At 43.3% G+C, this 71,912-nt stretch overlaps 1 protein-coding gene across 1 annotated transcript; it reads right to left on the bottom strand.

Moving 5' to 3' along the window:
* Positions 1-45,655: 45,655 nt before the first annotated feature.
* On the bottom strand, positions 45,656-71,352 carry Slamf6 (SLAM family member 6). Its single transcript, XM_052736637.1, has 8 exons — positions 70,614-71,352; positions 55,791-56,141; positions 51,990-52,253; positions 51,327-51,437; positions 50,957-50,986; positions 49,676-49,749; positions 48,165-48,236; positions 45,656-46,994 (listed from the first exon to the last, which is right to left on the bottom strand). Exons 1-8 carry the CDS (start codon positions 70,696-70,698, stop codon positions 46,953-46,955), a joined length of 1,029 nt encoding a protein of 342 aa, XP_052592597.1. The 5' UTR covers positions 70,699-71,352; the 3' UTR covers positions 45,656-46,952.
* Positions 71,353-71,912: the final 560 nt, after the last annotated feature.

The following is a 71,912-nucleotide window of genomic DNA, read 5'->3' as shown; positions in this document are numbered from 1 at the left end:
AATCCATAATGTACCTTACCAAGACTGAACCCTAATATCAATTATGGGCTTTGATAATGTGCATCATTGTAGGTTTACCAGTTGTGACCAATGTCCCACTCCGGTGCAGGATGCTGAACCGGGGAGGCTGTGTATGTGAGGGGACGGGGTGAGGAAAAATCTCGCATTAGATTCAATTTTCCTGAGAAACCAAAACTTTTAGAAAAAAAAGTGTGTGTGTGTGTGTGTGTGTGTGTGTGTGTGTGTGTGTGTTAAAAATATAAAACATAAACAAAAAAAAACCTAAGCAAGACTCTAAGTACAGCCATATGTGGTTCTAGACTAGATTGAACAAGAAGAGCACTCGTGAAGTACATAAGATTTCAGATAAAAAGGTGGAAATGCAACACAACATCCGAAGAGGAAAGGGAGGGCCTCGTGATCTACCACAGATGCCAGAATTTGCATGAGCCTCACTGTGCCGGCAGATAAGGTGGACAAGGGGTAGGTTTTGCCCTTTACAAGTTCCTGTTAATGTTAGTTCCCACTGCACCTTAACATGTAATTTTAGGGTGGAATAGACTGGGAGAGTCTTACGGTCTAGATGAATTCCAGGCGGATGGTTATCTGCTGCTTCTGTACTTATCTCTTAACACAGTGCCTTGCCCCACAAAGACAGGGTTGCGCTGGAAAGAAAGCAGGTATAGCTAACCGTGTAGATTTTGTTTGCAAGGGCAGCTAGGGAATCCAATGCCTCTTGATTTGGAGCATATTAAAGAGCTGGAAACCAGGGATCTTTCTTTCTTGGATTGAAATGTTTGGGTGGTTTTTTTATTCTACTTGAAACAGCTCTGCCAAATAGAGCTTCTCAAACTGTCAATGTGCCTATGACACATGTGCAGATCACCCCAGCACCTTCTAGACATGCGGCTTCTGATCCCACAGGTCTGGGATAGGCCCTGGGTTTCTCTGTGTAGCCTTAGCTGTCCTGGAACTAATTCACTCTGTAGACCAGGTTGACCTCAAACTCAGAGATCTGGCTGCCTCTGTTTCTTGAATTAAAGGTGTGGGCCACCACCACCAGGCTGGAATAAGTATCCTGAGGGTCTGGTGTCTTAGTCAGCTTGGGTTACCATGACAAATACTACAGATTGGGTGACTTAACAGAACTTCATTTCTTATTGTTCTGGGAGTGAAAACTCCAAGGTTTACAAGGTTGGAATCTGCAGAAGACTGTTGGGTTGTAGACAGCTTCCCTCTTATTGTGATTGTGACATCACATTGGGGTTGGAGAGAGGGAGGGGAGAAAGAGAGAGGGGGGAGGAGGGAGGGAGGAAGAGAGAGAGGGAGGGAGAGACAGAGAGAAGGGAGAGAGAGGAGAGGGAGAGAAGAGAGGAGAGAGAGAGAGAGAGAGAGAGAGAGAGAGAGAGAGAGAGAGAGAGAGAGTAGGTTTCTGATTTCTAGCCAGGTCACTAATACCATGATGAAGCCTCTCTTTCATGCCCTCATCTTACCCTAATTTCTCCTCAAAGAACATCTAATTAGGTGAGGCTTCCTCGTCTTCTGATCACATAATTCAGTCTGTAGTGCCAGGAGACACGGCTGAGGCTGTTAGGCATTCCTTACCTGGTGTATCAAGGCCTTAAGAGAAAGCTTATGTCCTCGAGAAGTTTAAGGGGGCCAAACTTGCCTTAATAAGAAATAATGCTTGATGCAAGAGATCAAAATTGTTTGCTGAGTGTGGTGGTGCAAACCTGTAATCTCAGCCCTTGAGAGGCTGAGGCAAGAAGATCACTGTATAATGTCTTCCAGGCTAGCCTGGTCTACATAATGAGACCGTATCTCAAAAAAATAAAAATTATTAGAAGTAAGCTTCATGACTATAATAAATATCCTGGTAAAGTCATTGTTGCTCATGTTGTATGATGGCATATATGTATCAAATTGTGATTTCTGTGAGACTTTTAAATAATACATTGTGAGATGGCCTTATGTGTGGAGTTTATGCAAGAGCAGTGGACTTCCTGGTACAGTGGTTCAGTAAGAGCCATGATGCTGACATCTTTACCACTAAAATCTTCTGCCTACAAAGGACTTGAGTTAGCTTACCAGCATCCACATGTGGCAGCTCACAACCACCTGTAACTAAAATCCAGGGGATCTGACACCTTCCTCTGACTTCCATAGGCACTGTACTCACTTTGTTCTTTCTGTTCTGTGATGACACTGTCCAAGTAGTTGCTAAGAAGTGAGTGTTGAAGTCCCTGGACCTGACAAAGTTGCTCAAAGATTTCTCGGCATTAGAACTAAGAGTGGGATGTTATTAAGACCAGTGATGGTGTAATCATGGTGCTGTGCTAAGTAAGACCCTGGAAGGGGAGAGAGATGCTAAGGAGAGATGCTTGCGACTGCCCCTTTGGCTCTCAGGCCTACACTTTGTTCACTTATAAAATGAGTGTTTTCAACAGGAATGCAGGAGTCTGGAGCTTGAAGCTAACCTCCCGAGATACAAAAGGTTTCCCTTCTGCACAGGGCTAAGACTTCCTTCAAGACAAACTTCATTCATGCACCAAGGGGAGGGCTTTCCCTGGGAACCTCAGTAAGCTCGCCACAGAAGAATTCAACATCATAAGCACCAGTGGGGAGAAATGCATCACAGACAGAAGGGCTGGACAGGTTGGTGTTTTATTTAATAATTATGGGTTAGAACCTTAACTACTACTGTGGCCCTCATCCACTGCAGGGTAATTATTAGACCCAAATAATAGTGCAGACAACCCTGGGATCCTTGAAGTGGACCAGGCAAAGTGTTATTAACATTTTCCAGGTTTCCCATCACTGACAACTTGTTACCCTAAGTTCATCAGTTAGATCCTCTCAAGTGATGTGGGGTGACATCCCTCAAATTTATCTTCACCATCGCCATCCAAGAATGAATTTAGGATTTAATAGATACATAAGAATGTGCTTGCCTAGACTATGGGTTTGATCCCCAGAACCGTATAAACCAGCCTTGGTGGCATATACCTATAATCTGGCACCCAAGAGGTGGAGGTAGGAGGCTCAGAAAATCAAGGTTGTCCTTGGTTAAGGTAAAGATTCCAGGTCAGTGTAGGATACGAGAAACCCTGTCTCAAAAAAGTGCTTCGTGTGGTACTGAGGCTGGGTCTGTGACTGGGCTATAATTGCCAGTAAACAGTAGATAAACCACTGCAGTTATGACCCAGCCACAGACCCAGCCTCAGGACCCTATGAGGCACTTTTTTTCAATCAATAGTAGATAAGCCACTAAGAAGGTCTTCCTGCTGGACCACACTTTCTAGGGCTCACCAGAATCATGACATAAAGCCATTGATCATTCATGATAAGTCAAGCCACTGTACACACAGAGTCACGTGTTCCTACAAATGTCTTAAAGAGGATCGTCTGCATAAATGAAAACAGAAATAGTGAGAACAGCATGCATGCTCATCCTTAGTATTTGTTTATTTACTTTGTTTTGTGCCAAGATCTTACTATGTAACTTTGACTGGTCTGGTACTTGCTATGTAGACCACGCTGGCCTGGAACTCACAGAGATGTGCCTGCCTCTGCCTGTCAAGTGCTGGGATTAAAGGCATGTGCCACCACTTTTGGCCTTTAGTACTTATTTTGATTTTGTTCTGAGTTTATTAATTTTGAGTTTCAAGAAAGAATCATATTTGATCATAATTTATGGTGGAAGCTGCCAGAGGTAATTTTCATATCAACAAAAGGTTAACCCAACAAAACAATGTCTCAGAAATTAGACTTACATATCTGTGGCATCATAGTTTAGGCCCTAAGTACTTGTCAACCTTCCTAATGCTTCGACCCATTAATACAATTCTTCAAAAAAAAATTATTTTTGTTGCTACTTCATAACTGTAATTTTGCTACTGTTATGAATTGTGATATAAATATCTGATATGCAGGACGGTCTTAGGCAATCGCTGTGAAAAGACCATTTGACACCCCCCAAGGGGGTCATGACCCACAAGTTGAGAACCACTGGTTTAGGGGATTATTATGATTTTAAACATTGGCTGATCTGGAACTCGCAGAGATCTGTTTACCTGGCACTACCTCCCCAAGTGCTGGAATCAAAGGTGTGAACCACTGTACCCAGCAACATGCCTCTTTTATTATTATTTTTTTTTCAGTCAGTATACAAAGCAATGGGTATAATGCAAAATTTTCAAATATACTTTATATTTTGTTCCTGTTGTTTTAAGACTAAGCTTGTTGAGACTAGGGATTGTAATTTTCTTCTTCCTTAGGATACAGTCTGAGCTTCCCACCTTTTATGCCTGTTGCTAATGTAGTGGGGTGGAGTAGTTTTGGGGTGGGGTGGGGACTGTTGTTACAGTCCATCCTGTTTTCACAGCAGGTACCTCCTACTTCCTGTGTGTTATAGAAATAGTTTGAAAACTTGGTTTGTTTTTTTTTTTAAGTTGTTTCAGAGTAAAAGAACCAAGCCATTTGCTAGCTCGGGGGGAGACAGAAAGACCCCCTAGAAGAAAGCAGTCTGCAGCTGTCAGGAAAGGGACCTTGCAGACTCCCGGCTGCTGCTCCTGGTACCCTGGGAGTCTTGTCTGATCACACCTCACCTTTATCTGTGAATACACGGTTCTCGCTGGCTCACTTGACAGTTCTGTTGTTAATGTTTACCCTCGTTGCTAGCTAGGTAGCTTGGTTCATAGAGCAGAGGACTATGGTTGGCATGGTAAAATATCTTTCAAAGAAATCTCTTCCTAAGCCAAAGTCATGAAGGTGTTCTAAGGTTCTTTTAAGATCATAGAGTGTCTTTTCGGACCATTGTTTTGTCACATTCCTGGAATTCGGTGGTAGGTACAGCGACAAGCAGCATCGAGGGAGGTCCGCGTCTCTTAATGTAACTTATTAGACAAAACAAAAATTGCAGTCCTCTCCCCTCCACTGCCGCCTCTGCTGTTCATCAGTTTCCTGTTGACTCTTCCAGTCTGAGTCATCAGGGTTCCCTGTGCAGAGTGAGAGTAATGGAATTACTAACCTGTGTGTCCGATCTTTCTTCTTCCTCACTTACTGTTTCCATGTGGTCACTGTGCAGTTTTGGTGTAGAGAAGACACGTGAACAACACTCAGTACTGAGTGCTTCTTAACTCCCCGGAGGCAGCTTGAGGCAAGTCACCATGGTCGTGAGGACTCACATGTTCCCTTTCACACCATTTGCCAGCCTGTCACCAAGTTGAACAAGTGAGAGTCACCTGCTTGTGATATTTTAAGGAGTGTAAGGGATGATTTAAGTCACCAGGCTGAGAACTGTGATGGCAAACCAATGAGTAGTGCCTGTAGAAGTTGAGGACTGGTGACAGACAGATGCATGAAAATCTGGGTCTTCCCCCCCCCCCAGCTGTTTAGTGTGTGTGTGTGTGTGTGTGAGAGACTCGGTTTTTTTTAAGTGGTGGACTACATGAACTTCAATGTCTCTCTGACTCCTAGGAAAAAAAGGACTCTGCTCCCATCTTTCTGTGTGGATATAGGAATCTAAGCATTCTTTGGTTTCCTTTCCCATCACTCCAGATGTTCTCATGGCCCCTGTTTAGACTGAGTGCTCAATACACATTTGATTTCTTTCTGCTTCAGGGAGAATAGTACAGATGCACCTAGGGAGAAACAGGAAAGGAAGCCTCCTACTTGGGGTAAATGTAGAGTTGAGAAGCAAGGATGAAGGTCCATGCAGTCTGCTTTAGGAGTCGTTGGGAGGCCCCAGGGCAAGACAAGGACCTCTGCAAACATGTTTCTTTCATTTACAAATAAGGAAAGCATAATAGGGATTTGGTTTATTGTATGAGCTTGTGGGGAAGTGCAAATGGGGTAATAGATATGCAAATGGTAAATTTTGGGCTGGAGATGTAGCTCAGTGGTAAAGTGCTTGCCTAGCAGCAGTATGTGGCCCTGGGTTACACCACCACCACCCAAAAAAGAGTATTTAAAAAAATAGAAGCAATTTCATAGATGCTCAATGGGTACCTATTCTGGTCATGCTACACCATATAACATATGACATCAGCCTCAAACAGCTCATGGTTGGTCCTTAACTTCCCTAGAGATAGCCTTGGGTGGCCAATGAAACACTGGAGTAGAAGCAAGAAGCTTGTTTCCTTAGTGTCTTCAAACACGAGCTTTTGTGTTTGTAAAATGAAGCATGGTGAACTGGTTAGTTTTTGTCAACTTGGCACAATCTAGAGTTACCTGGGGAGGGGGAACCCTCAACTGAGGAATTGCCTGCCGTAGATTGGTCTGTGGGGAATTAATTTTCTTGGTTAATGATTGATGTGGGAGAACCCAGCCTACTGTGGGCAGTACCACTCCTAGGCAGGTGGTCTTGGGTTGTATTAAAAAGCAAGCTGAGCAAGCCATGGAGAGCAAGGCAGTAAGTAGCATTCCTCTGTGTTCTCTGCTTCAGTTCTTGCCTTGAGTTTCTGCCTTGGCTTTCCTTGACGTAATCTATAACCTGTAAGTCCAATAAACCCTTCCCTTCCCCGAGCTGCTTTTAGTTGATGTTTTTATCAAAGCAACAGAGAAACAAACTTGGACACATGGGAAAGGTAAACCAGATGGTTGGTAATTTCCTTCTAAAATTTTCTGAGTCTGTGTCCTTGGACAAAACACCAGTGTTCCTAATTTCTTTATCTTTTTAGGTAGGTAAATTGTATGGACCAAATGAGAAGCGTGTGATAGAGCGCTCAAACCCGACGACGACGACGACGAGGTTGTGCAAATGAGATATGTCTGGCCATTGCTACTGTCCTGTCTCCTATTCCTTGTCTCCTGATGTGTGAATGGGCCTCCTAGCCGGCTACCGAACTGCCAAGATGAAAACAGAGTCCTTTGTTAAAACATTATTAAGAGCTTCAGACATGGGTCAGTAGGTAAATAAAAGGCTGAGGCGAGGGGATTGTGTGAGCCCAGGAGTTTAGGGCCAGCCTGGAACATGGAACTAAGACCCTGCCTAAATGAATAAAATAAGTAATGCATAAATGAGTGACAACGGACCCTGTGTGATAATAATTCACAAACCCATGATTTCAGATCTAACCACTTTGTTTCCAGACGACAATTTCCAGGCACCCAGTGTGTCTGCTCTCCTCGAAGCCTTGGGTAGCTTACGGAATTAATGAACTTTCCTAGTCTTTTCACCCATCTAAGGCAGCACACAAGAGCCAGCCATGCAAGACATTAGCCATTTGGTGGAAAGTGTGACATTCATCAGATGGGATTATGTAAGCAATCCTTGCTTTAGATTCCTCTTTAATTACACAGTAGTGGCTCTGGTTCACTCCCCTGGTAGGCTATCTTGGCTCAGTGGACACAAAAAGTTCTGCCTCCCTCGAGCAGTTGCCTGAACCTTTCCATCAGCATCATCTAACGTCTTACTCTGGTGTCCTTTGTTTTCTACCCAGACTGCTTCTGGCTGTACTCCAGCCCCCCCAAAACCCCTTGAGGGCAATGCTTCATCCCTTTTGCCTCTCTGCTGCTTTAATGTTTGCAGCTTTCTTTTCTTTTACTTGCTTCAAATTTCCATTTTCCTTGCTTGTTAATGTAATCTCCAATCCTAGAAACTGTCCGTGTCGTGTGTCCCCCCCACCCCCCACCCCCCCCCACCCCCCCCCGCACAACAGAGCTACTTTTGAGTTTTACAAAATTTTGAGACTGCTGGAATTGGGACTTTTTGAAGTTTGGGCATATGGAGGACCCATGAAAGCTTCAGTGCTTCAAAGTGAGGAGTAATTGTGTGATGTACAGACTTGGGCAAAGATGAAATGAGTTGTTAAATAAGATAGTCCCTTATCACTGAATGTGGTATAGCTAGGCTTGGTAGCAACTCATCAGATACTGTGTAGAAGTATGAGTCTGGCTGCCTACGAGCTTCTGGGGCTAGAAATTGGGCCATTCTATGATAGCAAGCTTGTTGTTGGACCTGCTTGCCTCCCCCCGCCCTTTTTTTGAAAGTCTATTAAACTGAAAATGGGCATGAAGATTTTAGGGGATGATGAAGTGATCAAAAATTAAATTAAGATGATGATAATACAACTCTAAATTTTCTAAAATTCACCCAACTCTACATGGTGAATTATATGGTATGTAAAGTATAAAAAATCAATGGATTTTTTTGTTTTTGTTTTTCTTTTCTTTCTTTCTTTTTTTTTTTTTTTAACCTTCAAGACAGGATCTTACTATGTAGCTCTGACTGTACTGGAACTCACTCTGTAAACCAGGCTGGACTTGGACTTGAACTCATAGAGGTCTGCCAGCCTCTGCCTTCCTAGTGTTGGGATTAAAGGTGTGTGCACAACTATGCCTGCCTTTCAACAAGTGTCTTTAATAATGATTTTAAAGATTTTTTTTTTTTTTTTTTGGTTTTTCGAGACAGGGTTTCCCTGTGTAGCTTTGCGCCTTTCCTGGGACTCACTTGGTAGCCCAGGCTGGCCTCGAACTCACAGAGATCCGCCTGGCTCTGCCTCCCGAGTGCTGGGATTAAAGGCGTGCGCCACCACCGCCCGGCCCAAGATATTTATTTTTATCTTATGTGGGCAAATGTTTGCCTGTGTGCATCTGTGCACCTCATGTGTGCATAGTGCCTGCAGAGACCAGAAGAGGGCATTGAATCCCCTGGAACTGGATTTACAGATGGTAGTGAGCTGTCATGTGGGTGCTGGGAATCAAACCTGAGTCCTCTGGAAGAGCAGTCAGGGCTAACAAATGCTGCGCCATCTCTCCACCCCAGAATGCTTCTTAAAATATAACGATCATAGTTTTAAAAAAGTGTATTTACTTTACAGCATACATTTTATGTAAAAATACATTTACAATTAATTAAACATTAAACATTTTATGTTTAAAGTAATTGAGATTCTCTTAAGAGACTAAATGTTCAAAGTGAAAGTTAAATTTAATACCTGGAAAGTTATCTAGGGCATATTAAAATGATGCAAACTTACAAAGGATGGGTATGAATCACCACGGACACTGCTGCTCTAGTTGTTTAAAAATACTGTTAGTTTCGTATTTCAACGCATTAAAATCCATGCTTATGCTATGTAGTTTTATAGGTTTTCACAAAGGAATACAGTCCTAAAAACACTCTTACAATCAAGATACAGAACAACTCTACCACACTCAAACATCCCCTGTGATAGATTCACAACATGCCCCCACGGTTGGGCATGGTTGTGCATGTCTGGCGGACCTAGACACTTCCGACTAGCCATTTCCAGGTCAAAATAGCCATTTCCTGGCCAAAACGTCTCACGTGACCAGGACCCGGTGGCTTTGCCTGGTTGTGTAAAGTGCACAGCGCAACTATGTGATCTATGCGCATGCGTGGAGTAGCCACATGAGCCTGTGTACGCATGCGCGATCCAGCCTTTATAAGCCAGCGCCTTATTCCGGGCTTTCCTCTTTATGCACGTGTCTTTCTAACAGGCCTGAGCACACCTGTCTCTCTCTCTCTTATCTTAATAAAACTCTTGTTAGTGGATTCTGTCGTGTTTCGTGACATTTCCTCGCAGGGTAAGAGCGCCGCAAAAAAAACTAACACCCTGGGCCTGGCGTGGTGGTAAACACCTGGAATCCCAGCACTCAGGAGGTGGAGGTGGGGTGAGAGTGAGTTTGAGGTCAGCTCAGGTTACACAGTGAGTGAGATGTTGTCTTAAAAAAATGTCTCAGTGCCACCAATTTGTAGTTGACCCCCTTTCTCACCCCTAAACCCTAGTTAATTCTCTGAACTATAATTTTATGTGTTCTAGGACAATGTATTACATGTACATTTTGAAAATATGGTCCTTTTTCTTTGATTTATTATCATTGTGTGTGTGTGAGAGATGTAGTGTATATGTGTGTGTGTGTGTGTGTGTGTGTGTGTGTGTGTGTGTGTGTGTATGTAGACAGAGAGAGAGACAGAGAGAGTCAGAGACAGAGAAAACACATGTATGCCATGTGCATGCATGTGTGGAGGTCAAAGAGGTCAGAAGACATCGTTGTGGAGTTGGTTCCCCTTTTCCGCTGTGTGTTCCAGGCATCAAACTCAGGTTGTCAGGCTTGCGTGGTAAGTGTCTTTACCCACTGAGTCACTTTGCTGGCTACTGCATCCTGTGTGGCTTGGGCTCCTGACTAGGGGTGATAGGAGAATGAATGAAGGACAGACACATACACAGAAAAGCTGGGATTACATGGGGCATGCACACGCTGATGGAGTGGCGCCAACTCCCACCCAACAGCCTGCGGCCTCATCCCTTTTATTAGGTACAGCACAGAGGGAGGAGGTAGCCAGTCTGGAAAGGAGGCTCCTTTGGCTGCAGTTTCGGGCTGTAACCATCTGGGATGAGAACCTGCAGTTGCTACTTTTTATACACACTGGTCAATCATTTGTAAATGCTCATACTTGCACACATTGTCATCATTCACACTTGGGCCAATGTCAACATCCACACTTGGACCAATGTCAACATCCACACTTGGACCAGAGGCAGTCTCTTCCATCCCTCTGAAACTCATACATGGGGTAAGGTTGTGCCATTTCCATGAGTCTGAGGCATTGGGTCCCCAGTACTACTGTGCTCATGTCAGACAATATGCATTCACTTAGAACTCCGTCTGCTTTTCATACATTCACTCAAGGCTTCTTTGGCTCCCCCGACAGCCAGCCTTGAAGAAATCTTTATTTCCTTCCTTCCTTCCTTCCTTCCTTCCTTCCTTCCTTCCTTCCTTCCTTCCTTCCTTCCTTCCTTCCTTTCTTTCTTTCTTTCTGAGATAGGATCTCTCTGTGTAGTCCTGGCTATCCTCGAACTCGCTCTGTAGACCACGTTGGCCTTCCAGTCACAGAAATCCTCCTGCCTCTGTCTCCCAAGTGCTGGGATTAAAGGTGTGAGCCACCATGCCTGGCCTTGAAAAGATTTTCAAATGCAAGATACGAATTTTAATTTTTGAATTACACAAGTAATGGTTATTTTGGGATTGTGGGGATTTCCTGCTGTCACCTAGTCATACTGAGAAGAGGTCTGTGTTAGTCTAACTTCAGTCCTGTTCATAGAATCACAGGCTCTCAGAGTCAGCCATCATCCCAGCTATACATCTGAAGAAACTGAGATTCAGAAGAGTGAGCCCCAGATTTACATAACTAGCTACGAAGAGGAATCCCCCAGCACCCTTTCCTGAGGATCAACTTCAGTATACTGTTGACTACTACTGCTGAGATTTTTGCTATCATCTTTTCCCCTGACTGAGTTCTAGCAAACATTCTGTCCCATTCTGCTTCCCTCACTATATCCCTGATTCCTAATGATTTTAACAATACTCGGCATATACCATGAGTACTGAAAAAAGACAGTTTGGGATCACCACCTCACTATTATTGTTAATATTTGTATCATAAAACCATAATTCATCACCCTAGCTACTTTTCTACCGCTGTGACAAAACAAAAACAAAAACAAAAACAAAAACAAAAAACATGACCAGAAGCAACTTACAGAAGGAAGAGGTCTTTTAGGCTTATGGCTGGAGATAGGAATCCATCATGGAGGCGAGGCATGGCAGCTGCAGCAGGAAGCCGAGAATTCACACCTTGAACAGCGAGCACAGAGCAGAGGCAGCAACTGGAAATGTTAAACTCTCAAAGTCCATCTCTAGTGACATACTTCCTCCAAGAAGGCTGCATCTCCTAAACCTCCCCAAACAGCGCCACCAACTGGGGACCAAGTGTTTAAATCCATGAGCCCATGAGGGGGGCATTCACGCAAACCACTGCACTCACTTATTACTATTATTTAATGTGTACTGTCTAAGAGAAAATGTGTTCTAAAATAGTCTTGTTTAAAAGTGAGGCCAGCCTTAGAGTTTGCTGGAGGTGGCGCTGCAGACCCCTTAGGCATCCCAAGAGTCCCCACCTGGGCGCTTCGGAGAAGGTAAGGAGAAAGCTGAGAGGTGTCCATGTCCCCTCCTGATTAAAGCGACTGTCACCATTTTCATTCTTTCTGAAAAGTCAGCTGTCACTGGTCTTTCTTCTTTGTACTTCCTAGGCTTTTTTCCTCTGAGCACCTTTTTTTTTTATTAAGGAATTTTTTTTTTATTAATTTTACATACCAACCACAGATCTTCCTCCCATAGCACCGGTTTTAAGAAAATGAAAAAAGGGGTTGAAGAGATGGTTCAGAGGCTACTCTTCCAGAGGTCCTGAGTTCAACTCCCAGCAACTACATGGTGGCTCACAACCATCCGTAATGAGATCTGGTGCCCTTGTCTGGCCTGCAGACATACATGTAAGCAGAACACTGTATACATAATAAATAAATAAATCTTAAAAAAAGTATAATGAAAAAAATACTTTATTTTAATTATGTGTACATGTGTGTTGGGGTGTGGGGGTGGGGATGTATATTCATATGTGAGTGTAGGTGCCCGTGGAGTCCAGAAGAGGGCATTGGATCCCCTGGAGCTGGAGTTATAGGCAGTTCTGAGCTGCCTAATGTGGGTGCTGGGAAATGAACTAGAGTCCTCTGGGAGAGCAGTATGTGCTCCTAGCCACTGAACCACCTCTCTAGCCCCACACATTTGTTAATTCTTTATTGGATGTCTGATACCGTGATAATATAAAATTTTAGATTTTAACTTTTTGTACTCCTTTAAATAATTTTGAGTGTTGTGTATTCAACTAATTTACTTGGAAACTGGTTACTATTTTGAGATTTGTCTTTTAAGCAATGCTGGGTGAGGTTAGACTCAGGGCTCTTAATTTTTTTGTATATATCTGAACTTGTATCTGGAATCCTTTAAATTTGGCCTCAGGAACTTCCTTTAATACTGCATGTAATGTATGTCTTCTAGCTATGAGTGCTTTTGATTTTTATGCCAAAATTTTACCTGCTTTCCTGATGTATTTTCTTTGGATAGGATTTTAGACTTAGTGTTTTTATTTTTTACCTTCCTTCCAAGACTTTCAAGATGTTGTTTGTCTTCTGGATTGACATTGTGCTTTACTAGAATTATGCACCCTTTATCCCCCCCAACTCCTCCCACCCCTGCATGCGGTCCCTGCTCCCTTGTTTTCCATTTCCATAGATTACTTTCAAGACTTTCTTTTTAGAGCCATTCTTTTTTCCAATTTGGTCTTATTAGTTGGTGCAGTTTGCATTATGTTTTCTCCTGTTTGAGGTTCAGTGACTACCTTAGATGTCTGTGTTTGGAGCTTTATCCAATTTGGAATATTTTAAGCTACTACCAATTCTTCTTTAGTTCCTCCCTCTTTGGGGAGGGGTCTCTGATTCCATTTATACTGTATTGCTTAACAGTGCCTCCCTTCATGGATGTTTTCCTTCTTTATTCATAGTTTAGATGCTTTGCATTGAACATCATCACGTTTACTGTTCGTCTTCTGCACCAGTTAGGTCTACCTAGGGAATCTTATTTCAGATACAGTATTTTTCAGCTGTACAGCTCCCTTTGTTTCCACACGAACACAATGAGGAGAGATGTAGAACACAATACACATCCAAATGTGACTTCTGCTGCTAAAGTCTTTTTACTGAGGCAGCGGAGAAAGGACACTACTCAAATCCTTTGTTTTGAGAAAGCCTGAGTGATGGATGACTTAGCAGCTGTTCTCTGAATTCACCATTGTGTTCGTACTTTTTAATGGGCTTTCCTAGCCGGTGATTAAGTGCGGTATGAATATTAATTCAGGCCTTTGCCTGCAAGAGGCAGACTCCTTTGATGGGTGCCTTTGACTTGCTGACTCCCCAGTGGCCTGGCTAAAACTTGCTTAGAATGGCCCAGCAGTCTGAGACGCAGCTAATCTAATCCTCCCTTTCCCCTCTCTCTCCCAGGGGTCAGAGCCACATCACAGTCCCCCTGCTTTCTCCAGCTCTTGTTACTCTTTCCTCTCACGGGCAGCTTCTCAGCACAGCTTTGGCATCTGCTTCTTGGAGGACCCGAATTAACCTGTTTACTATTGTCGTTATTTTAGTTTTTACTTATAGTCAGAAAAAGGGCTTCCAGATCGGTGTTTGAAGAGTGGTGATCGACTTTTCATCGTTTTAAGGTCGAGGGACTAAAAAGCAGAGGTCCTTTTTACTTCATTAACTTGAAGATTATTCTTTGGCAGTTTCACTCATAGAGAATACATTCTGGTCACTCTCATCCTGCCACTCTCTCTTACCCCGTTTCTCATCATTTCCCCACTTTTGTGGAGTCCCCACCTCATTTTCACGTGTTTTTGTTTTGTTTTTTTCCCCATGAATTAGTTATTAATTAATTAATTAATTGTGTATGTATTTTGGGAGAGGTGTGTGTAGCAAGTGTGCCTGTCGGAGTGAGACAACAACTTCCAGGAGTCAACTCTTGTGCCTAGTGGGTCTCGGGATCAAACCCAGGCCAGGCTAGCTCTTCTACATAAGTCTATAGATGGAGGAAAATAATTTACTTGACCACTTATCCAGAAACTTATTAGGGGAAAGTCCCCTAGTTTGAATTCTTTCTTGAAGCAGCAACAAACGGCCCAAGTCCCTCCACCCCTTCCTTTCTAGTGTTGATAACTGAACCTAAAATATGCTGAGTGAGCCCTCTACTACTGAGCTTCCCCCTTCTCCTCTTCCTCCTCCTTCATTTTTTTTTCTCTGAGACAAGGTTTCTCTGTGTAGCCCTGGCTGTCCTGGAACTTGCTGTGTAAACCAGGCTGGCCTTGAACTCAGAGATCCCCCTGCCTGTGCCTCTTGAGTGCTGGGATTAAAGGCATGTGCTACCACTGCTCTGCCTCCCTCCTTCTTTTAATAAGAGCTCATGCAACCCAGACTGTCCTCTAACTTTCAATGCAGTCCTTCTCTCTATGTACAGGCTGCTGACCTTGAACCCTTAATCCTGCTGCTTCTACTTCCCAAATGCTGTGATTATAGGTGTATATATCACACCTAAGACATTTTTCTTGTATTGAACTATTGAACTGTCTTTAAGAAAATATCCCAATAAAACACTCATGATGAAAGAAGTGACCTAAGACAAAGGTTTTAGGAATCACATAGGTAGGGAAAATTAAAAAAAAAAAAAACAACAACAATGTGCATGGGTATTTTGCTTGTATGTATGTCTGTGTTCTATGTGTGTGTAGTGTCTGTAGAGGCCAGAAGAGGGCATCAGATCCTCTTTAATTAGCAGTTGTGAGCTGCTAATCAAACTCAGTTTCTCTGGAAGGGCAGCCAGTGCTTTTAACTTCTGAGTCATCTCTCTAGCCCTGAAAAAAAAAAAGAAAAAAAAAAAAAAAAGAAAAGAAAAGGTTGGGTATTTCTGCATAAGAAAAGGAAGAAATCTAGTTTTTTTTTTTTTTTTTTTTTTTTTTTTGGTTTTTCGAGACAGGGTTTCTCTGTGTAGCTTTGCGCCTTTCCTGGAACTCACTTGGTAGTCCAGGCTGGCCTCGAACTCACAGAGATCCGCCTGGCTCTGCCTCCCGAGTGCTGGGATTAAAGGCGTGCGCCACCACCGCCCGGCTAGAAATCTAGTTTTGATCTTAGAAAGAAACAGGAGACTGAAGACAGAGATTGGAGAATACAAGATTTAGGGTGGAATACCTAGTTTAAGGTAGGTAGAGAAGGCACACAAAACTGGGTCATTAATGTTTCATAAACTAAAGTAATTAATCAGAAGTAGGAATTTAGAGACGGGGTGACCATGAACTTTGCCCTGGAAGAAGATATTGGAATACCGTAGGCTAGAATGGAAACTGTAACAAGGACGACTCAAAGGCTGATTTTGAAAAAAAAAAAAAAATTTGAAAAGCAGTGTATTAGTCACTTTTCCATAACTGTGACTAATAGCTCAGAAAGATAATGTAAAAGAGGAAAAGTTTTTTCAGATCACGATTTTAGAGGCTTCAGTAGCCCAAAGGGTAGATTAGCCCAAAGGGTAGTTGACCCCATCACTGTGGTCCTGAGACAAGATGGGGAAGATGTGCCAGAGCAGAAGTGTTTACCTCCTGATGGCTGCTAAGCAGGCCCCCCCTTGCCCTTCCACCCTCAAGGTGCATGATGGGTAGGGAGGAACAAGATTGCTTCCTTCAACTAGGCTTCATCTGTCACTACCCACTGCAATACTATCAGTAGTTTAATCCCCAACAAGAACTAGATGGCAAGACCCTGCTGCTGTAAATACCCATGTACTTTGGTTGTACAACACGGTGAAATCAAACTGGAACCGAGTTGGAAGCTTCCTCCCCAACAGCTGCTTTCATAGTGCTGGAAGGTACTACTCAGGCTGCTGAAGGAGAAAACCCATCAACTGTCTTACGTATCTGCGAGCCCTTTGAACTGTAATGCCAATCTACCAGGCAAGATGTACCTGTTGGTGTGACAGTGGCATGACTGTTATGAAGATAACCAATTGCTTTCCAGTTAGATTTGAGACTTGCCCCACAGAAGGGAGTTCCTAACTGGTACTGTAAACCTGGTCAAAAGCCCGTGGATGAGGAGGTCATAGGCCCTAGAGGGAACCTACTGCTGATGCTTTGCTAAATGGACGTATTATCAAAATGTCTCTTAAATATTTAAACCTATAGATTAGGAGCTTTTGGAGGTTAATGGTGGCTAAGGAGGAAGAAGTCACTTTTTCTCCAGTGGTAAAGCTACTGGTTGCCCATGCTCCAGTAAATAATAACCCCATACCTATGCTCATGGAAGCAACCCTAATTAAAATTAGTGAGTCATTAAAAAAACGCATAAAGATAGGAGAGAGACTTTTTGGAAAAAAAAAGGGGAGGGGGTCCAGAGGAAATGGGAAGCAGATAAGAGAAGGGTAATATGGATGTGTGTAAATATAATCAAAATATGTTAAATATACATGTATGAAATTACTTAATAATAAATAAAATAAGTCATTAAAAAGGTTAATAAATTGATTAGATTAGAGTCATCATGATCCAATCACCTCTCAATGATTGGCTCCACCAGCTGGGGACTAAGCTTTCAACATAAGAGTCTTTTTGGAGGGTTTTTCCTCCTCAAACTATAACGGGCACAGTCATGACTTGCACTCGGGCCGGCGGATGGGCATTTAGAGGCAGGATAAAGCTGAGCACATCTATCTTCCTCTTGTACCTGTCTTTTACTTTGGGCCAGATTCCTATTCAACTCTGCGTATAGGCATGCTCATCTCTTAAGCAGTGCCTGGGTAAAAGCTGGTAATACAGGTTGATTAACCTCCATTATTTTTTTTAAATTTATTTTTCTTGATTAGCCTCAAATTTATCCAATCTACCTCGCCTTTCAAGACTGAAGTCATCAAAAATAAAGGGAACTAAGGCATTTTACTGCTAGCTTTTGCAAAATCTACTCTAGACCCCTGAAAATGTGTCTGAAAGTTTTTGACGTTGCTCTGAATCTACAGTCGTGTTGGATTCTGGGAACAGTGGCATCTTGGAGGCAGATTACCCCATGATGAGAGTGCTCCCAACAAAGTAGGACACGACCTGTGTCCTGATGAAGAGGCCTCTTCTTAGGGAGAAACTCCACCTCTCTCTCCCTCCCTCCACTCCCTCCCTCCACTCCCTTCCTCCACTCCCACAAGGTGTGCACCCTTCGACCCCCCTTCTCTCTCTTTCCTATCTTCTCTTTGTCTATTATAATAAACCATTTCCACGCAGATGTAGCTTCTGGGTTGTGGATGTCCACCCCGCTGCCCCACCACCATGCCCTGATGGAGTGGGTCCCCTGCCAGCCCACCACTGCATCTGCCAAACAAGCCAGCATGTTTCTCTGCATGCGTGGGATACCCTCAGGGTCCCATGTAACATATCATAACACTGGGATGCTTTGATTTATTTTCTAAATATATTGATAAAATTCATATTTACTGTTATTTTTTCTTTTTGGTTTCTGGAGTGAGTGGTCAGACCTAATTTGTTGGGATTCCCTGAAGTCGGGCCCTTTATCGCCTAGGACTTTGGTAACAGCTGGAATACATCTTACATCTGACTGTGACCTGAAACGTAACACATATGAAACAAAAGGCTATTTCTCCCATGGAATATACTTTTGGTTCTTCCAAGACTCCTTCGCTGGGGCCTTTTAACTCTGATATTATAACTCTTATCTGGCTTGTTGATCTTTAACTGCAGCTCTCTGGATTGAACTTTTCCTAGTCTTTGTGGACTTCCATGGAGTGGCGAGCTTCCAAACTAATTCCACCTAGGAGTGCTTATGCTGATCTGTAAAAACACTAGTGTGTGCCCATCCTACCGTAGGTGGATGGTCACCCTCTTCTCTGCTCTGTGCTCTCAAGCACATCTGCCTCAGCCTCTCTCCTACTGTCTATACTCGGGGGATGTGTGCCTCTCTGAAGGATCCACTCATTTTTCCACTGAAGCCTGTCGATTGACTTGACATGATGGGAGTTTCCTTTCCCTGTAGGGAAGAGGACTAGAACACAATATTCCAATATATCCTGCCAAAGAAATCTTTCTTCACGTCTCCTCAACTTCAGTTCCTGTAGTAGGTGATGTGCTGACAATCACAACACCAGCTTCGGTTGTAACCTTTACATAAGTGCCCAAGCTTTGTACTACAGGGAAAATGTATAGTTGAGAGTTTTGTTTTTTGGAGCACCAGTTGAAACTAAATGAAAAAGAATCCCATTTAAATTTTCATTTGCACATGGACTATCCCATTTAATCATTTAGGTAAGTTGGTACTATTTTGCACACAGGGAAAATGAGACTTGGAGAGGTTAAGTGGCTTGTTTGAGATCACATGGATAGTAATAGCAAGAACAGAGCTTGAACCCAGGTCCCTCCGATTTCAGAGTTAGAGCTGCTCTTTTTCTCTTGAGAACCATACATTGATTCCTATGGAGTCCTGGACCTGGAGTCTTGGGTTCATGTTCTAATTTGGCATAAGCAGTTTATACTGGAGCCTCTGACTCAGTATTGTCTTCTTAGTCTGTTCACCTCTGTGTCTAAGTTTTCCTTTTTGTAAGCTGTGTGGAACATTAGAATAATACTTAAAAAAAAATCTCTTTCCTAACAGAACTGCATTGATGATGAGGTCTTGGGGTGGGTAAAGAGGAAAAAACTTAGTAAAACTAAAATTAATTGAGCATCTATAATTATGTATCAGGAAAGCTCTGTGATACATTATTTACATATAAAACTTAATTTATTCAGAGTCAATAACACCTGCAGCTGGTACAGTATAGCCTTTGGCAATTAGGATGGTACTGGCCACTAAGGGTAGTGGCCTATCCTAACAGTAGCGCTCTGCTGATGGAAACTGCTGGGATAGGCCAGGTGCCTTACCCAAGGCTAGACAGCTAGTGAGGAAGGCCGGCATTTATTCTTAGAGCCATCCCACAACCAAGTCTGCCCTCTTGCTGATTGCTTGCACACTTTAGAAAAAGTAGCCACACACAGGCCAGCTATCATTATTCTCAGAGGCAGGTTACACTGACGTACTTGGATAAGGAGACACCAGGCTAAGAAGCTTCATCTTTATGATTACCCTTGCAAAAGACCTCTGGTTTTTTTCTTTAAAAAAAAAAAAAAAAAAAAAAAAAAGACAAAGCAACTTTATTTCTCATGCTTCCAGTAGACTAGAGTTCAGTGAGCAGCTTTAAAATCTTCATCTTGAAGGTTTATTTTCTGCCAGACATGGTGGCATACGCCTTTAATCCCAGCACTGGGGAGGCAGAGGCAAGTGGATTTCTGAGTTCAAGGCCAGCCTGGTCTACACAGGGAGTTCCAGGACAGTCACAACTGTATAGAGAGACTCTGCCTCAAAACAAAACAAAAAAGCTTTACTTCCTGTCTTGGAGACAGCATTCCTAGTCTAAGTGCCTTTATTTTTTTTAAATTTATTTATTTTTTTAAATTTTTTGGTTTTTTCAAGACAGGGTTTCTCTGTGTAGCTTTGCGCCTTTCCTGGTACTCGCTTTGGAGACCAGGCTGGCCTCGAACTTACAGAGATCCACCTGCCTCTGCCTCCCGAGTGCTGGGATTAAAGGCGTGCGCCACCACCGCCCGGCCCTAAGTGCCTTTAAATCCATGAAAAAAACACTCAAGTAGGAAAGACAGGAGAGGAAAAAAGATGGTGAAGAGGAGAGGCGAGATGGAGGGAGGGAAGTGGGCGGGGGCGAAGAACACACACACACACACATACACACACACACACGTGAGCAGGGCTGGGTTTGGAACGTGTATCTACCTGCTAATCGAGTCAGGTTCACCATGACTGGAAAATTTGCAAATTCAGAAGTCATTTCGGGCTTCCTAACCGTTTTCAACATCAAAGACTTTGGGGGCCTCCGGTAGACTCACTCAACAGTTGAGCTGCGAAAACCATGCCGGGGAGGGGAGGAAAGGGTGAGAGGCAGGCTTGAGGAGCAGCCAAGGACAAACAGGAAGCATTGAGAAGGAAATGACTCACAAAGGAGGAGAAGGGGTGCTCTCTCACTTTTATTAACACCCCTCACACACAGAGAAGAGAGTTTCCACTAGCTTTGTTTTCAAAGCTTTCCTTCAACAGGACAAAGCTTCCCAAATCCCTTCTGTGAGGGAGCTTCACCTTTTCCAAAGACACACACACACACACTTCCTGAACTTGTCTTTCATTTTGACCTCTTGTGAGCTGTCTTCGTTCTGGATGTTTTATTTGGTATTTATTGCTATTGATGAAGACAGTGGATGAGCCAAAGATTTGTTAATAGGTTATTTAGAAACTGATCATAGTTGCTAAACTTTGTTTAAGAAGTAGAAGGCTCTTGACCTTGGGAAAGTCTCAGTGGGCTGCTTTTCTTCAGATGTAGACCCCAGAACCTATTCTGAAATGGGGACAGCTGTTTAATGAAGTGTTGAAATTGGTCTGAATTACAGAGTAATGAGTATGTTTTAGTTTTCCGTAGTGGGTAGAGGAGTAATGTGCTGATAAAAAACAAACAAACAAACAACCAAACCCAATTTTGGTTCATAGCAGTTGTCAATTTCTGTGGAAGCATTTGTACTGTTATTAGGAAAAGATGCGCACCAGTATATAGTATTTCATTATAAGCCAAGTAGATATGAATAACTTCAAGAACAGCAGTGGGCTCCAAGGAAGGAAGCTTTCAGGAGCTTGGAAAAATGATACATAATAAGTATGTCCCTGTGCAGAAATGCAGGAATGACCAAAAACTCTGAGGACAGTGACTTAAAGCACTTAATTTTAATGTTTCCTATTATGTAAAAAATTTTATTGAATCAATTTATTTCTTTCCTTCCTTCCTTCCTTCCTTCCTTTCTTTCTTTCTTTCTTTCTTTCTTCCATATATGGGTCCAGAGGTCAATGTTGGGTGTCTTCCTTTATCATGCACTTCATTTTTTTTAAAGATGGGGTTTCTTCCCCAGTCTGGGGCTCAATAACTGGTTATACTGGTTAGCCAACAAGCTCTGGCTACCGGTCTGCCTCCACTGTGTTCCCAGCACCAGGGTTACAGATGCACCTATGCTATATCATGCCTGGATGTTGGGGCTCTGAGCTCAAGTCCTCATGTTGTTTTGCCAGAAACTTTACCTACTGAGCCATCTCCCCAGCCCTGTGCTCCCGATTCTGTATGGTGCTTTAGATTCCTGCCCTTGTCCAGAAATCTTCAAGTGAAAGTGAGGAAGACACACAGACTTGTATTGGTGGTCCTTGGAGGGGCACAGCCCATGTTTGAGATGGAACAGCATGGTGAGAACACCTGCAGAAGGTGAAATGCCAACAGGGATTGGAAAGTCTATAGGCACAGATATTTGGAGAGGACACAAAGTGAACATAAGCATCATCTCTTCCCAATGCTTCAGAAATGCAGATTCCCAGTGGAAATGCAGATTCCCAGTAGAGTACACAAAGGCATTGAGATATTTTATTTAGATGTTAGATGAAAGAATAACCTTAAAAGTCAGAAGACATGGAAACGTTTGGCTTATCTATTTAAGAAATATTTTATATTAACATGGCTTAAGTAAACAAGTGTGACCTAAAAAGATTTGGGTCATTATTATCATTGGATATTAGGAGTTGGTTCTCTCCTTCCACCACGTGGGTTCTAGGGATGGAACTCAGGTCATCCAACTTGGTGGAAGGTGCCTTAACCTGAGCCACCTTACCTATCCTGTCATGATTAGGTAAATGAAGAACTGTGCTAATTTGGAAGTGTGTGTGTATGCCTGTGCCACTTTTCCACTCTGATTCCTCTCTGAACTGTTAGGATGGCATGGTGTGTGTATGGACAGGATGACCTAAAACCTAAGCCTGTAAAATTATTACATAGACATCCTCGGACTTCGAGAGATGTTAAGAAGAGCTTAGCTGTGAAAAAGGCTACCACTGTGTTCATCCAAAAACTATGCAGGGGAGGTTCTTGGGTCATCTCTCAGTCCTTCCTTCATGGAGAATCAGTGGCAACTGTGTTCTTAGAACACAGCAAAAATAAAATGGCTGGTTAGAAGGTACTGGAGTTATGAGAGGCTCTTATAAAAGAAGTAATTAGTATTCTCTTGATAGGGCAGGGTCTTCTAGAGAAATCTGATAAAGTGTAGTAATTAATAGCCACAGTGACAAACATGATTCACCAGGAAATGGTGAAATGGTAGTCTATTGAAGGTTTTCATCAAAATGTTTATTACAAGAAGTTGCTTGAAGAGGTTCTGTATGAATCAGTCACATTGTTTCTTAATGGCACTGTATAAAGGTAGACAGGTCTATTCATCTTTACATTTGAGTTCTGAAACACCCCTGTAACCACTCTCCTAATTTTCCAGATTTGTTTATATTATTATCTTTTATATTAACTAAAACGTCTCCATGTTGCATCTCTAGCTATATTTTTCCATTTAATGCTCTGTTCTTATCTCGTTCTCATCTTATTTATAACCAAAGCACAGGAAGTCTACTTCCTGTTCATAATTCTGAGCCTCTGTTTCTGTATCACAGTTCTCAAGTGAGATGTCTTGGATTAATCTTCAAAAGCGTTACCATTCTCGTGCACAGTCAGTTTAAAGTCCTGTCGAAGGTTCATTGGCTGCTCTGTCCCTTTGTGTTTTCTTCTTTGATTCCTCCTCCCAAACCTTGGTGACTGCCTAATTTTACTTTCTGGGCTTTTGAGTTCTATAGACATCTAACTTAAACATGGCCATATACTATCTATCTATCTATCTATCTATCTATCTATCTATCTATCTATCTATCTATCTATCTAAATTAAACAACGTACCTCTATGTAGCCCCAGCTGGCTTGGAACTCATGTAGTCTAGCTGACTTCACATTCACAGTCTCCTGCCTCAATTTCTAAGGGCTGGAATCACAGGCATGCATGAGCATAGTTAGCTCTTTATCTTTTTGTGCCTGTGTTAGTCCACTCAACAATGTGGCATCTGTATTGTAGCATGTGAAAGAATTCCTTTAATTAGGGCTAGATATATACTGACTTTCTAATTTCAATGACTACATGCTCATCAATGGATATAAATTTTGTAAATTATTGCTCTTTGTTTTATTTTATTTCATTTTTTTGAGACAAAGTTTCTCTGTGTGGCCCTGGCTGTCCTGGAACTCACTCTGTAGACCAGGCTGGCCTCGAACTCACAGAGATTCACCTGCCTCTACCTCCTGAGTGCTGGGATTAAAGGCGTGCACTACCATGCCTGGCTTTATTTAAATTTTTTTGTCTGTATGTGTATGTGTGTGATGTGCCACAGTGTGTGCATGTGGAGGTCAGAGGACAACCTGCAGGAGTCCTCTGGGACTCTGGGAATTGAGCCCAAGTCATGAGGCTGGAAGCAAGTGCCTTAACCCACTGAGCCACCTTGCTGTGTTTGGAGTTTGAGACTCCCAGGAAAAGACCAGAGACTCAATCTGGATTATAATTAGTTAAATTCACTAAAACGGCTAGCAGGATAACAATCTCTGAGCCAGACTCGAGACTGCCATGAGAAGGGGGCATGTTTAAAGGTGAAAACCGCAAGAAGACCTAAAGTATCTGTATAAGCAAGGCGAGAGCTGTTCTGCTCTGCCAAGGTGAAGTAGTCAAGGCAACGTCAAAACAGCCCTTGAATGTCTGCATAAGCAGGTTACAGAAGCCAAAAAAGCAGTTAGTCATATTGTACCAAAGCAGATGGCCGTAGCTGTTCATTTTTGTGTGGAGGTCACTGAGTCAGGGTTACCGGGAACTTATCGTCCAGGGGCTGGAGTCAGAGACAAATGGCTGGTGGGGACCAAGAGGGGTGCCTGGCACAAAATGGAGTCTTTTTTAGCTACTACAGCTGGCCCTATTTATGCTTTTAATTTACTTTCTCTCTCTCTCTCTCTCTCTCTCTCTCTCTCTCTCTCTCTCTCTCTCTCCTCCCTCCCTCCCTCCCTCCCTCCCTCCCTCCTTCCTTCCTTCCTTCCTTCTTTCTTTTTCATAGGGCCTTGTTATGTACCCGCCGAGGCTGGCTTTGAACTCATGACCCTCTTGCCTCAGCTTTCTAAGTGTTGGGATTGTAGATGTGTACCACCATACCCAGCATATTTAAATAATTTTAACATAAATATTTTATATTTAAATGAATGTTGTCAACTTATTATTTTAAGTGCTCAGGGACTTTAGCTTTCCTTTCATTAGTACGCTTTTACTCATCAAGACTATATGGGTGCTTTGAAATTTGCTTTGTTTTGTTTTCTTGTGAGACTCTCTGGTGGTCTCAGTTTGGGAACTCTCTTTTCTAAGCATGTGAAGCATATGTGAATGAGTGATAAAGGAATACCACCAACCAAGGCCAACTCTGGTGTCGGTGTGTCTTGAGTTGAAGAGGGCTCCAGGGTTGAGTGGTATGAACTTGAACCCTAAACCTAATAGAAGACAGACTTCTCCTTTTTGAATTCTCAGGTTCTCAGACAAGCCTTTGTTTCCTCCACTCAGAGCGCAGGCAGACAGACAAACCTCAGAGTCATTCCCTAATTCAGACAGATGGCCTTTCCCTTTAATTTACCAGATCATGCATGGGGTGATGCTAACTTTATGGGACTTTTTGTGTTTCATCTCTTGACTTTGAAAGGTTTCAAAACTTCATTTCCTTTTTGTAAATGTACATTAAGTCCCAAGACCTGGGTGTGGGTTCCTCAGACTGGCCAAGCAATCACTGTTGAGGTTAGATGTTTACACTGTGAGATACAGCTCCCAAGTCTGCCCAAGGGTTGTGAGCTCTAAGGAACATGCAAGAATAGAACTGCTGGAGCCCTGACATAATTGACAGATTTGGAGACTGAAGTCAGGCCAAAACAAGCAGAACTAAGAGATGAAGTGAGACAAGGTTCTTATTATATTATTTGAATTGTGGATCCTCCTGGGCTGGAAGCCACTTCTACCTAGATTTTTTTCCAGCTATGTGAGCCAATCAATCCCCACCTCTTTTTTCATTACACTGTTATATTAGCTACCTTCTTGTGATGACCAAATACCAGAGCAACATAAGGAAAAGATGGTTTTATTTTGGCTTGCAGTTCAATGAAATTCAGTCTATCATGGCACGGGGGTTACAGCTACAGGTCCATGAGGCGACTGGTCACATGGGCTCAGCAGCCAGGAAGGTGGGACAGAAAGCAAGCAAGAAGTGGGAGGGAGGAAGGAAAGAAGGAAGGAAAGAAAGAAACAAGCTGTGCCCAGTGTCTCAGTTTACTTCCTGTTGCCTGTGGATCAAGATGTAGGACTCTCAGCTCCTTCCCCAGCACCATGTCTGCCTGCATGCCACCATTCCTTCCAGGATGATAATGGACTAAACCTCTGAACTAAAAGCCACCCTAATTAAATGTTTTTCCTTTATAAGAGTTGTCCTGGTCATGGTGTTTCTTCACAGCAATAGAAACCATAAATAAGACAAAAGTTGTTACTAGAAACTAGGGTATTGCTGTGATAGGCCTGGTCATGCTTTTGTTTGAAGGTATATGGACCTTGGGACTGTGGATTAGAAAAACAGTGGAATGCTTTAAGTCCTTCTTAAGGGGTCTACTAGTAGGAGCATGGAAGACAGTGGTGCTGAGTGTGATTTGATGAACTGTGGGGGCCTGGCTCAAGAGGTTTCAGAGAAGAATTTTAGTATGTTGCTTAGAGATTGTTATTGTCATATTTGGGTGAAGAATGTGATTGCTTTTTGCCCTTGTCTGAGGCTAAAGTAAAGAGTTTTGGATTAATTCCATTGGCAGAGGAAATCTCAAAGCAGCTTAGTATAGACTGTCATGTGGTTATTAATGTTAATTCTAATGAAGATTCATAATGAATAGGAGCAAGCTGAGTTAGGAAAAATGCAAAATGTACAATTTGAGGAGAAAAGGGGCACCAGGAAGTGGAATGGATCTAAGTCCTGTCTTCAAGGAGATAAACAGATTAAGAAATGGAATAAAGAGAGTTGTGACCTCTGGGCAAGATCTCACCCAGCTAAGTTTCCAACTTGTGAAAAGGAATTAAAGAAAAGCTTAGAGCTGGGTGTGGTGGTGCATGCCTTTAATCTCAGCACTGGGAAGTCAGAGGCTGGTATATCTCTGAGTTTGAGGCCAGCCTGATCTACAGAGCAAGTTCCAGAACAGCCAATCTTAGGCAGTGAAGGTAACCATTGAAAACAGAAATCTGGTGAAGATGTAACTGAACAAGGGGAGCATGCTCTAGCCACAGCAAGTAGTAGAACCTGGCATTTTTGGTCACATGGTTCTGGCTTTAGAGTCAAGGATGGAAGAAAGGGGTTATGGAATCTAATTCCAAGACTAAAGAAAGCCACTGAAGCCAGGCATGTGTCAGGGGTGTCCATGCAAGGAGGCCTAGAGAGGCCATTGTGTGAAGCTGTGAAGGAGAATCCTGAATTGCCTTGGAGGCCCTAAGATGTTGGAGATGTCAGAGGCATGGGATACCTGCCAAGGGAAGCTGCTAACAAGGAATGGAACCAGCCCAAGAGAAAGAAGTATGTTGCAGTCAACAAACCTGAAAAGAGTTGGAGATCTGAAGAGTGTTTTGACATCAGACATGGAAATGCAGAGTTTGAAGTTTGACCAGCTGGTTTTTGGTCTTGCTTTGGTCCAGTATTTCCTCACTATGCTTCCTTCCCTGTTTTGAAATGGTAATGTATATCCTGTGCCATTATATGTTGGATGTACGTGATCGGTTTTTTGATTTTGACTTTATAGGGGATTACAGTTAAGAGACTGCATGAAACTCAGTAGAGACTTGACCTTTGGACTTTTAAACATTGTTGAGACTGTGATATGCTATGGGGGCTTTTGAAGTTGGACTAAATGCATTTTGCATTATGATATTGTTACAAGCTTATGGGGACCAGGGAGTGGAATGTGGTAGTTTGAATGTAATTGGCCTCCATAAGCTCATAGGAAGTGGCATTATTAGGAGGGGTGGTCTTGTTGGAGGAAAATGTGTCACTGTGGGGGCAGACACTGAGGTCTCCTTTGCTCAAGTTACACTCAGTGTCTCAGACCAATTTCTGTTGTCTGCGGGTCAAGTTGTAAGAACTCTGAGCTCCTTCTTCAGCACCATGTCTGCCTGCCTACATGCTGCCTTGCTTCCCGCCGCCATGGCGGTAATGGACTAAACCTCTGAATTGTAAGTGAGCCACCCCAATTAAATGTTTTCCTTTATAAGAGTTGCTGTGGTCATGGTGTCTCTTCACAGCATTAGAAACCCTAACTAAGATGTTGTTTTTCTGTTGGCTTAGGGGCTGAAGCTGAATCTACTGATATTTTAACTACCAGATGCGCCCACAGCCCTGCAGTCAGCACCCTGCTGCTCCGACCTCACCTGGTGTGACTTCCAGTCTTGCCAGCTCCAGCTCAGCCACAGCCATCAAATACAGGTTTTAACTAAGTCTCTATCACTTTCTTCACCAATACAGACTTGGGATTCATATTTGGGGGAGAAAAACTGCTAGATCAGAGAAGCTGAGAAGCAACCAGTTTATCTTCCTTTTTGTCCAGAGACCCAGCAAGAGAAGTGTCTTTTCACACATCCTGTGTGTCTCTCTATCCGTATTCCTGGCTTCTCCATGGCTAATACCGGCCAGCTAGTCACTGGCTCTGTGCCCTGATTCAAGGTTAACTTTATTAACACAATCTCAGGGTGTCACAGTGCAATCAAATATCCTGCAACACTAAGACACCAAGATCTAGAAGAACTGTACCAGACTTTGTCACCCAGGTCTTACAAGCAGGCCTGAAGTGTCTCCTTCAGTATTTCCTCACTCTGCTCCCTTCCTTATGTTTTGGAATGGTAATTCAATCTGTGCCATTATATGTTTAGAGTATGCGATCTGTCTTTTGACTTTGATTTTATAGGGGATTACAGGTAAGAGATTGCATGAATCTCAGAAGAGACTTTGAATTTTTAAACATTGTTGAGACCCTTGAAGTTGGACTGAACACAGTTTTGCATTATGATATTGTTACAAGCATATAGGGGCCAGGGAGTGGAATGTGGTGGTCAGGACGGGGAGGTCCTTGCCAGTTTTTTAGGAGTTCTAGTTTTTGAACAGGATGAGTCAAACAACCCAGACTTGAGGCCACAATGCTTTGTTTCTTTCTCTTCTCAGTCGGGCTCCAGAGACCATGTAGAGCTTTGCAGGATTAGAAGTCAAGCTGCATCAGGAACATTGAAGAAATAAGAAAGGGAAGATGTGGGGAATAGATGAAGTTTGAGTGAATGTATATTGTTGACATAGGTACAGACATGTCAAAGACCCCGATGCGTCATACCATGGAAATGGCAAAGCCTTCCCCTGGTCTGAGCATGCATGTCTACAGAAAGTATCAACCACAGCTTCCTGCTCCCAGAAAACTACAGCCTGAGACAGCTCACTCCTCTATGGAGTTGGGCTAATCCATCTCCTTATCAGCTGTATGTAATAAACCCACCTCCTTGTTCAGTCATACATACATAATAAATCTGCTGAGTTTCCAGGTTGTGATTGGTGTGTCTCCATCAGAGACGACATGGCCCACCCAATCCCAGCTTTTGTATATGTGTGTGTGTCTGTTCTTTCTTCGTTCCCACATTACCCCAGTCAGGTCAGCTTCAGTGTACAGCTCCATCAGCTGTGCAGATCATGGGGACTTTCAAACCTATGGTATGTCTTATTGCCTAGAAGCGTGTTATATGGCTTCTTCCAGCTGCAGAGGAGCTAGGGACGGAATGCTTTAAATTTCATTGTCTCCTTGTTGGAGGTAGGCAAAGGGAAAATGTGGTAGAGATGGAAAAACTCAAGTTAGTAACTTGGATTATATAGCACTTCCCTTTCACTTATGAGCCATCAGGTACCTGTTACTTGTACATATCTTTCCAAATTTTAACGCTGAGTGTTGGATAAAGGGCACAAACTTGGGGACAATGAAGTCTCTACAAATTAGTAGAATTTAATATTATTTAGGCACATAGACCTATTCTGAGCTTTATTGTTTCCTCCTCTTATTTACTTACTGCAAATCTTTAAAAAAATAATTTAAAATTTTGTTTATTTATTTGTGTGTGTGTGTGTGTGTGTGTGTGTGTGTGTGTGTGTGTGTGTGTGTGTGTGTGTGTGTGTGATGTTCCTATCCCATAAAATATGTGTGGAGGTCAGAGGACAACTTTCAGGAGTCAGTTCTTTCTTTCTACTGGGTGGCTCCTGGGTATAGAACTCGCGTTATCAGGCTTGGCAGCACGTGTCTTTACCTGCTGAGCCGTCTGGACGATCCTGTTGTAAATATTTAACCTCAGTTATCTTCTGTAAGTCTGCTCCTTACAGCCCTCTCACTCCCAATAGACTACAGACTGCTGAGAAAATTGAGACTAGAGTATATGAAATTCCTCAACATCTTCCCTTACTCTCTCTCTCTGTTTCCCTTGAGTTTAAAGAGTTGGACTCACAGTTGTGGTCTTTACCTCCTTCACATTCATTATGCTAAAAGCTGCTTTATGTTGATTTTACTCTTTGTATCTATCATTTGGCTTCATGTGGAAGTGGGCATACCATAAGTATTAGCTGGACATCTGTTGATACCCCTTTGCAGGACTTAAGACACATCAGTTATTCCTTCTTCTGAATATTTTTTCTTTCACTTCCAACTTTTAGTTTATACTTACTCAAACGTGTATTTTTAAAATGTTTATTTATTCATATGTATGTATGTATGTACGTACGCATGCATGCATGCATGTGCATGTATGTGAGCCACGGCATGCATGTGGAAGTCAGAGGACAACGAGGAGAAGTTGGTTCTCTCTTTCCACTATGAGAGGTCCTAGAGACCAAACGTAGGTGCTCAGGCTTGGCGACCAACACCTTTGCCTGCTGAGCTACCTTGCCCATCTTCAAATTCGTATTTTTTTTTATTTTTTTTATTTTTTGAGACAGGGTTTCTCTGTGTAACAGTCCTGGCTATCCTGGACCTCGCTTTGTAGCCCAGGCTGGCCTTGAACGCACTGAGATCTGCCTGTCTCTGCTTTCCAAGTGCTGGGATGAAAGGCGTGCGCCACCACTGCCTGGTTCAAACTTGTATCTTTAAAATAGATTTATTTATTTATTTGTTTGTTTGTTTATTTATTTATTTATTATAAAATAAAAGTATGTGTGGGAGAGAGAGAGAGAGAGAGAGAGAGAGACAGAGAGAGAGACAGAGAGAGAGAGAGAAGGGGAGAGGGGAGGGAGTGGGGGGGGAGAAAGAGAGACTGGGTAGTGTGTGTATGGGTGCCTGCAGAGACCAGAAGAGGGTACTGGATCCCCTGGAGCTGGAGTTGCAGACGGTTTTGAGCTGCCCAACATGCTAGAATTGTACTTGGGCCCACAAAACTGTCTCTGAAGACCCTCAAATTTGTATTTTTACGTGAAACCACAAAAGACAGAAACCCCCCACGCAAACCCCTTCTTCCCGTGGGTTTCCTTGCTACCAGCTGCTCTCCCGCTGAGACAGGCTCGTCTTCTCTGCTGAGCTCAGCTTCTGAGAAAACAGTTTCCAGTTTTAGTTGTTACTTCCATTTCTTCCTGATATTTCTCAAGTCCTTACTTTACAGTTTTGATGCTGACTTCCTCCTCCTCACCAAACTCAGAAGAATTTCCTGTTTCTTGGAACTCTCCCCTTCCTTGCGTTTTGTGAGGCTGGGTTTTTCGGATTCTTCTATCAACTCCCCTTTCCCATCCTGTTGGGATCCCTGCCACTAAACGCTCTTACCACGGGCTCTGTATGTGATCTTCGTTCCCTATCCACACACTCCTGGCCCAGTCTCAAGTAGCACCGTGGCTCCAGCTTTCACTCAAGTGAACATGGTTCCCAAATGTGTACCTCCCCAACCATGTCCCTAAAAGAGGTGAGGAGAAAGAAGAAACCACGTGTCTGTCTGGAGGACCATCTAGGGAGCAGGAATGGAGACTTTGGAGGTATGAGTTACTTATTATCTACAAAGAATGACAAGGAAGTCAGTGAGGATGGAGCTGAAAGTTTGGGAGGAAATTAGCAGCAAATGAGGGCAGAGACACAATCCTGAGGGGTCAAGTCATGTAGACCTTATGGGCCATTTTAAGGACTCTAACTTCTAGTGAGAAGAAAAAGCTTGGAGGGGTGGAGTAGAGTGTTACGTTCCATGGAAGACAACGTGCAAAGAATACGACAGGAATTCGAGCAGCCCGGTAGAGAACTAGCACAGGAACTGATGGTGTCTGGACCGGCGAGCAGCTGAGTGCAGTTCTGTTTAGGGAGAACTAACAGCATGTGACCGCAGACTGGATGGGAGAGTGCGAGGGAAGGAGGACACCAAGGTCTTTGTCTAAGCAACTGCAAAGACGGAGTTGCAACTTACTGAGCTGGGGAGCACTGTGGCAAAGACAAGTTGTGGGAAGATAAGGAGGGTCTGCCTGGACTGATTCATTCATTCATTCATTCATTCATTCATTCATTCATTCATTCATTCATTCTCTTTCCCTCCCTCCCTTCCTTCTCCTTTCTTTCTTTCTTTCTTTCTTTCTTTCTTTCTTTCTTTCTTTCTCTCTCTCTCTCTCTCTCTCTCTCTCTCTTTCTCTCTCTCTCTCTTTCTTTCTTTCTTTCTTTCTTTCTTAACTTCTTTATTGACTCTTTGGGAGTTTCACATCATGCACCCCAATTCTGCTCACCTCCCAGTCCCCCATATCTTCCCCTCATCCCTGCTGCATCCTCCACAAAAGAAAACAAAACAAAGTAAGCAAGCAAACAAAGCCAAAAACACCTCCCCTACAAAAAAAAAAACCCAAACAAAAACAAAAATCACAACAACAGAAGAATTTCTTTGCTTCTCCTCCTTCCCTGCCTCTCCATCACCTCTTTATCCGTCCTGGTGGCATTGGAGGCATTGGTGTGTCATATAGTACACCCCTTTGTCCCATCAGCTTTACTGGCAAATGTTCATTGCAATGAGTCACTGGTCTGGTTCAAGGCCTCTGGTTTCTGGTACACCATCCTTACTGGATCCTTACCAGAACTCTTCTGGGATATCCTGTGGCCGCCTAGGGTCTTGGAGATCTTGTGGGTATTGTACCACAGGACCAGTCCCTTTAGGAGCTCCAGCAAATCCTAGATAGGGTAGATGCTAGGGTGGGTCAACCCAAGGCCTGGCTGTGGGCCTGAGTGGTAGACAAACTGGTCAGTTCGAACCACTGGGGCCTCGGGCAAGGGGGTGGAGTCAACTCCCCTACATAATTGCCCTCAGGGTTGGTTCACCCTCACCTGTGGTAAGGTGTGGGGGCCATCTCTCCTGAGTACAGGGGCCAGCTCTCTTGCTGTAGTGTCCAGTGAGAAGCAAGGCCAGGTTTCCCAGCCGGTTCAGCATGGTCCTTTGATCTCATCTCTCATGGTTCCTAAGGCCTTCTTAGGTGACACAAGTCACAGACCTCAACACAGACCCCAGTTGCAGCTGGACCACGGACCCAGACATAGCCCTTGGCAGCAGCTTGGGCCTGGATGAAGACATCCTGGCTCTGGAAGTGGAAGGAATGGCCACTCAGGTGGGAATGGTTCTGGTGGCTATGTGGCCGACAGACACCACCAAGGCCTCAGGTTGTGGCCCCACCTTAGACCTCTATGTGACCTTTGGTGGCAATATGGGACTCAGACTTCAGCACAGACCCCAGCCGCAGGAAGACCACGGACCCAGACATGGTCCTCGGCAATAGCTGGGTCTGGACGTCACCACTGCCCCAGTGGCAGTATGGCCCTGAGATGCCAACATGGCCCTTGATTTTGGGTGTTTGCCTTTGATGGTAACAGGAACATCAGTCATCAGCACTGACCCTGGCTGCAGTAGGGCCCAGAACCCTGACATGGCCCTCAGCTGCAGCTCTGGCCCAGACGTCATCACTCACGACATTGAGTAGCAGTGCAGGCCACTCAGATCTGGATACATCCTGGTCCTCCGAGACACCAACCTGGACTCAGGTGGCTGATCTGACCCTGGGCTTCTTTATGGTGCTTGGTGGCAATAGGAGCCACATACAACTATCTGAACACTGACCACTATAGGGCCATGGATCCAGACGTGGTCCTCAGCAGCTGCCTGGGCCCGGATGACACCATGACCCTGGGTGGTAGGTAGCACAGGCCACCCATATCTGTATGACCCTTGCTGTGGTGTGGCCTCCAGACTCCAACCAAGCCATAGGGCTCTGTATGGGCTCTAGTGGCAATGTTGGCCACAGACTTCAACACAGACCCCAGATGCAGCTGGGTCACGGACCCAGATATGGCCTCAGGCAGCGGCTCCTCTTGGTCAACATCCTAGCTCCAAGTGGTAGCCTCAGTTACTCAGAGCAGGATGACTCTGGCAGCTGCACTGATTAATTTTTTTGAAGAGATTTAAGTGTAGAAGCCTTCAGGCAGTTGGATAAAGAATGGAGTGTAGGAGGAAAATGATAACACGAGGGGCATGAAAGAGATTGAATTAAAAAAAGGATAAAGGGTCACTGGAGGGGAGGCCAAAGACCACTTAGAAAGGCGTGGTAAAGACCATTGAGAGTCAGCTGGAGCTAAACACTTCAATTGATAGGGAGTAGTGGCCACAACAGGAAGAGTAGGGTGGGTCCGTCTAAAACCATTCACCTTAAAGCCATGCACGATTTCCTTCTTACTAAAATTTTATCTCAAGCTTTCTTTAGAATTAGTCATCACTTCCCCTTTTCTCTTATTCCATTCTCTTTTCTTTTCTTCTTTTTTTATCTCTCTCTCTCTGTCTCTCTCTGTCTCTGTCTCTCTGTCTCTCTGTCTCTCTCTCTGTCTCTCTCTCTCTCTCTCTCTCTCTCTCTCTCTCTCTCTCTCTCTCTCTCTCTCTCTTCTTTTCCAAGACAGGGTTTCTCTGTGTAACAGTCCTGGCTGTCCTGGAACTCACTCTGTAGACCAGGCTGGCCTTGAACTCACAGAGATCCGCCTGCCTCTGCCTCCCGAGTGCTGGGATTAAAGGTGTGCACCACCACCGCCGAGCTCTTTTTTTTTTTTTAATTCTTTGCTTTCACCCTTCCTTCTTTTTAATTTCTTCTTTAAAAAAATTAAAAATAAGATTTTGTTACATAGCCCTGGCTGGCCTTGAACTTACCTCAGTGAGTGCTGGGACTGTAGATTGTATCTGTGTGTGACTAATCCTGGATAGCACTTCCACCTTTAATTATATTTTCTTGAAAAGTTACAGTCCTGGGAACCATTTGTTCTCCTACCTTTTGGGTCAATTCCTTTTTTTTTTTTTTTTCATCTTGTAAACTTTTCTGCTTAGTGGGGTTACCCAGTGTTCTCCACATGCTCTCTCTTCTCACTGTGTGCATACTTCCTGGGTGATTTTATGAATCTGATGACTTCAGCTGCTGCCCAAATGCATCTGACCCCCAATCTTTATCTCTAGCCTCAGCTGAGCTCCTTTGTTCCTGTACTGCATTTCTGAGTCTTGATTGGCAGCCTTCAGATGTCCTCCTGGCAGCTTAAGTTGGGTCTGAGTTATCTTCTCTAGTTTCCTTCCCTTCATTTTAAAATTTCAGTCAACCACAAAGATGTTTTGACTTATCTCCTTATCTATTCCTCTTCCTTATCTCCCATTTATACTCATTCCTATGGATTTAATTTTTTTCTTTGTGTGTGTGTGTGTGTGTGTTTGCATGTTATGTATGAGTTTGGGTACACACATGACATGTTGAATGTATGGAGGCTAGAAGACAATCTAAGGTGTTGATCCTTGCCTTCCACCTTGTTTGGAAGAGATGGCCCAGTGCTTAACAGTGCTTGCTGCTCTTCCAGAGATCCAAGTTTGATCCTCACATCAGGTACGTCATAACCTCCTATAACTTCAGCTCTAGGAAACCTGATGCCCTCTTCTGGCCTCCATAGGTACTCCCATACACATGCTTGTGCATGCACACACACACACAAATAAAAAAAAATTAGATAGGGTCTCACTCTCTGTTATATACATCAGCCTAGCTGGCCTACAAACTTCTGAGGACTCCTCTGCCTTTCCTTCATCTCTCTACAGGATTTTGGGGTGACAGATGTGCATTCCTGCTCCTGGCTTTGTCTTGGTTTCTGGGGATTTAAACTCAAATCTTTATGCTTGTACAGTAGGTAGGTCTCCCACTAAGCAATTTCCCTGGCCTTGTGGATTCCGTTTGAGAAATACAAATTCTATTTCTGAAATGCCAATACTCATTGAATCTAACCCCTTTCCTCCATTAAATCTGTATCAGTAAAAAAAAAAAAATGTCAAAGAAGGTAAGGGAGGCATTTACCTAGCTTCATGGAAATCTAGGAAATATGGTTTGTTCTATTTCTGCAGCACAATGAAATTAGGCATGGTGGCATTTGGGAGGCTGAGACAGGAGGATGTTGAGTTGAGGCTAGCTTGAGGCTAGCAAAACCCTGTCTCATAAAATTCAAAAAAAAAGATAAAGACAGGTACATAGATACTAGGTACATGTTGAATATCAACCCGCTATAATCTATGATCCAGATACGTGGCTCCCTCAAAGAGGGCATGTTACAGTTTGAATCCAAATGAGATGAAAAGTTTTAGTTGTAGTTTACCATTGCAAATAAAAAAATGGAAACAAAAAAGTCACTACCTCAGAGCAGCATTCCCTGATCACTCTATCCCCATAGACTTCTTTGTAGTATTAATTGTGCCTTTATTAGTTTATAGATATTGAGATATCTGTGTTAAATCACACATCCTGTGTTCTAGGAATGTAGCAGTGATAAAAATTTTTGTTTTTCTTGAACTTAGAGGAAAGTGGGTGTATCAGTTACTTATCTTGTTATGGTGACAAAATCTGACAAGAAGCAATTTAAGGAAAGAACAATTTATCCTGGCTTACAGTTTGAGGGGAGACAGTCCACCGTGGTGGGAAGGTGTGGTAGCGGAAATAGGCTGACTCATCACTGTAGTCAGGAAACAGAGGGCAATGAGTATGTTCAGTTTGCTTTCTCCTCTTCATCGGTTTGGAAATCCAGTCCATGGAATGATGCCACACAGATTTTGGATGAGTCTTCCCTCCTCAATAATCCTAATCTAGACAGTCTCTCACAGACATACCCAGAGATTTGTTTCCATGGTGATTTTAGATTCCATCAAGCTGACAATCAGGAATATGCATCACGGTGGGGGAAACAGTTAAGAAACTCTACAGAAACGAACAGTGTGCCTGGGGATGTAGCTCAGTGGTACAGTTCTTGCCCAACATTATGGAAACCCTGAGCTGCTTCCTCTATACCATGTAAACTACATAAATAAAATTTATATCCTTGGAGAAAAAAAAAATAAACACAATGCATTTTCCAGTAGTGGTCAGTGCTGTGAAAAAAACAAAGGCCAAGAATGAATGGGTGGACGAGGCAAGGAATCATTTAAGTTGATGTATCATGGCCTTTTTATAAGGATGAAGTTTTTAGTATGTGAGCCATGAAAGCCAGCCATAGAAGGAGAGCAGCAAGCAGGAAGGCCCCAGGTAGTTCAACCTTGTCATGGGCAAAGGTATTATCAGCATTGCTGAAGTATTTCTAGGGTTTTTAGGAGTAATTATCTGTTTGCTTTTTGTTTATCTACTTAGAGCTATTACATATTAGTTTTATTTTGTCCTGGAATTCACTGTGTAACCCAGGTTGGCCTCAAATTCACGGCAGTCCTCCTGCCTTAGCCTCCTAAGTACTAGGATTACAGGCAGAAGCCACCAAGCATGGTTTGCATATTTGTTTATTGTCTGTTATTCCTAAGATTCCTGATGACGGGGGTCATGTCCATGATATTCAAGGTCACTTCAGTACTTGCTGAATCATAGTGGCAATTAGGTGTTAGCTAAGCCTATAAATAATTATATGACAATGACTTGTTAAATAAAACTTTTGGTAGGGTTAGTTTTTAAAAAAAGAGTTATTTATTTATTTTATTTGTATGAGTGTTTTGCCTACATGCTGGGGGACCCTGCAAGTGTCACAGTCAGCAGGGAAATCCCCATGAGGTGAATAATGAAACTCAAGTCAGCACTACATTTGCAGATGCTGGGTCAGAACTTCCAGAGTCTGACCTCAGGGTTTATTTCTCTTACACATTTAAACAGAGTAAAACTTTGGGAAAAGGTTTCCAGGTGACAATGACTACAATAAAGCTTTCAGCATGGCTACCTAGAAACCCCCTAGCAGGGTAGTAAAGCACCAGTGACCTTTACAATAAGAATTCGTTCTATTGGCTAATAAACACTGCTCAAGGCAAGGGTCTAGGAAGGAAGGGTTTGTAATAAGTACGAGGATAAATTCTAATAATGGAGGATGTAAAGTACATGGGGCCCTTTTCATAATGATGGGTTCTATTCACTGAGAAACTAAGCTCAGGATAAGGGCCCAAACAATGCTTAGACTATTGAGGGATTCAGGAAGGCTGGCTCCATAGAATAGCAAAAAGATCACCAGGTTGTTAGACAACATTCACTCCAGGCTTCTTGGTGACCAGGCGACAGTCAGTCATTTTTCTTCCTTTGAAGAAAATAGACCTGCGTGTTTAACAAGTCTGTTTCCTCCAATGCTTTCTTTAAACTGTGCCTCTTATAACTGCATGCATGCCTGGTGCTCGCAGAGACTCGAAAAAGGCATCAGATCCCCTGGGACTAGAGTTACAGACAGTTGAATTGCCAGGTGGTTTCTGGGAATCTAACTCAGGTTCCCTGTAAGAGCAGTAAGTGCTTTTAACCATGGATCCATTTATCCAGCTCCATGGGGATTCATTTTTTTAACAGTTAATTTTTGCATCTTTTTCCTTCACATGGCTTTCTTGAGCCAGAATCTCCTGTAATCTAGGCTAGGCTTGGAACTGTTACATAACCAAGGCTAGCCTTAAATTTGTGATCTTCTCCACTCTGTCTCCCAAGTTTGGGGATTATAGGTATATGTGCTATTATACCCAGCTAACTTATGTTTTTTTAAAGATGAAAAGGATAATACTCTTAAAAGCAGTAGAGGGACATTTTAAGGAAGGGTAAGGAAAAGACCAGGGAAAAGGAATGTTGAATATGATCAAAATATGATATATGCATACATGGAAATGTCACAGTGAAATCCATTGATATGCATTAGCAATTATAATAAAACCTTATACTATGCCCTATCAAGTTAAACATTTTGCTCTATATTATAGGAAGGATTCTTTCTTGCATCCTTTCTCCCATGAAAATCTCTATCCCAAGTAGTTCAGAGTTCAAATTATTTTTCTGTCTGTCTGAAGGTTCCCTGTGGTTCGGATTGTGGTAAGATCTGGGGATGGGTTTTGACATGGACATTTGTCTTCCATTGGTTCACTAAGACTCTTATTCATGAGTTGGGTGTGGTGGCACACACCTTTAGTCCCAGCACTCAGGAGGCAGGGGCAGGCAGATCTCTGTGAGTCTGAGGCCAACCTGGTCTACAGAGTGAGTTTCAGGAAAGCGAGAGCTACATAGAGAAACCATGCCTTAAACAACAAAAAAAGACTCATTCTTTTTTGTACATAGACATGGAAGTGAACACAGGGAGAGAGAAAAGCAGAATGTAGGGTAGAAATGGGCTATCTAGGTGGTTGCCCATCAGCAGGACCTAGGGAAACAAGTCCACTTGTGAGACAGGAATTGTAAAGGAAGACTAGTGGCGGGGGGGAGGGAAGGGGAAGGCAGAAAAACAGAAAAAAAAATGAGATGTGATTTAATGAGACCTAGGAGGGGAAGTTAAGACTAGAGGGTTTTGTCATGTTAAGCAGTGCAGAGACACAAGTGCCATAGGATGTTGTTCTGTACACTGTGAATATGTGATGCTCCCATTGGCTAATAAATAAAGCGGCACTGGCCTATGGCAGGGCAGGATGGAGCCAGGTGGGAAAATCCAAGAGAGATGGTGAGAGAAGAAAGGAGAGTGGGAGGAGACGCCAACCCGCGGTCCAAAGAGCAATGTGTAATGGCACACGGGTAAAAGCCACGGAATGCAGGGTGATACATAGATTAATAGTAGTGGGTTGAGTTAAGTTATGCGAGCTAGCTAGCAAGAAGCCTGAGCCATAGGCCACACAGTCTGTAATTAATATTAAGCCTCTGAGTGATTATTTTATAAGCGGCGGTGGGATCACAGGACTGGGTGGGACCAGAGAAACTTCCGGCTACACACAGGCATGTAGAGGAAAAGCCCACGGATCTTCTGTGAGTGCATCTTCAGAAGGTCTGCAGGCTGGGAGTAAGGAAGAAAAAGCCTTGGCCACTGTCACTCAGAGATCCATTAGGAAAAGGTCAGTGACATGTTCTCCTCCCTTTCCACAGAGAGTGTCTTTGGCTAGTCTCAGGGAAGAGGAAGGTCAGAGGTCACACTTGCTTCATTTACATATGAGAAGTCATCTTCCAGCCCATTCTTCTCAACACCTTGAAACCCAAGATGAAATGCCTGTCCTGTGGCCCCGGAGTAGGCTACCTTCACTCTGTCCTGCCTTCATCTGGGGCCATTTCCCCCAATTTGGCATTTATACTTGACCCCAAAGAATGGTAAACAGTTCTTTACCAAAAGCTTCAGGTAAGAGTCCTGGAACTATATAGATGTTGGTTTGGCAGTGGAATGGGGAGTGGGCAAAGGGTTAGATATCGCTATTGGAGAGTACCTAGTGTGATCTTTTGACTGGTCTGAGGTGAGGCAAAGATTCATGGCTTAAGATAGGTGTTGGAGGCGTAAATATCTTTAGGGACCAGGTAGCTCCGACATGAGTGAAATATAGGCAGAAAGGCCAGGGGGGTGAGGCCGAGAGACGGAGCCCCATTTAGAGGAGGACCCACACTTCTCAGGTCATTGCCACCCTGCAGGAACATGGTTCCCGTGTGACAGAGGCAGCAACTCAGACTCTCCAGGTGAATTGTTCCAGTTTCTCCTGATGCCAGTAACAGAACAAGTGGGGAGCTAAACGTCAGGGTGACAAACCCAGACTTTTTTCTTACAGTGACCTGATTACGCTGCTGAAATCTCAAATTCGAAATTGTCCCCTCTTCTTCCCACTCTCCCTGCACCCTTGGCTGCCACCCTTAGTCTCCATCTGACCATCTTTAATTTCTTGTTCACAGACCAACAAGGCCATTATTAATGCTCCATGCATCGTCTCCTTTAGCTTTTCACTCACTGGACCAATATCCAATGCAAAGAACCCCCACCCCTGAAGGGCTCTCTAACAAGCCCAAGCACTGCAAACACGTGCCAGAAGGTCTTGCTCTCCTCCCTTCCCCCTCCCTTGCTAAACTGTTAGATCACATTCCTAAAGCTAGCCCCTAAGCCCCATTCCCTTATTTGGCCACTTCTTCATGCCTGACTAAAATTCCAAGGTCCAACTATCAAACCATCACGGTCCTGTCGTTATCTGGCTACACTGGCTAACATGTCCAATCAGGACTTACTAACTCATCTTAGCATAGGCTTTCCCTTTTCTCCTTAAAAACGCTCCTGTAAAAACACCTGCTGCTGTCTTTGTCCAATCCAGAGGCAGCCCCCATGCTCCAACCTGTTTGTCCCTCTGGGGGTTAATAAATCTCCTTTGTGCTGAGAATTTGGTATCTGGGTGTGTTCTGTGCTGACTCTGAGGCCCCTTTAACTCCCATCCTAAAGAAATCACAGAACTACACAGCAAGACGCAAACCTATCCCCACTTCTCTTTGGTCCATTGTCCCTTTCAATGATACTTTCACTTTTCCAGACTTTCTCTCTACCTTACACATTACTAATCAAACCACCCTGAGAGCAAATTAATCTTCTCAGTGAGGTGGCAGGTCCTCCACTGCCTTAAAAGAAGATGGATAGTGTATTTGTGGATTTGGTAACCTAAACTGCAGTAGACACAGCCACCCTCTTCCCTCACTCACATTTCTATCACATCACCCATCTGCCACCCTCAGAGCCAAGGGATAAGGAGAGAAGAGAAAACAGTGATGAATAAGGAAGAAAGGGGGAGAGAAAGTGGGGTATGAGTATTGTGGGGACAGGAGGTGAGAGTCATGTACTAAGAAATGCTGGGTGCGTAGGTCAGTGTGTGTGTGTGTGTGTGTGTGTGTGTGTGTGTGTGTGTGTGTGTGTGTGTGTTTCACTGTACTTAATTAGGGTTATTGAGTGAGCAGAGGTTGAGAATATCCATGAATGTACCTGTGGATACACCACTGAAGGGTAGGACTTCCCCTCTCCCTGTGACCTCTAACTGCCAGTAGCTGCTCAGGGAGGGCTGAAAACACTATTTTTCGTAGGAACTTAGCGGCCAGTGAACTTGTCTTCCCTGTTTGCAAATGCATGCTTTGTGATGTGTGAACCGGACACCTGAGTCTTAAGGTATTTGCCTTCAGGACAGTGGGTTAGTTACAGTTCGTTAAAGCCACCTACTTCCTACAAGAAAAGAAAAGGATGGATTATATTCTGAGTTCTATGTGGTCTTCAGGCCTAGAAAGGGGATCTAATCAAGTGCTATTGACTGATCCTAAGAGGGACAGAAGAACAGAGTTGGAGAAAAAAAAATCAAGCGTTTGATTAAGAAATACTTTGATACACATACTAGAATGTAAGTGGAGACGTCAAGAAGGCCGTTGATACAAGCCGGGAGGCCAGGGATAAAGACATTCTTTTGTGATCGGTTAGCATATAAAGTGGCGTTAAGACAATGGGAACAATCACGTCAGAAAAGAACAGGAAGATGGAGGTGACCTGAGTGACCTGAGTCTGAGGTCTGGCTCCCAGCTCTCTCTGTGGGTCCTGCAACGGAAGAGGCAGAAGAGGCAGCTCACCCAGGAGACTGACACCCAGGAGAGGCAGGGAAGCGGAGGGGACGCCGCATCGCGGAGGCCGGGAGAGACTTGGCATCGACAAGTGTGCTGAAGGTTTGTAAGAAGGAAAAGAAATGCTGGAACTAGGAAGTCTCTCGTTTTGTTACTCGGTCCACCGTGAAACAAAAACTCAGCTTTTCTCACACAGTTCCTTTGCCTGTGAGATACAAGTAGAGATGTTCCTAATTTTTGTTTCTGTTGCCATCCTTGATCCTTGCCAGTGCGGTCTAGACTAGCGTCTGGTCAATTTCCTGGTTCTAGATAGATGGACCGTCCTTTCCAAAACATAGGCTTAAGTCTGTTAGCTGGTTTGGGCACTCTATCTGTGGAATGTATTTTTCTTTTCCTTTCCTTCCCTTCCCTTCTTTCTCTCTCTCTCTCTCTTAAATGAATTTATTTATTTATTTACTTTACATCCTGGCCAAAGTTTCCCCTCCCTCCTCTCCTCCCAGTCCCTCCCCCCCACCTCCCTCTGTTCCCACTCTCCAGTCCACTCCTCCTCTGTTTCTGTTTAGGAAAGGGCAGGGCTCTCACAAGTATCAACAAAACATGGCATATCAAGCTGCAGTAAGACTAAGCACCTCCCCATGTATTAAGGCTGGGGACTTAGTATGAGGAGCAGGGTCCCAAAAGCCAGTAAAAGAGTCAGAGACAGCCCCTGCTCCCACTGTCAGGAGTCCCATAAGACCAAGCTACACAACTGTACCATGTATGCAGAGTGCCTAGGTCAGTCCCATGCAGGCTCTCTGTTTGTCAGTTCAGTCTCTGTGAGCCACTATGAGCCCAAGTTAGTTGATTCTGTGAGTTTTCTTGAGGTGTCCTTGACCCCTCTGGCTCCTACACTCCTTTCTCCCCTTCTTCTGTAGGATTCCCCAAACTCCACCTAATGTTTGGCTGTGGGTCTGCATCTGTTTCCATCAGTTGCTGGATGAAGCCTCTCTGATGACAATTGGGCTAGACACCAATCTGGTCACAAGAGATGGCCAGTTCAGGCTATGTATCCACTATTGCTAGGAATCTTAGCTGGGATTATCCTTGTAGATTCCTGGAAGGTTCCCTTGCATAAGGTTTCCTGACCCCCCAAATGCCCCCCTTTCCATTAGTCTCTTTCAGTATTCTTTCCCTCCAACCCCCTCAATCTGATCCCTCGTGTTCCCATCCCCACCCGCCCTCAGTCCACTCATGAAATCTCTTCTATTTTCCCTTCCCAAGGAGATTGGGGCATCCCCCCATGAACCTTCCTTGTTACCTAGTCTCTGGTCTGTGGATTGTAGCATAATTATCCTTTATTTTACAGCTAACATCCACTTATGAGTGAGTACATACCATGTTTGTCTTTCTCAGTCTGGGTTTCCTCACTCAGGATGATTTTTTTCTAGTTCTATCCATTTGCCTTTAAATTTCCTGGTGTCATTGTTTTGGAATGTATTTTTCTACCTACCTCAACTTTACAGATTTCTTCTCTGTGACGGTCATTGGACATCTTACTTACTTATTTTTTTTTAATCACTTGATAAATGAAGAACCCTTCAAGGTCTGGGTGGGAAGGTTAGCAGCTTAAAGCAGTCAGCCGAACCTGATGAGTTGAGTTCAATCCTAGGAGCCACGCAGCAGAAGGAGAGCTCTCCCTGGAGCCGTCCTCTGTGCAGGACAGTTTTATGTCAACTTGACACAAGCTGAAGTCATCAGAGAGAAGGGAACCTCAGTTAAGAAAATGCCACTGTAAGATAGGGCAGGCCAGTAAGGCATTCTCTTAATCAGTGAATGATGGAGAAGGGCCTGGCCCATTGCTGGGTGGTACCACCCCTGGGCTGGTGGTCCTGGGTTCTATAAGAAAGCAGACTAAGCAAGCCATGAGGAGTGAGTTAGTCAGCCCCTCCATGGCCTCTGCATCAGCTCCTGCCTCCAGGTTCTTGCCCTGTTTGAGTTCCTGTCCTGATTTCCTTTGATGATGAACATCGATATGGAAGTGTAAGTCAAATAAACCTTTTCCTCCCCAACTTGCTTTTTGGTCATGGTATTTTACCATAGCAATAGATACCCTAACCAAAACATCCCCTGACTCCCACATGCCTGATAAGTACACAAGTACACATACATGTAAAAAAGCAAAGGAAGACACTTCATATTCGTCCAGTGAGTCTTCTTCCATGCTTTAGGACACCAGCACTCGGGAGACAGAGATAGGTGGATCTACAAGAGTTTGAGACCAGCCTGGTCTACAAAGAGAGTTCCAGGAGAGCCAGGGCTACACAGAGGAACCCTGTCTCATAAAACAAACAAACAGAAAAGAAAAGAGAGTTGAGGGCCATGGGAGGGGTTTGAAGGTTAGCTAGGAGGACCTGGAGAAGGAAAGGGAGGAGGAAGTGATGTAATTATATTTCAATTTAAAACATTAAATTTTTTAAATTAAAAAAAATAAAACATTGATGAGAATTTGGTTTTAAAGACCAACAGAATGATACTTTGTTTTGTAATGATTTAAGCATTTCATGTATATGTAGAAGAAATTGAAAGTTAGGATGTCTTAGAGTCAAAAAGTCTTAACGGATTGTCTAAGGTAGTGGTTCTCAACCTTGCTAATGTTTGATCCTTTAATACAGTTCTTCATGTGATGGTGACCCCCCCACTATAAAATTGTTTTTCTTGCTACTTCATAACTGTAAATTTGCTACTGTTACGAATTATAATGTAAATCTCTGTGTTTTCTGACGGTCTTAGGTGACCCCTGTGAAAGGGTTCCTATGCAGCCCAGGGTGGTCTTGAACTTAGGATTCTTCTGCCTTAGGTGTTGAAGCTATTTAAAAAGATTCTGTGACTTCAGGAGAATAAAATTTAATAGTGATGATAACAATAGTGATAAGATCAATTTTGTTTTTGAAACAAGGTTTCATGTAGCCCAGGCTGGCCTTGAACTTTCTGTATAGCTGAGGATGACACTGAATCCTCTTGACTCCACTTCCCAAGCATTGCGGTTCTAGGAGTGCCATACCACATGGCACCAGGCAGACCTCGCAGTTAGACCTGATATTTCTTGAGCTTTTTAATGTGCCAGGCCCTATGCTAAGGGCTTCAGGCTTACAGCCATCCATTGGTATTCCTGGGAGATTGTTCTAGGCTATCCCTAGATGCCAATTCTTTATATAAAATGGGATAGTCTAGAAATTATGTCTACCTCAAGGGAATAATAAGAAAAAGCATGTATATACTTAGTATAGATACAATTCTTTCTCAAATATTTCACTTTGCAGTTGATGGAATAAACAAAAACAGACCCACAGTTGCAGAGCTAACTGTATTGTCTTATTTAATTCCTACACAAACCCATTACATATGCATTCGTTTATTAAAAATATTGTTTGAACACTTACAATGTACTAGGTATTAACACTTACAATGTAATTAATTAACACAATGTACTAACAATAAAATAATTATTGTGTCTGATCCCACAAACTTATGCTTTAATGAGGGAAACAGATATTAAAAATAAAAATAAATATTTGGTGACATGTGATAAACAATGGAAGGTTTGAGAGAATGAAAAGGAAACCCACTTTAGGTAGAGCACTCTGGGAAGGTCTCTTCCAGAAGCTGACATGTTTAAGCTGAGGCCTTAAAGAACAGGAGGAACCCAACAGGCAGAGGGAGGGCTTTGAGGCAGGTGTAAATGACTATAATATGGAGAACTTTCTTCCCTCATAGAGGAGCTGAAAGATCACAGAGGCCAAAAAGAGAATGGAGAGAGAGTGATGCTAACCGTCTGGGATGTGTCAGACCATCCTGGGCCATGGAGACTGGCTTTCGCACTGAGTGTAGTGAGGAGTCAGCAGGGTTATGAGCAGGCAGGAGAAAGAGCTGGTCTATGTTGGGGACATTGTGCTGGTTGTCTTTCGGACCATGGGTTGAAGGGAGACAAAAGCAAAATTAGAAGAGATGTTTAGAGGTTGTTGGAGTATTTAGGCTCCAGATGGGGCGGGTTAGATATAGGATGATGGTCTACAAGTTGGAAAGAGATATGTCTAATGTATTTTGGAGGTAGAGTCTGCAGGGCTTGGTGATAGAGAGAGGTTATAATCAGGGATGACTTAGATTCCTGGCTTGAGCAACAGACTCAACGTATTGCCATCCTCCTCTTATTTTTGGCTATGAGATTAAAGCACCAAGAACATAGAAAACATCCCAGGAGGCCTGTCTAGTAAATGATTTGTAGGATAGGAGTGTGGGCCCATCCAACGCCAGATGCTCCACACTTAACCAAAACATCATGCTCCCTCTCTGACCAATCACATCCTGCTTGCCTTCTATAAGGAAAGAAATGATTACCTGTGGAATTATAATCTGTCAGTCAAAACTCTGTTTAGTTATCAAAGAGAAAGCAACATGTAGGTGTGTTATCCAAAGCAGGATTTGTCCTGGAGTGGATTGGAAAGCAGTTTGGGGGTTCCATACTGGAGCTCTTGCTATTCCCCAAGCATCTGACCTATGTATGCAGGATCAAGTCTGACGTGCTAACTCTGGATATCCAGATTCCATTGCCAGTAGGGAACCATGCTTCTCTGATCTCTTCCAAGGAGTCAGCAGATGTGCTTGCTCAGCCTGAATTCCTTTAAGGTCTTCCCCAACTTACTTGATGTCCTTAAGAGTATCCATCCTGGGAGAAATGGGCTTGTTTTATGAGGAGAGAAAGAAGTAGATTAATAGGCAGACCGTAGCCTACCCTCTGTGGCTACAGAGAGGACATGAGAGCCCTGCTGGTCAGATAGTAGGGTTATTAACGGATGAGGCAGGATTACGTTAAAAACAAGTAATTATAATAGGTGATCCTAATACAAGATAACAAAAGGAGTTATGTATTTGTGTGTGTGTGTGTGTGTGTGTGTGTGTGTGTGTGTGTGTGTGTGTGTGTGTGTTTATGTTTCTGCTACAGAGAACAACTTGTGGGAGATGGTTTTCTCCTACAATGTGGGCCCTGGGGATTGATTGAACTCAGGTCATCAGGCTTGGTGAAAACTGCCTTACCCACTGAGTCATCTCAACAGTCCCAAGATCACTTTTCATATTTTGGTAATGTCCCAAGACTTTCTTTCTTTCTTTCTTTCTTTCTTTCTTTCTTTCTTTCTTTCTTTCTTTCTTTCTTTCTTTCTTTCTTTTCTTTCTTTCTTTCTTTCTTTCTTTCTCTCTCTCTCTCTCTCTCCTTTCTTTCTTTCTTTCTTTCTTTTTTCAAGTGGTATTTGGATATCTATAAAATGGATCTTTTACTTTCAGTTGCAAAATCGTAGGTTTGAGAGAGGAATCAAAATACAAGAACATAGGGCCTGGCAAGATGGCTCAGTGGATAAGAGTGGTTGCTGAACAAGGCTGCTGAGGATTGGAGTTCAAATCCCCAGTCCCCGTGTAAAAAGCTGTGCATGTGCTTGTAATGCCAGCACTTTGGGGGTCAGAGGCAGAAAGATTGTTTGGGCTTTCTGGCCACAGGTTTACCTTCAGGTTCAGTGAGAGGCACTGTTTAATGGGGGTGAGATAAGAGAATGGTAGAGGAGGGGACTGGCTGGGGTTGTTCCGATCCTCACACAGATGAACGCAAACCACAGACACACATTACACATATATTCACACATACAAAATAAAAGAAGATAAAGCAGGGCCGGGCGGTGGTGGCGCACGCCTTTAATCCCAGCACTCGGGAGGCAGAGCCAGGCGGATCTCTGTGAGTTCGAGGCCAGCCTGGACTACCAAGTGAGTTCCAGGAAAGGCGCAAAGCTACACAGAGAAACCCTGTCTCGAAAAACCAAAAAAAAAAAAAAAAAAAAGAAGATAAAGCAGTCACGGGTTTACCTGTCTGGAATGATTAACTATGGAGTAAATTGTCATGGAATCATTTTTCATGGATTTTGGGATTTCCATTTCCTGTAAACCACAACGAAAAAGAGTCATATGCATTTGGCTCTCACAGAGACAAGGAGGTCCATGCAGACACATCTTTGGGGAAAGGCACTGTGACCAAAGAAGTGGCATGCCAAGAGGAGGTGGGGACTAAGCTCTAACCGGTCAAGCCTGTGAGGTGTTAGCAACATTTCTTGAGAAGTAGACAAACAACCTAAACAGGAGAGCAACATCCCAGCAATCCAAAGGTCCCAACCAGAGAGCAACAGGAAGGTGGCCTCGTGTGAAGGGATGAAAACATTCTCGCCTTGCATCTGATTCTATGTTTGCTCCTCCCATCTTTACGAACTTACATGTCAGACACTTATGGCATCCTATCTTTTGTCTCAGTCTTTACTAGCTGTAACTGGAGCTGCCCTCTTTGCCGCCTCCATTTATCCCTGTTATTCGAATGGCCCAGTGACCATGTTGTGGTCGTGGTTGGGAACCAGATGTATAGAAACTCCTGGTTTTAAGAATGGCTCTCTAGAGATACACTAAGCAGTAGTAACAACAGAAATCCTAGGCCCTAGATGACATGTTGACGTATTTTGATACTTTAAATTAGAGAATAATTAAGACCCCACAAACTCTCCAAGGTATAATGCTTTTTTTTTTTTTTTGAAAAGAAGCTGACAAATGGACTAGCCATTAATGTTTTGGGCTTGTTGGAGAGCTTGCTCCCAGCAGGAGTTGGGAATGACAATCGAGTAAGTGGTATGAATGCCCCTTATTGTCCTCTCTTTTAGGAGCCTACTCTATAAAGCCTGTGAGCTTGGCCAGGAGTGTTTGCTTGGGGGAATCCAAGACTTCTAGCTGGGCTGTTGCTTCCATTATTTTGAGAATGCTAAGTTTTTTTGGCTTATTTTTCAGAAAACTTGAGAACTGGCTCCCCAGTCTGTCTAGTTATTCAGAAAAATGTCCCTGCAATTGTCTCATTCATAGGTAGTGGGGACAGAGGATTTCCTGGCACTTGACCAAGGCCATTCTATTATGTTGAAGATCTCTTGCTTTAGTTTTCTTTATTGTGGAGGGGTTGTGATTCTTGCCCCCCCTCTTCTCTTGAGAGGCCACTTTAGGCTCCTAGTACTCCTCTACCTGGATGACAGCTCCTCCTAGGGTTCAGTCTCCTCTGATCTATTCAAGTGTTCATTGAGTGTCATGCTACATGCCGTGAGGGAAAGGGAGGATATCTAATTTGTACTTTCAAGCTGGTTGTCCCTTCCCCTTAGTGGAACACTAAGCAGTCAAGAGAACACTGGGAAGCAAGTCAGAGTAAACATTCCCTTAGGGGTGATCATCGCAGAAACTGGGATGGTCAGTCCTGCGGTTGCCTTCTCCAGTCATGAATGTTGATAATTATGGTGACAAGTTTGTGAGTAATCATAACAGTAATGATGGAGGACAGAGTGAAAAGGTCTTACCTGTACTGGATGAGTGACTTGTGCATACACCGTGTTCCCTGGAGAGCCTGGAGTATCTGTGTTCTGGGAGGAATCTATGGCCAACACAGAAAGGTACAGATGGCTGTCAGTGGTAGGACTGTGGGGCTGCTTCCTGCAGGATCTTGGGTCTTTCTGGTCTCCAGAGCACTTTTTTTTATCCCCAAAGCAGTTGTTTCTAGCTTGCTCTTCCCTAAGGACTTCCTTTCTACCTCCCAATCTTTGGAGATGTGGGCTGAACAAGAACTTTCATATGGTCTATTTCTAACCTCATTTCTTGGGTGAGTTGACAGTGTTCTTATGACTTAGCATTTCAGCGACTCCCTCATGGTCAGCACATGAAGGACTAAATACCACATCCCATGGGATCTCTGGAGACACTGTTTTCACAGGCAGTTGTGACAGATTTGACTGTTTTAGAGATGAAGAATTGCAGGTTCAAGAGTGTAGCTGAACTTTTCCTGTGTCCCACCTGGTCCATAGCCGCTCAGACCCAAGTAAATACACAGAGGCTTATATTAATTAAAACTGCTCAGTCATTAGCTCAGGCTTACTACTGACTAGCTCTTACACTTAAACTCAGCCAATTTCTGTTAATCTATACGTTGCCACGTGTTTTTTGGCTTTACCTGTATGCCGTTACATGCTGCTCCCTGGATGGTGGGCTGGCATCTCCTGACTCACAAGAGAGCTCAGTAGACCTGTACAAAGTCACCCAGGAAGCAGTGGGACAGGAACTGGAATGCAAGTGCCCGACCTTGTGCCCTCTCTTCAACAATGGTATCTTGAAACTATCATCCATGGGATGAGACTTAGAAAATGAGCCTGCATTCCCATCTCTTTATCACACCTTCTTTTTCAACGGTGTCTATCCACTGGGGTCTAAACCTTGATTGAACATCAATGGTATAGTAACAGAGCCCAATTTTCAGTGTTTCATGCTCAAGCCTTATTTTTGTCCCAAACCAGCTGGGTGACAGGGGGTTGTCCATGGATCCTTTCACTGACACTTATTTTCTCCATCAGAAAGGAAGTGATCTTGACTTTGCAGAAAACCATGATGTCCCTCACATGCTTGGGAGAAACTATAGGTCTCATGGTGACCAACCAGGCTCTCTGACACCATAGCGTCCAGCTGAACAGTGATGTTCTGATTTCTCTCCTCTCTCACTGTTCAGCTCTCTGGCCAGCCCCTCTCTCTCCTCTTTCATTTATCTCTTCCTGTCTGCTTTAAGTTTTGTAGTTAAGAGCATGGATGCTCACCTGGATGTTGGCTAGTCAAAGAAAGAGAACCTGAAAAATAAAAGCAGGAAGTTGAAATGCATGACTTCCAAGAGGGAAGTCTCCCCCCCCCCCCACTTCCCCAACAGCTGTCTTTCCAGAGGATGCAGGTGACAGGTCCCAAATGAAGGGCAGGTGAGCAAGTGCATCCTGAGGCTGTGTCCTGTTTTTCTCAGTAAAATACCTCCCTTGAAATATTAACAGATGTCTGGCCACACCCCAGGGGTCATCCCAATGCATTAACTTACCAGAGGTTGTGTCCACCCTCCCTTGACCCTCGACAACCAGGGGTCCCAGACTCTAAACACTTGCAGTCTTAGAGGAGGTAGAAGAAGGCAGAAGGAAAACTTACCTGTTCTTTTCTTCCAAATACATATGCATATGCACACCAAGACTATAGCCAGCAGCAATCCAATTATAAGCAATATTTTATCCTGGTGTAGCTTTTCCTTAGTTAAATCACCTAAAAAGAAAAAGAAGAAGGAGAAGGAGGAGGAGGAGGAGGAGGAGGAGGAGGAGGAGGAGGAGGAAGAGAAGAAGAAGAAGAAGAAGAAGAAGAAGAAGAAGAAGAAGAAGAAGAAGAAGAAGAAGAAGAAGAAAAAGAGAAGTGGAACTTCTTAGGATACATAAAATGAGGGCTCCTTTGAGCTTGTTTTAGGGTCTCTCTTGAGTGTCTTCTGGGCTGCCTACAGGGGCTGGGTATGGTCATTTATACTCCCATCTTGGGGTCCTGTCAGGCTTTCTGGGGACCCTTGGCGAAGCAGGACAGGTAGGGCCTGGCTGGGGGAGGGAGAAACCCATCCTGGCTCCTGAGGCCTTGCTCTTGGAAGAGGATTTGGGGAGGGAAGGAGGGAGACTAGTGAGAAGCACAGAGTTTTAGAGCTTGTCTGTCCCCCTCCGCAGGAGTTTGGCTCCTCCCCTTGCCACTGTCCAAGCACTCACACAGGCTGCAAATCCATGCTATAATACGACACCACTGCTTGATGCTCTCAGAAAGACCCAAGGTAGGTGTTACCTGTGCAAAGACTCTGGGCAGAGACAGAGATGGACAGATTGCTGACAGCATTCTCGGCTTGGCAGGTATAACTCTGGTCATTGGAATTCTTCGGGTCCCAGGAGACAGTGAGATTTGCTTCCCTTAAAGAGGTGCTTCCTGATGCCTGCCATCCAACTGAGACAGTATGATTTGGATTCTCCACAATACAGGTCAGGTGGATCTCACAGGTCCCATTCTCAAACACGCGAGTATGGTTAGTAACTTCTAAGTTACTCAGCCGTTCTGTGTAAAGAGACCTTATTTAAGGACACATGACTTGGGCTGGATAGATGGTTCAGCGGTTAAGAGCACTGCCTGCCCTTCCAGAGGATCCTGGTTCAGTTCCTAGCACTGACAAGGCAGCTCACAACTCTAGGATCCAACACTCTCATACAGACATACATGCAGGCAAAACACCAAAGCACATTAAAAAAAGAAAGGACACAGGGCTGTTGTGGAATATTATTTTAACTAGGCAAAGATGTGTTACATTTGTTTAAGCTGTGGAATATTACTTTAACTATGTGAAGATGTGTTGCATTTGTTTCACCTTGCCTGCCTAAGGCTCCTGATTGGTCTAACAAAAAGTTGAACAGCCAATAGCTAGGCAGGAGAGGGATAGGTGGGACTGGTGGGCAGAGAGAATAAGTAGGAGGAGGGGAGAACAAGGGAGAAAGAGAGGGGCACACCAAGGGCCAGAAGCCAGGCAGCCACCAGCCAGCCAGATATGAAAGTAAAAATACACAGAAGGGCTGGAGAGATGGCTCAGAGGTTAAGAGCACTGGCTGCTCTTCCAGAGGTCCTGAGTTCAATTTCCAGCAAACACATGGTGGCTCACAACCATCTGTAATAAGATCTGGCACCCTCTTCTGTATACATAATAAATAAATAAATCTTTAAAGATACACAGAAGGAAAGAAAGGTTAAAAAGCCCCAAGGCAAAATGTAGTTGAAGAGAAACAGGTTAAGTTATAAGAGTTAGTGGGATAAGGCCGAGCATTCATAACTGTAAGGGATGAGGACAGCCCCAAAGAGACACCTACATCTCAATTCCAGACTTGTGTTATCTTACTTGAATAAAAGGTCTGTGTAACGTTTATGTAAACTAGTTGAGGAGTTCATCCTGGAATTTCCAATGACAAGTGTCTGTCTAACAAATAAGCAAAGGAACATTTGAGACAAATAGAAGATGGGACATGAAGAGGTGGAGAAGGCCGAGGTGAGAATGATGGAGCCATGGCCAAGGAACATGAAGGAATCTATAATAACCAGAAGCAGCGACACAAAGAACAGATGGCCTTCTGTCCATACCTAGAATGTCACAAGAGCTGATTATGCCATGAAACTTGTGAAATTTTGTTTTGGCTACTTCAGGAAACAAATACATTGCCCTGAGAATACCTGGCCCATTTTTGTGGAATCCTCTGCTCAGAAAATTTCCAGGCACCCTTTTCTCCCTGTCATACTTACTTGTTTTGTGTCATGTTCTTTCAGTGATGTGACTTTAACTAATGTAACAAGGCAAACTCACCAAATATTCAGGGGATATAAAGGTTAAAGTGTAACCGATTTGTGGAGACATTTTATTTTAATGCTGCCTTTTAAAGAATTCCATATCTTAAGCCAAAGGCTCTAAATGGATTTTAAATCTTTTGGACTCTTCAGTAGATGGAAATTACAGAATCTCAGTAGTCTGTAAAGTTGTCTAGTATGGAATCCAAGTCACATATTTATTTTAAAAATTGTAATAACATTTAATTTTAATTAATTTATTTTTTGTTTGTTCTTTTGAGACAGGTTCTCTGTACGTAGCAACAGCTGTCCTGCAACTCACTATGTAGACTAGTCTGGCCTTGAACTCACAGAGATCCACCTTGGAGTGTTGGGATTAAAGGTGTACACCATCACGACCAGGTAATATTCAGTTAATTTAACTATTTACTTTTATTTGTGTGTGTGTGTGTGTGTGTGTGTGTGTGTGTGTGTGTGTGTGTGTCTGTCTGTCTGTCTGTCTGTCTCCGTGTCTCCTTCTCTCTCTCTCTTTTTCTCTCTCTCTGTGTCTGTGTACATGAGTGCCATGGTATGCATAAGAGGTCAGAGGACAACTTGTAGGAATCTGTTCTCTCCTTCCACCTGGGCCCTGGAAGTCAGACTCAGGTCATCAGGCTTGGTAGCAAGCACCTTTGCCTACTGCACCATCTCAATGCCTGTGGTAGTTCTAATATAATTGGCCTCCATAGGCTTATTGGGAGTGGAACTAATAGGAGCCATGGCTTTGTTGGAGTAGGTGTGGCCTTGTTGGAGAAAGTGTGTCACTGTGGGAATGGACTTTGAGGTCTCCTATGCTCAAGATATGCTCAGTATTTCAGACTACTCCTATTGCCTGTGGGTCAAGATGTAAGAACTCTCAGCTCCTTCTCCAGTATCATGGCTGCCTACATGCTGCCTTGCTTCCCACCATGTTGATAATGGACTAAACCTCTGAACTATAAGTGAGCCACCCCAATTAAATGTTTTTCTTTATAAGAGTTGCTGTGGTCATGATGTCTCTCCACAACAATAGAAACCCTAACTAAGAACACTGCCCGTGGGTAGCCAATTTAGTGCTTGGGTTTCCTGTAAAATATTGCTGCTAAGTGATTGTCCTAAAGCCATCCATGGCATTTCTGAACATCTCTAGTAGCTAGATTTTTCATGGTTTAGATTAATAAAGTATCTCATTTCCACAATTTTATGTTGAAAATACTTTCATTCTTTAATATTAGGAAGGTAGGTTTATTTTTTTGAGACAGTCTGGCTATGTAGTCTAGGCTGGCCTCAAAGTCCTGGTTGTCCTGCCTCAAATTTCCACATGTTGGGTTTATAGATGTATGTCATCACTCCAGTTAGAAAGGCAGTTTTTTTTTTTGATTAATGATCAGTATAAGCCATCTTGAGAAATTAAATAACCTTGATAGAAAAGGTTTTCTATTAATTTTTCTATTAGTTTTTCTATGAATTGGCTCACCTGTGCCGAGCACTTCTTACCTAGATAACTCTGCTGGGTCAGCTTGACCTTTGTGTAATGAGAGACAGGTCAGTCCCGTGGGAAATGTTAGCATTTCAGCATCTGTACTGATCTGCTCTTAGGGTCCTGACAGGATACATCCTCAGCTGCAGCCACTAAGAGCATGCCCTGAGCGCATTCTCTATGTTTCCTTATAAAAGGCGGGTCTTGTCCACCTTCTGTCTCTTTCTCTTTCTTCACTCTTGTCCTCAGGGACTGGTCTTTGTCTCCTTCTGTGCTCCTTTACTCCCTCCCTTAAATAAATCTCCCACGTGGGCCCTGTTGTGTGGTTTGGCTTCTTTGTGCCACTTTTAAAATACAACAGGAAGTGCCACCACGTACCATCTCCGAGACTGTGACTAAGCCTAAGCTTTGGGCATAGGATTGTGCATACCTTGCAGAGCCTTTGTAAGGAGCATGTGATAGAGACCCACTGCTCATGTTAAGAGTATCATCAAGTATTTTGCTTCCATTAACTCTACATTTCCGGTTGAAAGGGGGAATTGAAGTGACTGGTGTAGAGAACCACAAGACTCAAGCTTCTAACTCAGCTCTGCTGCTATTTAACTGGGCAGTGTTATGAAACTGCTGGACTTCTGGACCTTACTGTGATGCCAAATGCCATCCTCTTTATCACTAGGTTACAGTACATTCTTGTCAGCACACAGGATTGACATATGGGATTTGGATTTGTTTTTACTTTATATGTGATTAAATGCTGTATTTGGACTCACCGAAGACCCTCAGAGTATAAATAAAGAAATCCAGTGCAGAGTCCTCTGTGGTTATCTGGGCAGTGTACAATCCTGTGTCTGCCATTGTGAGGTTGCTGACTTGCAAAGAGTAGGGCTGGGTGATGTTCAGTCGCTTTCCCCTCTCTGGATCAGTTTTCATGATGTGTGGATTTTCAGACTTATTTAGCTGGATGATAAGGGTTGTAGTGACATGTGATGCTTCTCCTTCGTGAAGCCAGACAATGAGACTAGGCTTCTTTCCTGCAGGAAGCTCCAGAGGAAGGGTTGTAGACTCCCCTAGAACACCATTCACCACTATTCTTCTTGTACTGTTTCGTGAAACTTCATTCCCTGTAAACACAGAAGAAGAAGAAGGCTCTAAAGCTGTCCCTGGCAGCCCCTTCCATTCCTGTATCCTTTCTCTTACTTCTGCCAGTCTGTGCAAGCTCTAGGGAAGAAAGCCAGAGGTATGATGAGGGAATAAAACATGTTAGAAGTGTTGCAGTGGATATCACACCCCCAGTAGCTCCATCTCCAGCAAAATATCTGGCAGTCTTGGTCAATAGGCAACTGGTCTAGTTAGATGATCCTGACTCATGGTCTACTTCTACCCTGGCTGGTCATACTTTTGTGACCTCAGCCTTTGAACTCTTTTGGCACCAATCTGTGAGAGGGATAAGGAACTTTATTAACCCCTTGACACAAACTTCAACAATCACAAGTCTTTGCTGATGGCAGTATTGTCCGGGCCAGTCATTTATAGTTTACCTAATGTCTGTCTATGTAGCATGCTTTTGCAATCCGGAGGGCCAATAATAGGGATTTACTGCATATACAGTTCTTTGCCTGCATTACTTCATTAGATGTTGATAACTGTCTTTGAGGCAGATTAAAAAATGTCTGTTTATGGGTAAAGAGACTGAGAGAGAGGTTAACTAACTTTCCTTGGTTGTACATCTAAAAAAATAGCAGAGCCAGGAAAGGGAGTTGGACTTCCTGGAACTGGAGCTGCTGTGTTGGTGCTGAGAATCAAACCAGAGTTCTGAGAGAGCAGTCTGTGCTCTTAACTGCTGAGTCATCATTCCAGCCCCATGGTTACAACTTTTTTTCCCTGGTTTTTCAAGACAGGGTTTCTCTATGTAACAGCCCTGGCTGTCCTGGAACTCACTCTGTAAACCAGGCTGGCCTCAAACTCACAGAGATCCACCTGCCTCTGCCTCCCAAGGGCTGGGATTAAAGGCATGTGCCACCACTGCCCCGATGGTTACAACTCTTACAGAGGATGCTTCTTTAGAGCCAATGCCAAATTCTTAGCACGTGTTACTCTGCTTTCTAGTGCTCTGCTTACTTGTCTATCTGTGAGTATTCTTTTATTCCAACGCTTAGCACTTAGTACTCTGCACAGTGTTTGACACATGATCTGTGGAAATGTTTGGCTATCAGTCAACAAATAAACATGATTGTGACATCCACTTTCTTGGGGGTCTCTTGTTTTCCAGGGATTGGGTCGTGTAACTGTGTGTTTATGGGGTGGTCCAGAGGATCCTGACACTTACTCAGCAATTACATGACTTTGCACTTCTGCTTTCTGTCCTGAATTGTCAGACGGCCTCCACATCCGGATTGCCATCACACATCCCCTTCTGCACCGCATGTTTCCCATCAGCCTTTTGACACATGGCTATTTGTCATCTTGACCTCTCTTTCCTCTCAGAATCACATGAGTAAAGTATAACAAGCAAAGTCTGGAGTCCAAAAGGCTTCCTCAAGTAGTATTCTATTTATTTAAAATCAAAACCAAGCAAGACGAATCTGTACTGTTAGAAATCATAGGACTCACCAGGAACTCTTCCTCCCATTGCCTAGCATATTCCTTTATTTTCTCTTGATTTTATAGATCAAAATTATTAGGTTTTTTGTGGTTGTGGTTTTGAGACAAGCTCTTATATAGAGCCCAGGCTAGCCTCAAACTGGCAATCCTCTGCCTTAGACTCCTGAGGCCTAGGATTACAGGCATGTGTCACTGTGCCTGGATTATTAGTTTATTCAAAAAGAATAATTGTATTCTACTATTTACTTAGTTTTATACTAATTTAATGGGTGAAAATTTAGAAATCATGGCATCCAGATTGGTTCCCCTTTATTTATCTACTTCTGGTCTGGATCTGGGGAATACATATGTTGTATCTATGAGCAAGATAGTCCCGATTTGCTGGTTTGCTATCTGACAGAGAAGACTGACAGGTGAATGAGTAGCTATGATGTGGTGGGTAGGCATTGATTTGGGATTAGGTTTGCCTCTACATTGTCCAAGTACCACTATTATACCATCTATGTTGAGTACTCTTTTTTTCTTTATTACAATTATGATGTTATTTCCTCATTTTCTTGATAAATGAGAGCAGGCATTATGCTTGTTTCCTATGTACTCTTACTGCTTAGCACAGTTTCAAGCCAATAAATAATGAATTGATGGAGGTACATATGTGCTTTACGGAAGCGCAAATAGTGAATGATGGGCCTGGCACAGTTATGAAGGAACAAGCCACAACATATGATGTGGGAAGATTCTGAGTAACAGGAGGGACTTTCCTGTTGCTCAGTGACTTGTGAATTTCCTGGATGATTCTGCTGTCTTTACACTGCTGCCACTTCTGTCTGAAATGCTTGCCCCTTCATTTCTACATGGCAAGTGGTTACTTATCTTTGAAAGATTGCTGAAATACCTGTTTGCCTTTGATTATATTTGTGGAAGTTTTCACTGGTCCAGGGGGAGAAGAAGGGAACTGTGTTGAAGTCAGAGAGGTACATGGACAGAAGGAATAGCAGGAGTAGTTCCCCACAGGTCTAAAACAAAATAATGACAAAACCAGATTTGAGCCAACCTGCTTATAGTGCATGAAGATCAGAAGTTATGGAGCATGTTCAAAATGACCATCAGGTGATGTGGTTCGGCCCAGAGGAAACACAGATTTTTTTTTTCTGGAGATGCTTTTAATCACTCTGAGCCAATACCTTTGGTGTGGAAACTGTTCTGGGACATCCAAGTGCTCTGCTGGCAGTAAATATGGAGGAGTAGAGAACAGAAGAGTAGAAGTTGGAAAGGTGCTTAATGGTGGCTCTGGCTGTGGCAGGCTACTTGGCATTTTGCAGGGAGGCTAGGAAGAAAACATCCCTTTAGCACTCTATAAACCACTGCAGGACCACTGGGACTATGGAGAGGGTGCTGATATTCTCTGGTGATATCAAACCAAGCAAAACCATCTCACATCTCATAGTTTTTATGTTCCACCTAATGGATGATGTGTTTCTGAGAACATGAATGTCTGGCTTAGCTTTTTATTTCTCCAGAAGTTGCTTCAGAGTATCCAGTGAAAGCTATGCAGACTGAAATTAGAATTTAGAAAGTCTTAAAGGGTCACCTGAAAAGCAGGAATTTACTTTGTCAGGTTTTAGTAAATGTAGAGTACTTTGGAGAAGTAGAAAAGTATATGGAAAACAGTGTTTCAGGAAGGATAAGGCATAGGTGGGCACACTATGGCTCTGAAAAGGAATGAAAAGTCTCAAGAAACCCTGGTGTTTCTAACCTAGAAGACTTAGGTCTGTTCATATGTGGGGCATTTACCCACCAATCCCACAGTTCGCCAGAGTTTTCTTGAGTGAGAGCAGCAGGAAATATTAGATAGAAGGATTTAGAGTGTGGAGATGAACAGATAGAAAATACAGGCTAGCTTCGAGAGGGCCTGGAACCTATTCCAATGAGCCCTGACTGTCTCTGCCCTAAGGTATTTATAGAAACTCCAAGGGGTGGAGCAAAAGACCTCCCCCCAGCACAGCCAAGTGCAGACCATCTCAGAAACCTACACTCAGGCCCATGGTCCAATCATCCTCTCTATGTGGACCTGTTGGGTAAAGCCACGAGGGACCTGAAAATGGGCTCCCACATTCATAGCCAAAGGGGATACAGTGGGCTGTCTTATTCCCAGGCAATGAATTCAGAGTGAAAGAAAGTGGGGCCTGATTAATCAAGCAATTTGACAGAGAAAGGAAGAGAAACAGACCTTTTAGGTGGAGGTGGGACAAAGGAAAGATAGACATTAGGATAGTTAGAGCCCTTGGTAAATTTAGAGAAAATGAAGCAGTGCGTGGAGAAGGGCTTTGAAGATATGGTGGAAAGGAATGTTTAAAACACAGAGTTGTTTCTGAGGAGGAAGCCAAAGTGAGCTTTGGAGCACAAGTGTGGTGTCAGTTTTGAATGGAGGTGGCTCTCTTCTGCCATCAAGGTAAGTAAGAATAAGGCTAAGACTTTAAGAGATTTATAGGTGAAGGGCAATATTTAGACACTTCAAATAGCTTGATCTCAAAGCTGTAAGATGAATTGATCAGATAGGTTCCGAAGGAAGATATTCTTGAATCATTCCCCAAGACAGACTATATATATGTGAAGGCACAAAGTCAGTTTCAAAGAATTCTAAAAGTCTCAAATAATAGAAAAACTCTTCTTTGACTACTATGGAATTAAACCAGAAATCAAGAACAGAAAGAAAAATGGAAAATTTGCAAATAAAGTGTAAGTTAGACTTCACTGTCTAAACAGTCAATGGACTAAAGAGGAAACCACAGTGGGATTAGATTGTATCCTGAGAGATGTGGACATGAAAGCACAGTGTGTTAAAACATAGGGAGGCAGCAAAAGCGTGGAACAGAGGAGTATTTGTAGCCGTAAATGCTTACATTAACAAAGAAGGAAGATCTCAAGTCAATAACCCAACAACAAAGCCAAAGATACCAGGGAAGAAAAGTAAGGAAAGAGAAAGAAAAAGAAAAGAAGCAAACAAACAAAAATCCTTACTCTCCAGCGATTCTCAACCTGCGGGTTGTGACTTTAGAAAACACATATTTCCGATGGTCTTAGGAACCGAGACACTGTTCAGTAGCAAAATTACAGTTATGAAGTAGCAACAAAAATACATTTATGGGCCACATAGTGGTGGCGCACGCCTTTAATCCCAGCACTTGGGAGGCAGAGGCAGGCAGATCTCTGTGAGTTCGAGGCCAGCCTGGACTAGAGAGTGAGTTCCAGGAAAGGCACAAAGCTACTGTCTCGAAAAACAACAACAACAAAAATACATTTATGCTTGGGAGTTTCTAGGACCATTGGAAATATGTGTTGTCCACTGGTTGTGACCTACAGGTTGAGAACCGCTGATAAACTGAATGTGGGAAAATACTTAACAAAATATCAACAAACTGAACAACACTATATATATATAACATGAGGTTATACATCATGAATAAATGAAATTTATCTCAGAAATGTCAGAGTAGTCAAACACACATACACACACACACACACACACACACACACACACACACACACACACACACCCAAATCAATGCAAATTGGGCAGTGGTGGCACACACCTTTGATCCCAGCACTTGGGATCTCTGAGTTTGAGGCCACCATGATCTACAGAGCGAGTTCCAGGACAGTCAAGGCTACACAGAGAAACCCTGTCTCAAAAAAATAACAAACAAAAACAAAACAACAACAAAGCCAAGACAAAACAAAATAATAACAAAACAGCGCAACACATGGATATTAAAAAAACAAAGGAAAAAAAGACACATTATCTCCTGTGATATAGAAAAAGATTTGAGAAAACTCAACACTCTGAGAATCAGGGACAAAAGGGAACATCTATAACCTGATAAAAGGCATTTATGAAAACCTACAGCTAGCATTGTACTTAATATGTGTGCTGGATAGTTGACTTGACAACTTGACACAAGCTGAAGTCACCTGAAAGGAGGGACTCTCAACTAAGAAAATGCCTCCTCAGAGCCAGGCGGATCTCTGTGAGTTCTAGGCCAACCTGGTCTACAGAGCAAGATCCAGTATAGGCACAAAAACTACTCAGAGAAACCCTGTCTTGAAAAGAAAGAAAGAAACAAACAAAAACCAAACCAAAACAACAACAACAACAAAATGCCTCCTTAAGATAGGGTTGTAGGCAGGCCTGTAGGAATTTTCTTAATTAGTGAATGATGGGAGAGGGCACAGCCTATTGTAGGTGGTGCCACACCTGGGCTGGTGGTCCTGGGTTCTATAAGAAAGAAGGCTGTGCAAGTTATGAGGAGCAAGCCAGTGAGCAGCACCCCTCCATGGCCTCTGCATCAGACCCTGCCTCCAGGTTCCTGCCCTGTTTGAGTTTCTGCCCTGATTTCCTTCAATGATGAACAGCCATATGGCTCTTTCCTCTCTAACTTGCTTTTTGGTCACGATGCTTCATCACAACAGCAGAAATCCTAAGACAATAAGGAAGACTGAATGTCCTCCAGTTAAGACTGGGAGAAGATGGGGGTTGGGGATTTAGCTCAGTGGTAGAGCACTTGCCTAGTAAGCACAAGGCCCTGCGTTCGGTCCTTAGCTCTGACAGAAAAAAAAAAAAAAAAAAAAAAAAAAAAAAGACTGGGAGAAGATGATACCCACTTCTACCACTTCTATTCAGTGTTCTTCTAGAAGTTCCAGCCAGAGAAAATAGGTTAAAAAAAAAGAAACAAAAAGCATATCAATTTTTAAAAAAAGTAAAATGATTCCCACTCAAGATGCTGTGGCCATATAAACAGAAATTCCTAAAGAATCCACAAAAGTAACCAGAGCTAATAAGTGAATTCAGCAAAGTTGCAGGTCACAAGATCACACATACAAAAACTAGTCTGGCTGAGTGTGGTGACTCATGCCTTTAATCTCAGCACTTGGGAGGCAAAGGCAAGTGAATTTCTGTGCGTTCAAGGCCAGCCTAGTCTTCATAGTGAGTTCCAGGACTCCCAGGGCTATGACGAGAGAAATTGTCTTAACAAACAAAAACAAAACCCCAACAAAAACTACTTTTTGTATTTGTCTACACTAGCAATGAAGAACAATCTAGAAAAGAAATGAAGAAAACAAATTCCACGTACAATAGCATCCAAAAGAACAGCATAGCCAGGGGTATATAGATTAGCACCAACCTTAGCAGAGAAGCGTCTTCTGTCATGGGCAACAATGAATGCCATGACTCCTAGTCAAATGGTGAGACTAGGTTGAGTGCTCATCCCTAAACAGGACATCTATTTTAACTTTGAAAGGCTCAGGAAACATCAGGGAAGATGATGTGGAAAGAATGTAAGAGACTGAGACTGCGGAGGGGAGGCTATGAATTGCCGTTTTCTAGACACAGACAGTTTCACTCCTGAACTCACTGCAGCTATGGTTACTTGCACAAGATCAAGCCAACAAAACCAGTCAACATTCCAGCAGGCAGCACTAATTGGACTCGGAGGGCTACAGAAACAACACCACCCCACAAAAACAGCTCAGTTCCAGGCACAGATACTCCATAGGAGTTATTGGTCAGGGAGGCCCTAGAGAAGCCTCAAACACACCGAGTGTTGCAGTTGCTCTTGGTTGCCCACCATAACAACACAGTAAGACCCTATTGCTGAAGATACCACTCATTTTGGATATAGGACATAGAGAAATCAACCTCTACCTTACCAGGACACTCTCTTCCTGCTGGTGAACTTACTTAGTGCCAGAAGGTACTGTGTAAGCTGCTAGGGAAGAAAAGCTGTCAATGGCTCTCCCAGTGCTGGACCTTGTATGCTACAACATTGACATGTGGGCAAGATATGTCTTCTGGTTCAATCATAGCATGAAAGGTTATGGGGGGTAACCAACTATTTTCTGATCAGATATAAGGTCTGTTTCACAGGAAAGATTTTGTACCTGGTATGTTAACATGGTTAGAAGACTTTGACAGGGGAAATCATAGGCCGTAGGCAAGGAAGAGGGAACTTACTATTGTTTGCTAGCATTTTGCTAAATGTTCATTTGGTCAAACTGAGTTCTAAACGTTTGTGTTTATACCCACAGATTTGTGCTGTTCTCAACTTTGGTCAGGGAAGCTTCTTGTTGCAACAGTAGTTAATGCAGAGACTCATAACTGGCCGAAGTACTGGGTATAAATAACTCTGGGTGCTCAATTGTGAATGGGTCATTAACATCAACTTCTCACTATTCAAGGCTCAGGGACTTCAAAGGAGAGGGAGAGAAAAGAATGGAAGAGCTGTGAAATACTGACTTCTAGACACGAAGAGGATGTTGTATGTAGCTGTGGCTACCTGCATAAGAGAAGCCAGTCAAAATTTCACACATAGCAGAGGGGCTAAGGGCAGTTGATGGCTGCTGAGGGAGAGAGATTCACTCTCCTTTGGGATTGTGGCTGATAGTAGGTTGTTCATGCCTCAGTGGATCGCTACACACTCATATGTATATGGGCAGCACTAATTGGACTCAGAGGGTCATTAATGGCAGCCTAAATAAAAGAAGAAGAAAAAAGGATAACATGAAGCTGAGAGGGAGGTAAAGTGGGGTGGGGGTGCTAAAGGGGAGTGGGAGAGAGGAAGTGGTGAATGGATTGACCAATGTACACTGAATAGATGTATGGAACTTTCAAAGAAAATAAAAGTTTCTATATAACAAATGAGTCTATTAATCAAATGTCAAAGCAACTTTCATAATGGAAGACTATCTCTACCAGCTATATATCCTAGTAGAGGATTAATATCTAAAATATGCAAAGAACTGAAAAAAAATGAACATTAAAAAACAAACAACCTAATCAAAAACGGGCTAGGGAAATGAACAGAGAATTTTCAAAAGGAGAAACACAGAATACTAATAAACATTTTAAAAAGTGTTCAATATCCTCTCCCATGAGGGCAATGAAAATCAAAACTATTTTGAGATTCCATTTCAGACCATTCAGAATGGCCAACATGAAGAATACAAATTATTATAAATGATGGTGAAGATGTGGGAAAAAGAAAGCCTGTTAGTAGGAATAGAAATATGTACTGTGGAGTTCCTCAAAATACTAGAAATAGAACTGCCATATGATCTAGCAATACCACTCCTGGGTATATACCCAAAGGATTCCACATCCTACCACAGTGAACCTACACAACTACGCTCACTGATGCTCTGTTCACAATAGCTAGGAAATAGATTCACCCTAGATGACCATTAATAGATGAATGAATTATTAAAATGTCATACATATACAAGATAGAATTTTTGTTCAGTTAAAGAAAAATGAAATTTAAGGAAAATGGGTGGAACTAAAATTTTCCTGAATGAAATAATCAAGACCTAGGAACACACATGCCACATGTTCTCTCTTATATGCAAGATCCTAGCATCAAAATTTTTTTTTTTGGTTTTTTTTTTTTTGTTTTTTTTGAGACAGGGTTTCTCTGTGTAGCTTTGCGCCTTTCCTGGAACTCACTTGGTAGCCCAGGCTGGCCTCGAACTCACAGAGATCTGCCTGGCTCTGCCTCCTGAGTGCTGGGATTAAAGGCGTGCACCACTATTTTTAGTTTTTAAGCTGAAAAAAGTGGTACAAAGTAATTGTTCAAGTCCTTTTGTGGTGGTATTTTACTTGTACTGAAATGTGATTTTAATTGTATGTTAATAAAGTTGTCTGGGGGTCAGAGCTATTAGAGTCATAGCAAGTGCATGGCGGCGGTGGCGCATGCCTTTAAGGACCTGGAGGGCGGTACATTCAGGCAGTGATGAGGCAGTCACATGTTTGGGTTTACAACCAATGACAAGGCAGAACAGGAAGACTTTAAAGACAGACACACAGGAAGTAGGTCCTTTTCGGAGAGCTCTCTTGGCTGGAGAGGATCCCTGAATCAGGAAGGGTGAGGCTCTTAGCTCTGACCTCTTGGCTTTCTTCTCTGAATTGGCTCTGTGTTTCTTATTTTATAAGACCGTTGGTTACATCTACATCCTTTTACCAAACCAAAGATTTCATTTATAAAACAACCTCAGGCAGTTAAATATTTCCCATTGTGAAAAAAATTAAAGAATTAGTTGCTATCCTTATGCCAAAAAAATAAAAATAAATAAAAAAATAAATAAAAGGGAAAAGATGCTGGGACAAATGGATATCTAGATACAAAAGAATGAAGTGAAGCTTCCATCTCTCACACCAGCTTAAACTATAGCCAGTCGTGGTGGCACATGCCATTGATCTCAACATTTGGAGGCAGAGGCAGGGAGATCTCAATAAGTTCCAGGCCAGCCTGGTCTACATAGTGAGTTTCAGGCCAGCCAAGACTACAAGTAAATCCCAACAAAATCTCAACAAAACAAAACAACAAAACAAAACTCAAACTATGTCAAGTATCTGTAAGAGTTAAATCTATAAAACTCGTAGAAGAAGACGTAAGAGCTGGGCTGGGAGTGCAGCCAGTGGTGGTGTACTTGCTTAGCACTCATAAAGCTCTGGATTGGAACTACAAACAACCATATTAATGATCTTGAATTTGACAATGGATTCTTAGATAAGATACTGAAAACACAAGCAACAAAAGAAAAAAAAAGTAAATTCTATTATATCAAAATTAAAAAAATATGTATCAAAGGATGTTAGGACACAATGTCTTAGCAGCAGATCCTTAACATTCGGTTAGATGAGACACGATAGGTCAGCCATTGTATGCTTTCATTTAGTTGCCCAATGGATGCAGGGAGCATATTGTGGTTGGCTAGGAGATGAGGATGGGAAGAAATGGGAAAATGGGAGGCAAGGAACAGCTTTCTCTCCCTCTTTCTGTTAGGTACGATCCAAAGGACTTGAAGTATAAGCTCTACCACTCAGCTACATCCTCAGCCTGGAATTTTCTTTTTGAGCGATGGGCATTTTAAAACAGTAGAAGTGATGATTGTAGAACACGTGCTATGTGAATTTCATCTTGAAAATTAAAAAAAAAAAAAAGGCCTTAGCATGAGTAAAGGAAACAACCTGAGCTAGATCTAGAGTGAGGGACCCAAAGCGGAGAGGTGTGAGGCACGGAAGGCTAGAGATCTCAAGTGGGGGGAACACAGAGTCCGGGCGATGGAAAGTCATGTGTATTTGAGCATAATAACAAGATGGGAAACAGCACTCTGGCTTTGATGAGGTAAAATAACCACTTGAACATGCAGATGGTTGTTAAAAAGAAGATAACAGTTCTCAGGGGGAGGGCCGTCATAGACAACAAAACAATCGGTTAGCACTAGAACCATATACACTTTTGACTCAGAGAATTTCAGAACCAGGGCTGCAGGTGTAGTTCAGGGGCAGAATGATAACCTGCTCAAGGCTCTAGGTTGGATCCTTAGCTGCCAAACAAATGGAAGAAGGAAAGAAGGAAGGGAGAGAGTAGGAGGCAGGAAGATTTCAGAGCCAGCCCCATGTTTTTCCTTTACTTACACATCCAGCCACTGCTCTTCCCTGGGTCCCAGAGTACCTGTATCTGCTTCCTTCAAACTCACCCAAAGGATTAGTTCCTATTTTCCTCTGGCATGAGTTCCAGTGTGACTACATTTCAGAACCTTGCTACTCAAGGTGTGTTCCATGGGCAGGCAACACTATAGCACCTGGAAGTTTGTTAGAAATGCCTGAGTCATAGCTTCCTCTCAGAGTCTCCATCCTAATAAAATTCTCAAGGTATATACACATTAAAGTTTGACAAATTACTATGTAGAAAGAATAAATAGAGAAGTCGCTGAGATCCACCAAGTTGCTTGATTTCATTTATAACCATTGTTTTGCTTTTAGTAAAGTTTTCTATTTTGGTTTGCTGTGTAGCCCGGGTTGCCTCAGTATTCTAAACTGTGGTTAAAAGCATGGACCATCACACTTGGATGTCAGACTAGTTTCAAAAAATGTTTTTGTTAGGATCTATTAATTATATGTAGCAATAGGTTTCATTGCATTTTCATACATGTATATATTTTGATCATATTTACCCACAGTACCTTTCTGACCCCTTCCCACTCCTGTTAATCTCCTTAACTAATCCATCTTCTTTTTTTTTTTTTCCTTTTTTTCCCCTTCTGATGAGCCAATGAGTTTCTTAGGGTTGCTTACAGGAACATGGGTAAAGGGTTATGTACAGAGGCCAGGACACCTTACAAGTGGCCACACCACCAAGGAAAATGTCTCTCCCTCCCCAACCAACCATTAACCATTTATAAGTCCCAAGGGAGGGGTGAGCCTGAGTGGTCTCCTCCATCTCCTTGACAGGATGTTGTTAGGCCTAAATTTGTGCATGTCTTGTGCTGATTAATCACAGCTGCCGTGCACTAAAGAGGACAGCTGTCATGTCACGAGGTAGGTTAGTGTTGCCCCCAAGGAAATGAGTTCAAGGGAACAAAGGGGACTGGGGTGAGGGGTAAATCAGCAAAGTGCTTGCCATGTACACAGGACCATCTGAGTTCAGATCCCCAGGACCCAAAGACAAAGCCCAGGGAATGTAATGTAAAGCCAGTGCTGTGTTCTCAGCACTGGGGAAACAGGGGGAGGAGCCCTGGGGCTTACTGGTCAGGCAGCCTAGCCAAGTGAGCAAGCTTCATTCATTGAGAGCCCCATCTCAAAAAATAAAGGTAGAGAGAGGAGCAGTTGTTGAAGACACTCAATGGATGTCCTTCTCTTGCCCTTACACATGTATAAACACACAAGAATAAGTAGACGCTCATTTATGCACACAAAAGGAAACAAGATTAGATTTCCAACATGGTTCATCTTTGACCTAAGTTTCTTAAATGGAATCAGGATGTGTCTTGCCTACCTGAAAGCTTGCAGTGAGTGAGACATTCTCTCCATCTTCTTGGAGAGCATCTTTGTCCTACATACTTGCCACAGTGGTCTTGTCTTTCCTCACTCACTCTAAGCTCTTTCCCGCTACGTTTCCCTCCCCCTCCCATGTGTCTTTATTTGATTCCTTCCCTACTAAACTTCTCACATCATTTCCACCTGTTCCAGAAAGTTCTTCCTCACCACCCAGGCCAGAGCAGTTCCCTTGTTTTTGGTGTGCTGCCTAGTTTTACCTTGCAAGCAGACTCTCCACTTTCCACCCCAGCAACCACAGTTCTGCTCCACCGAGCGGTTTTTGACCACCTGCATCTGTCTCCTGCAAAGTGCAGTCAACCGTGTTCTTCACTTTACACCCTCCCCCACAGCTGCGTGGCACTGAGCTGTTACTTAGGCTCTGTACCTTCTTTCCTCATGCACAGATGGGGACTGAGCCCTCATATTTCACAGGCTTGTTAGAAGAAGAATCCACAGAGATGTGGAGGAGGGATTTTTTTTTTTTTTTTGAGACAGGGTTTCTCTGTGTAGCTTTGCGCCTGTCCTGGAACTCACTTGGTAGTCCAGGCTGGCCTCGAACTCACAGAGATCCGCCTGACTCTGCCTGAGGAGGGATTTTAATGAGAGAACTCTCAGAAATTTCCAGTTTTACAGAGATAAACATGAGGTTAAAAAGTCAAGTCGCGGGTCGGTCCCAGGTCAGGAAGTGGCAACATGGACGAGAGTGAAATAATTCTCATCCTTTTCTGTATCTTGTGTGCGTTTCCCGAGGCTCTGTCCTGGCTCCTCTGCTCTCCTCAGTCTGACTTAGTCTCTGTTCTCACAGCCTTAGCCTTGGGCCTCAGTTTCCAGCCGCTTTCAAGAACCTCCTCTTGGCTATTGCACTGAAACCATAAAACAAACAGATCCGAAGAGGAGCTGACCTTCCTCCTAGTGGCTACTCCTCGGTCCCCCTTCCTACCTCTGTCCCCATCTCTGACTGTCCTGTCTGCAATGTGACTTCTCTCTCTCTCTCTCTCTCTCTCTCTCTCTCTCTCTCTCTCTCTCGCTTATTTCTTCAAAATTATTTGTTGCTAGCCAGTGCACATTTTACTTGTTTAGAGCTTATCTTCCCTGCCAAGATGTAAATTCCATAAGAACAGGAATTTTGCTGACTTAGGTCCTGATGTAGCTCCCGAAACTACTACAGTGCCAGCTATTCAGCAGGTCTTTACTGAATGGTTAAATGGTTATCAAATGACTTAATGAATCTTCCTTTCCTCTTAGTTCTGTCGTCAACTAATCTAGTTAGTTCTATGTCTGCAGTCTGTCTTGATTTTTCTCATGTTACTGACAGGTTGAGTCACTTTTTTTTTTTTGTTTGTTTTTCAGCCTATTGCTGGCTAATGAAATTTTGGCAAGTTATTTAAATTATCGTACTCTGTTTCTTGTGTCAATATGAAGAGGCTATTAGAATAAATTCACATACATGCCATAAGACTTCTAAACATAATGCATGTTTAATATCTAGCCCATTTCTGGAGCAAAACAAGTGCTAGCTATTTTTTTTTTCTCAGTGAACTCCCTCCAGGCTAGGTCTGAGTTAGCAGCCTTTTGTTTGAGCTCCTCTCCTAGAACACTATACTTCAGCCCAGATGGACACCCTGTGACTTGCAGACATGATGTGAGCCTCCCTGCTCTCTCTGGACCACATAGCGGGGAGAAGAAGCAGGCTCAGCCAATCCCTTCCTAACTGCAGTGCTGGAGTGTCAGTATTTGAAGGAAGAGTGAAGCTCAGAAAAGTTAATGAATTCCACCCCCCACCCAAGTTACACAGTATCACAGCAGTTAACATGTAGAAGACTTTTTTCCTCCCTTAAACTTATTTTTGTACCACAACATGCTGGTCACCAACAGTCCCCGACTTACAAAGACTCATTTTCCGTGCCACAGAAACAGTCAGCCCCAGCTGAAATGTTTGCCCTAAAGCAGGACCGCAGCAGTCTGAGGGAAGCGGTTTGCTATCAACCACCTTGAACTTCCTCGATCTCTGAACAGAGAACCAGGCAGTCAGCCCGATCTAGATGACTTAGACTGAGCAAGTTGTCCCAAAGAAAGGACTCATTCAGCGATAACATCAGTGTCCACAGACATTTACCTGAGCCAAGGCAGAAGATAAGCGGGAACAGCCAGATCATCATCTGACGGGCGGAGTCAGGCGCCGGAGCCCTTGAGACAACCATTCTTCACCAGCTTGTCTCTGAGACTTCCCTTTTCTCTAGTGATGAGAGCTCTTCCTCTACGCTGGCAAACCTCTGGTTATTGATCTTTACCTTCACACATTGCTTATAGAAATGCCTTGGATAAGTTAAGACTCCTAGTAATGGTGGATACAGAAACTGAACTGGCCATCTCCTGTAACCAGATAAGACTTCCAGAGGAGGGATTGGGACCCCAACCTGGCCACAAAACCTTCGACCTACAGTTTGTCCTGCCTGTCAGCTATGCTGAAGTAACGGCGGCGCAGAAATTGTGGGAGTGGCCAACTAATGGCTGGACCTGCTTGAGACCCATACCACAAGAACGAGTCCACCCCTGGCAGTGCCTGGAGAGTAAAGAACTAGAGGCTGGATAGCCCAGAGACCTAGGATAGAACCAAACACAACCGGAAAAAACAAGACAATGAAATGATTCCTAATGATATTCTGCTATAGACAGGCACCTAGCATAATCGTCATCAGAGAGGCTTCACCCAGGAACTGATGGAAACAATGCAGAGACCCACAGCCAAACATTAGGCTGAACTCAGGGAATCCCGGGGAAGATGGGAAGGAAGGATTGTAAAAGCCAGAGGGGTCAAGAAGACCTCAAGAAAATCCACAGAGTCAACTTACCTGGGCTCATAGGGGCTCACAGAGACTGAGGTGGCAATCAGGGAGCCTGCATGGGACTGACCTAGGCCATCTGCATGTATGTTATGGTTGTGTACCTTTGTGTTTTTGTGGGATTTCTAATAGTGGGAGTGGGGGCTGTTTCTGACTCTTTTGCCAGCTTTTGGGACCCCCTTTCTCTTCCTGGGTTGCCTCGTCCAGTCTTAATATGAGGGAAGGCGTCTACTCTTACTGCAACTTGATATACCATGTTTGGTTGACATCCCTGGGAGGCTGTGGGGCGGCTACCCACCAAACCCACAGTTCCCCAGAGTTTTCTTGAGTGAGAGCAGCAGGAAATATTAGATAGAAGGATTTAGAGTGTGGAGATAAACTGATAGAAAATTCAGGATAGCCTCCAGAGAGCCTGGAACCTATTTATTCCAATGGGCCCAGACTGTTTCTGCCCTAAGGTATTTATAGAGACGCCAAGGGGTGGAGCAAAAGACCTCCTCCCCGCAGCACAGCCAAGTGCAGACCATCCCAGACACCTGCACTCAGGCCCGAGGTCCTAATCATCCTCTCTA

This window comes from Peromyscus californicus, unplaced genomic scaffold (genome assembly GCF_007827085.1).
Source record: "Peromyscus californicus insignis strain IS unplaced genomic scaffold, ASM782708v3 Scaffold_14__1_contigs__length_90479793_seg_2, whole genome shotgun sequence".
NCBI lineage: Eukaryota > Metazoa > Chordata > Mammalia > Rodentia > Cricetidae > Peromyscus > Peromyscus californicus.
This window is presented reverse-complemented; position numbering and strand designations above follow the sequence as displayed.

Coding starts and splice junctions, on each gene's coding strand:
- Slamf6 (XM_052736637.1), bottom strand. CDS start 70,698: ATGGTTGTCTCAAGGGCTCCGGCGCCTGACTCCGCCCGTCAGATGATG. Junction 49,750..50,956: donor TTTGACTAGCCAACATCCAG/GTGAGCATCCAT, acceptor TGTTGGCCATAG/ATTCCTCCCAGAACACAGAT. Junction 46,995..48,164: donor TAGTTAATCATTCCAGACAG/GTAAACCCGTGA, acceptor TCATAAAACAAG/CCCATTTCTCCCAGGATGGA.